Source organism: Phyllobates terribilis, unplaced genomic scaffold (assembly GCF_046119375.1).
Source record: "Phyllobates terribilis strain yellow unplaced genomic scaffold, ASM4611937v1 Scaffold_19__1_contigs__length_20705806, whole genome shotgun sequence".
Taxonomy (NCBI): Eukaryota; Metazoa; Chordata; class Amphibia; order Anura; family Dendrobatidae; genus Phyllobates; species Phyllobates terribilis.
The window spans coordinates 7,033,765-7,105,853 of record NW_027362779.1 but is presented as its reverse complement, the minus strand read 5'-3'; positions in this window follow the sequence as shown (position 1 = coordinate 7,105,853).

Below are 72,089 nucleotides of genomic sequence, written 5' to 3'. Positions count from 1 at the left end.
ACTGTATGGAGGACTATGTGGGGCCCATTATTCTCTATGGAGGACTATGTGGGGCTCATTATTCTGTATGGAGGACTATGTGGGGCCCATTATTCTGTATGGAGGATTATGTGGGGTCAATTATCCTGTATGGAAGACTATGTGGGGCCATTATATTGTGTGGAGGACTGTGTGGGGCCATTATTCTGTATGCAGCACTATGTGGGGCCATTATTCCGTAAGGAGGACTGTGTGGGGCCATTATTCTTTATGGAGTACTATGTGGGGCCATTATTCTTTATGGAGTACTATGTGGGGCCATTATATTGTATGGAGGACTATGTGGGGCCATCATTCTGTATGGAGGACTATGTGAGGCCTATTATTCTGTACGGTGGAATATGTGGGGTCCATTATTCTGTATGGAGGACTATGTGGGGCCCATTATTCCGTATGGAGGACTATGTGGTGCCCATTATACTGTATGGAGTACTATGTGGTGCCCATTATACTGTGTGCCGGACTATGTGGGGCCCATTATTCTGCATGGAGGGCTATCTGGGGCACATTATTCTGTATGGATGACTTTGTGGGACCCATTATTCTGTATGGAGGACTATCTGGGGCCCATTATTCTGCATGGAGGACTTTTTGGGGCCGATTATTCTGTTTGGAGGACTTTGTGGGGCCCATTATTCTGTATGGAGGACTATGTGGGGCATTATTCTGCATGGAGGACTATGTGGGGCCCATTATTCTGTATGGAGGACTATGTGGGGCCCATTATTCTGCATGGAGCACTATGTGGGGCCAATTATTCTGCATGGAGCACTATGTGGGGCCCATTATTCTGCATGGAGGGCTATCTGGGGCACATTATTCTGTATGGATGACTTTGTGGGACCCATTATTCTGTATGGAGGACTATCTGGGGCCCATTATTCTGTATGGAGGACTTTGTGGGGCCGATTATTCTGTTTGGAGGACTTTGTGGGGCCCATTATTCTGTATGGAGGACTATGTGGGGCATTATTCTGTATGGAGGACTATGTGGGGCCCATTATTCTGCATGGAGCACTATGTGGGGCCCATTATTCTGCATGGAGGACTATGTGGGACCCATTATTCATTATGGAGGACTTTGTGGTACCCAGTATACTGATTGGCTCGTGACTTTTTCCAAGTTTTTCATTTTGGCTCTCTTTATGTTTGATTAGAGAGTGGAAAGAGTAAATGTGAAATGATCCCCTGTTCTCTATAATATCCGGATTTTTCCTGTAGAAGGTTGTGTGATCGGCTCACCTGTAGTCAGATCGCTGCTCGGTCCCGGCTGACTCGTATTAGGGTCAGGGGTTTCTGGGGTCACATTTTGCTCATCTTCGGTGTCGCCTTCTGGTGTCTCCTGATTGATAGAATATATAGAATTACCACGAGGAACCTTCCACTAAATCACCAAATCCACAAATCAGGAAGGACTAAACCCGCATTTACAGACACACCAACTGTAACTATACAGATCAGCCGCCATCATGAGGACTTTTCTCAGATAAAATGGATTAAGATGAGGTAACATTGCAAAAACATTAATATGGATAATAGAGGGAGACAGAGGCGGAAATACAGACTTCCCACCACTGAGCTGTGACTACATCAGCAGAATACAGACTGCCATCAGCAGAGACAGGCGGCCATACTACCTCCTGTGCTTGCCAGGAGCTGACAGGGAGGCCGATAAGATCTAACACCAGATCTTCTGATATCTGGCTGGTGATCTGGAGAAGATCAGAAAACAAGGACGTGTGATAGAGAAGATGATGGATCCTTACCGGGCGTTCCGATGAGCGGGCCGGACCTTCCAGTACACACAGGATTTTTTCGGCCAGTTCTTTAACAAAAGACAAATCTCTATATTGAGATCTTTTTTCAGCCTAAAAAGAAGAAAAGAAACACAAATGAATAATCTCGAGATGAGAAAGATCACAATGAAGGCCGCCATTGTATCTGACGTCTGCTCCTCTCTGCAGATACATTGACTACATATCTGGGGTCTTGTCCTGTTTTATATTGGAAGAAAGAAGAAGCTTCTATCCCACCGTTATTATCCATTATTGTGGAGAAGATTTGTGCGGAGCGTCCACCATTTACCTGCTGTAGTAATGTCCTGATGTTCCATAGCGAGAAACTGCAAGTGCTCAGTCACTATGGAGCCAACAACGGCAGCCATGACCCTGTGTAGATTGTACACAGTGACTGTGAGCTCTGATGTCATAATGGCCGACCATCACTAGTGATGTCATCATGGAATCTTGTGATGGAATCTTATAGCGGCTGCTCTGCACAAATACATGCTGCCAAGCAATATTTAAAGTGTGTGGGGGCTCATGCTGTATATAGGGGGCTATGTGAGGGCTCAGCTATTTATAGCGGGCTATGTGAGGGCTCATGCTGTATATAGAGGGCTATGTGAGAGCTAGGCTGTATATAGTGAGCTATGTGAGGGCTCATACTGTATATAGAGGGCTATGTGAGGGCTCATACTCTAAATAGGATTCTGTGTGTGAGCTCATACTGTACATTGGTGCTATGTATGGGCTCTTACTGTATAAAGGGTGCTGTGTGTGGGCTCTTACTGTATATAGGGTATGTGTGTGGGCTCTTACTGTATGTAGGGGGATGCCAGCACACTTAATTCTGCTCAATAATAAGTGATACAGTTAATAATATAAAATATAATTAATATGTTAATATTGAGCAGAATTAATTTCAGCCTATTGATTCGGCCTACACAACAGTCACATCTCTCATGTGGCCCCTCAGTAATATTACTTTCCCACCCCTGCTCTATTATGTATAGCGCTCTGTTATGTGTAGTGCATCCGAGCACCTGCATGTTAATCGCGTGACTTATCACATGATCTATCAAAGGCAATCTTGTGCCATGTCATGTGATACATCGGGTGCTGGGGGCCCACGGCTCCTAAACTGCCCAGGGCCCTGGCTACTCTTAATCAGCCCCTGCTTCTATCCCACCATTATTATCCATTATTGAGAAGTTTTATGCGGAGCGTCCGCCACTTACCTGCTGTAGTAATGTCCTGATGTTCTGAGGTAAATCCGTCAGATACTCTGAGGTGAGATGACCTCGGTGGTATTTGGTCAGGCAGTCCCTTACAAGCTCCACCACCAGCCGGTGAGTGAAGCTGAGGACGCCATCGGGTGGTTGAAGCACAATCTCAGGGCGATTGGTGGTAAGAATCTCCCATAGAGCTTCTACTTGAAGATTGTCCAAAAGTAATTCAGCCATAGAAGCTGCAAGTGCGATCAGTCACTATATATAATAGCGAGAAACTGCAAGTGCGCTCAGTCACTATGGGATAGCGAGAAACTGCAAGTGCGATCAGTCACTATAGAATAGCGAGAAACTGCAAGTGCGCTCAGTCACTATGAAGCCAACAAAGGCAGCCGCGACCCTGTGTACATTGTATATATAGTGACTGTGAGCTGTGATGTCATAATGCCCGACCATGACCTGTGATGTCATCATGGAATCTTGTGATGGAATCTTCAAGGAGTGGCTCTACACACATACATGCTGCCTAGCAATATGCTTTTTTGGCCGTACTGTTTTATTTCCAAATACAACACAACCAGGATAAGGGAATGTTCACACGTTGCGTTTTTGCAGCATTTTTTTCCACACCAAAAACCAGGTTGTACTCAGGAAAAACACTGCATACAATCCACACTTATTTGCTGTGTTTTTGCAGTGTTTATACTTGTGTTGTTTTTTTTTCATTCATTTGAATGGGTGAAAAATGCTGCAAAACCCCTGAAAGAATTAACATCCTGCAAATTTAAAATAAAAAAAGGAAAAAAAACGCAGCATGTGAATGAGACTTTAGAAATCTCATTCACTAAGCTGGTACTGTAAAACGCAATGTTTTAGCAGCAGAAAAATAACCCTGAAAAAAATGCCACTTGTGAACATTCCTCAAAGATATAATAGTCATATTATGGGAAATATTGTGTATATTTATTCCGCGCGTGTCTTTTTTTTACCAAATAACATTTACCTCATTGGTTGCAGAGTTTACTATTAACAACTGTGACAAATATTGAAGAATTAATGATAAGTGACCCAAGTGATCAATCATTTACGTCATTAATGGTGATGAGCGAGCACTAAAATGCTCGGGTGCTCGTTGCTCGGGTCGAGCACATTGGAATACTCGGGTGCTCGACCCGAGTAACGAGCCCATTGTAAGTCTATGGGAAACTCGAGCATTTTTCAGGCGGCTCCCCCCGGCGGTCTACAGAGGGCCTAAAAATTGCCCAAATCGATGGGAATAATGCTCAAATGACATGGTAACAGCATGGGGAAGACCCCTGGAAGCATCTATGACTCCCAGATCACTGCTGTCAACAACGTGGTCAGAGGTATTACGCCACTTTTATAGACTCACAATAAAACTTACAAAAACGAAACCAAAATGGATTTTCCTGGGAAATATGTTAAGGAACATCCTTTCCAGGGTAATGACTTGTATATAAGGCAAAATAAATAACCAAAAACAAAAATGCTCCTCCACACCTTGGGCTATGTTCACTCGTAGCGTTTTTGATGCGTTTTTACACTTTTGCATTGCTTTTAACCAACACAAATGCATTCACCTGGGAATGTCATTTTAACATTTTACAACATTATCTGGCCATGTGGTGTGTGACACATCATCAGACACATGCATACAGTGCTGAAAAGACGTGGGAACAGCATGGGGAAGACCTCTGGAAGCATCTCTGACTCCCAGGTCACTGCCTAAAAGTGTGCCCATCATAAGAGATGCTTGGCGCATGCGAAGATGCCTCCCGCCATGCACCTGTCGTTGCAGACTTGCAACAATCACCGTCCACGTCCTTGTCCCACTGCAGCGTTCACTTGTCCCTTCTCCATTCCTTGGAATGCAAGCGCAAGTATGCAGGTAGCCACCCACCTACCCACCCATAGGCTGCAATACTATACTGCCAAATTTTTGACAGCTGCTTGCACTTGAAATGTAGCCTTTTAGGCTCGTGGAGGCGGAAGTTTTTCATAACCTCATGCCGGCAGCAGCTGGGTGTCCATACTCGGTCCCCAGCCGCCAATATATTTCCCAGTATCGCCTCTGCCTTCCACAAGCACGGGTCCCACAACATTACCCGTGCCCCCCCAGTGCACTTACTGGGAACGACCGCCTAACCAAACACATGTGGACAGGTGAATGTGGCCAGGGACGGTACGGAGCCAGTCCGCAACTTTTTTTTGCTGACAGTTGTATTTAGCTCGGTGAAAGGACTGGCATAGAGGGAAACCGTATCTACCCTGGGTGTCATTTCTCCCAGGAAGTCCTGTAATTGAGCTTGTTGCAGAAGCAATGGCAGCCCGTCCAACATCAACTCGCACTTGTCGGTGGTGCTTTGACACACACACATCTTTCTTTGCGCATTTAATTTCTTGAATACAGAGTTGGACAATGGCCTGATCTGTAATGCATTTTGAGAAATAACATGCATAAGCATGGCCGATCAACATTAAAAAAGCAGCCACAGAGTGTCCGGAAACCTTCCCCCACACTTTTATTAGCCAGGGCTGCTTTTCGGCAGGGTTGGACGGGCCCACCAGAGAGGGAAACCGTATCTACCCCGGCTGTCAGTTCTCCGTCACCAGGTTCCGCCCATTGTCACACACGACCATGCCTGGCTGTATGTTCAGCGGTGAGAGCCACAGATCAGGCTGCTGTGTTACAGCTTTCAACAACTCTGCAGCGCTGGGTGGTTTGTCACCTAAGCATTAAGCATGTTATCTTCAGCACAGCCTGTTGCCGCTTGGCCAAGGCAGTGCTGCAGTTCTGTCAGCTTGTGACTGATGTGGTCATTTCGGAGATGGAGGAGGAGGTGCATGAGCTGAACAATGTGATTACATTGAGGTTAAATTGCTTTTTATACTAAAGAAATATCCTATTGTTTTGTTTACGTTATTTTTTAAGACAAATGCGTTCACCGGGAAATGTCATTTTAACATTTTACAACCTTATCTGGCAATGTGGTGTGTGACACATCATCAGACACATCCTGTTTTATTTATGATGGAGGGACTCTGAAAGTCATAAAGCCTATTTTTATAGGGACATCAGATGGCCCTTACTATTCTTAAAAGGCCAGCAGTCTGCCCTAGCTATTGTTAGAGAGCCATCAGCCGGCTATGCTTTGTTGTTCCCATTATTAACAAGTGGGTCTCCTATACTGTTATTGCGTATCCAGGGCTGCTTTTCGGCAGGGTTGGACGGGCCCACCAGAGAACCGGAGACTCCTCCGGCGGGCCCTGGCTTCTCCTTCAGGAGAGTTCATAGTGCCGAGGTGAGGCCATGATGATGATAGAGGCCACCATCTGCTTAGTTTTCTGTTACTTGGAATGTAAGTGCAAGTATGCAGCCAGCCACCCACCCACCCACAGGTCGCAACACTAAACTGCCAGATTTGTGGGCAGCTGCTTGCACTTGAAATATGGGTTTTTAAGCTCATGGAGGCGGAAGCTGTCCACAATCTTATGGCGGTGGCGACTGGGTATCCATACTCGGTCCCCAGCCGCCATTATTTTTCCCGGTATCGTCTCCGCCTTCCACAAGCATGGGTCCCACAACATTACCCATGCCCTCCCCAGTGGAAGGACCGCCTAACCACAAACACGTGGACAGGTGAATGTGGCCAGGGACGGTATGGAGCCAGTCCACAACTTTTTTTGCTGAGAGTTGTATTTAGCTCAGTGAAAAGACTGGCATAGAGGGAAACCGTATCTACCCTGCGTGTCATTTCTCCCAGGAAGTCCTCTAAAGCTGCTTGCACTTGAAATGTGGCCTGAATATTACTGCTGGTACTTTTCTGTGGGAATTTGCTTGCCTCCTACCAGCCTGGAATATTTCCAGTAAACTATGGTACGACGCCATGGTATTAGCACTGCCCCAGTACCAGTAGCGAAGCCTTCCCCAATTTCCTTCTCAGGAATTTTATTTGGTAGACTGAGTGGCTGCCCAAATACATTTTCTCACAAAGGAGCTGAAGATAGCGTGGCAGTAGGTGCAAGTTTCTCCAGCCTGTTAGATATTAAAGGGTGAATGGCAGCATTGGATCAGTGGTTAGCACTGAAGACTTGTAGCGCTGGGATCCTGGGTTCAAATCCCAGCAAGGTCAACATCTGCAAGGACTTTGTATGTTCTCCCCGTGTTTGCGTGTGTTTCCTCCTCAGTAAAAAAGCAGCCATAGAGTGTCCGGGAACCTTCCCACACACTTTTCTTAGGACTGCTTTTCGGCAGGGTTGGACGGTCCCAGCAGAGAATCCTCTGGTGTGCCTTGGCTTCTACCTCAGGAGAGTTCATGATAGCGCTAACTTTGCAGCTGCTATGGGGCTCTTGAGCAGGTGAGAAAGGTCAGAATCAAATCCTCTGGTGGGCGCAATGTTTTTCAATCTGAAACAGCTTATCAGTGGGAGTTGTATTTCACCACAGCCATATTCTTTAGCTCGGTGAAAGGACTGGCATAGAGGGAAACCGTATCTACCCCGGCTGTCAGTTCTCCGTCACCAGATTCCACCCATTGTCACACACGACCATGCCTGGCTGTATGTTCAGCGGTGAGAGCCACAGATCAGGCTGCTGTGTTACAGCTTTCAACAACTCTGCAGAGCTGGGCGGTTTGTCACCTAAGCATTAAGCATGTTATCTTCAGCACACCCTGTTGCCGTTTGGCCAAGGCAGTGCTGCAGTACTGTCAGCTTGTGACTGATGTGGTCATTTCGGAGATGGAGGAGGAGGTGCAGGAGCTGAACAATGTGATTACATTGAGGTTAAATTGGTGACGCTGCTTTTTATACTAAAGAAATATCCTATTGTTTTGTTTACGTTATTTTTTAAGACAAATGCATTCACTGGGAAATGTAATTTTAACATTTTACAACCTTATCTGGCAATGTGGTGTGTGACACATCATCAGACACATCCTGTTTTATTTATGATGGAGGGACTCTGAAAGTCATAAAGCCTATTTTTATAGGGACATCAGATGGCCCTCACTATTCTTAAAAGGTCAGCAGTCTGCCCTAGCTATTGTTAGACAGCCATCAGCCGGTTATGCTTTGTTGTTCCCATTATTAACAAGTGGGTCTCCTATACTGTTTTTGCGTATCCAGTGACTGCAAGGGCTGCCAAAAATTTGGACACAACCCAATACCCCTTTGAAGAGACATAGAGGAGGGTCTCAGTAAAAAAAATGTTCCCATTATAAAGGTGCAAGTCTCCTATAGTGGTAATGCCCATGCTGTGACTGCAAGGGCTGACCAATTTTAGGAAAAAGCCCACTAAGAATTTAAAGACACACAGAGCAGGGCCACAGTAACAAGGTACGACATGTTCCCATTAGAAAGGAGAGGGTCTGCTATACAGTTATAGGGTATGCAGTGAGTCCAACGGCTGAAAAATTTTAAGAAATACCCTACAAAGAATTTAAAGACACACAGAGCAGGGCCACAGTAACAAGGTACGAAATGTTCCCATTAGAAAGGAAAGGGTCTGCTATAAAGTTGTAGGGTATGCAGTGAGTCCAACGGCTGACCAATTTTAGGAAAAACCCCACTAAGAATTTAAAGACACACAGAGCAGGGCCACAGTAACAAGGTACGACATGATCCCATTAGAAAGGAGAGGGTTTGCTATACAGTTATAGGGTATGCAGTGAGTCCAACGGCTGACCAGTTTTAGGAAAAACCCCACTAAAAATTTAAAGACACACGGAGCAGGGCCACAGTAACAAGGTACGACATGTTCCCATTAGAAAGGAGAGGGTCTGCTATACAGTTATAAGGTATGCAGTGAGTCCAACGGCTGACCAATTTTAGGAAAAACCCCACTAAGAATTTAAAGACACACAGAGCAGGGCCACAGTAATGACAATTTCCCATTAGAAAGGAGAGAGTCTCCCATAGTGTTGGCCTATGCAGTGAATGCAAGAGCTGCCAAAAATTTGGAGGCACTTCAATGCCCCTTGGAAGAGACGTGGAGGAGGGCCTCATAAAAAATGTTCCCATTAGAAAGCAGCGGGCCTCCTATACTTGTAATGCCCATGCACTAAGTGTATGGGCTGACAAACATTTACCCCTGGGGGGTATACATGAACATACTGTATAAAAAAATTTTTTTACGGGCATCATAAACACCCTTTAAAAAAATTATGTGGGTGTTGCGTCACGGACCACGGTCACCCTGGTGATATGGTGGTGGAGGATGAAGAGAAGGAGGAGGACAAGAGCAAATAGCCAAAATCAGTAAGTGTATACCCATGTGTGGGTGTAAAAAGGTGCATGGGAATACATCTCCCAAGAAAAGACACTGGATTGGAGTTTATGTTACGCTGCTATCATTTGGTGGTGATGAGAAGTCTGGCCCAATCCACCCCTTGTTCATTTTTATAAGAGTCAGCCTGTCAGCATTTTCAGTTGACAGGCAGATGCGCTTATCAGTTATAATTCCACCAGCGGCACTAAAAACCCGCTCTGATAAAACGCTGGCGACAGGGCAGGCCAGGCCAGGACCTCCAAGTCATAGAGAGCCAGTTCATTCCACGTATCCAGCTTGGATACCCAATAATTATAAGGCACAGAGGAATCACGGAGGACGTTGGTACGGTCGGCAAGGTACTCCCTCAGCATCTTCCCAAACTTTGCACTCCTTGTGATAGTACCCCGCGCTTCAGGGCCTGTGCGATGGGAGGGTCTGAGAAAACTCTCCCAGAACTTTGACAGTGTTCCGCTGCCTCTGCTGGATTGAAGTTGTGTCTCTCTCGCCTGTACTCCTTGGTTGTCCAACAAAGTGTGCCCTCTGCCCCCAGCGTTTTCAGATGGGAATTTTCTTAATAGTTCCGCAACAAGGGCCTTCTGGTACTGCCCCATTTTTGTACACCTGTCTGCCTCAGGAATAACAGATATAAAGTTCTCCTTGTAGCGTGGGTCTAGAAGTGTCACCAACCAGTAATGACTGTCACCCAAAATTTTGAGAACGCGAGGGTCATGGGAAAGGCAGCGTAACATAAACTCAGCCATGCGTGCCAGACTACTAACAGGCAAGACTTCAGTGTCCTCACCAAGAGGATGACTGACCATGCTCTCCTCCTCCTCCTCTCTGTCCTCTGGCCATCCACGCTGAACAGACGGTATGACAGCTGTGCAGGTAGTACCATCTATAGTGCATGAAACTAGCTCCTGTCCTTCCTACTCCTCTTCCTCATTGTCACCCAATCTACGTTGGGATGAGATGAGGCTGGGCTGTGTGTAATCACCCTGTATGGTTCCTTGCTCCATCTCATCATGCTCTGCCTGCAATGCATCCTCTTTGATTGTGAGCAGAGAGCGTTTCAGAAGACAGAGAAGTGGGATGGTGACGCTAATTGTGATGTCATCGCCGCTCACCATCTTGGTGGAGTCCTCAAAGTTTTGGAGGATGGTACATATGTCTGACATCCATGTCCACTCCTGAGGTCTTATGTGTGGAGTCTGAACTGAATACCGACGGCCTTGTTGATGCTGGTAGTCAACAACTGCCCTCTTCTGCTCACAATTCCTTCCCAACATCTGCAGTGTAGAGTTCCAACGCGTGGGGACATCACACAGCAGTCTGTGAGCCGGTAGCTGCAAATGCTGCTGAAGCACTGCAAGGGCGGCGGAAGCTGTAGCTGACTTTCTAAAATGGGCACACTGGTGGCGTACTTTAACAAGCAGATCTGGCAGCTCCGGGTAGGATTTGAGAAACCGCTGAACCACGAGGTTAAGCACATGGGCCAGGCATGGTACGTGTGTGAGCTCGCCTCGCCTCAGAGCCGCCACCAGGTTCCGGCCATGGTCACACATGACCATGCCTGGCTGAAGATTCAGCGGTGTGAGCCACAGATCTGCCTGCTCTTTCAGAGCTGTCCACAACTCTTCAGCATTGTGGGTCTTTTCACCCAAGCATATTAGCTTCAGCACAGCCTGTTGCAGCTTGGCCGAGGCAGTGCTGCAGTGCTTCCAGCTTGTGACTGATGTGGTCATTTCGGAGATGGAGGCTGAAGAGGAGGAGGAGGCTAAGGAGGATGAGGTGCAGAAGCTGTAGACCGTGGGGGCAACGCTGATTGACCTAGGGCCCGCAATCCTTGGCGTCGGTAGGAAGTGTTCCGTCCCAAGGTCCGACTGGGTCCTGGCTTCCACTATGTTAACCCAGTGTGCCACCAGCGAGATGTACCGTCCCTGCCCACAAGCACTTGTGGATGATATGCATCTCCTGCTTTAACAGACACAAGAGAGGACAAATCTTGCCAAGTAGCTGAGTATGTCTTCTGAATAGCCAAAACTGCACGGTAGAAAGGCATGGGTTGTTTCTCTGGGTCTGGCAATTGGTTGCAGAGTGTCATGTCTTGAGTCGGTGTGAATTTTACATACATGATAGGTTCTGGTTTGCCAAGAGCAGGTGGTGGTATGATAGGCTTAAGGGTTAAATTAGATGGTGGTCTAGGTAGGCTTGGCAGCAACTTTTCTTCATCCACATCATTTTTAATTGGTACTGGTGTGATGGGAGTCACATGTGTTTGACAAGCATCTTTCATTGCCCTTGCAGTGTCAGTCTGTTTACTGACTAGACATATCTCGGTTAGATGGCAAGAAGGCTTAGAGGCCTCTTCTATCACTGTCTGTACTAGCTCCCTTGCACATGCTCTGACTGGGTATCCAAAGATACCGGAGCTAATTAAAGGAAGTGCTATAGTCTTAATGCCAGCAGTCTTGTTTGCAATGTCTAATGCTGCGTGTACAGTCTGGCACAAGAGCCGTGCACTATTATCTGGATAGGAAGGGTCATAGATGGGCCCCACTGCATGAATAATAGTGTTACAGGGTAAATCGCCTGATTCGGTAACTGTGACCATTGCTGGCTGGAAAGGACCATGTCGTCATACAATATTATCACTTTCCCTTTGAATACTGTCTCCCCCTGCCATGACAATATCTCTAGCCAGGCCACCCCTGTGCTGCAGGTGGCTATTGGTAGCATTCACTATAGCATCCACCCGCTGAGTGACCATGTTCCCTACACCCACAGAGATTAGTACCCCAGCCCCTGTCTGACACTGGGCAATCATTTTCTCAAAAATAGGATCCCAGTCCTCTGGGGGGCCCGACACAAAGCTGCCATTATCCACATGTTGATATGATGGGGCAACAGATGGAGCCCCTTCACCTGAATGAGGGACAGGTGATGTAAGAGCTGGGAACATTGGTGTCAGAGGTGGGGAAGATGCTGAGGTAGATTGCTGAGGTGGGGTGTAATATTGTCCTTGCATAGTCACAACCGGATATATAGAAACTGGTGGAGAAACTAATTGGGCATTAGGCTTTGGAATATCTGTCGTCTCATTGTTATCAGGCCTTCCGGGTGGAGTAAGATGGCCGCCACAGAAAGTACCTGTGGGTGGGACTTCCTTTGAGTCATGCATTCCAAAGGTGGGAGGGCACCTGGGTGGTGTGTCTGTCCAAGAGCAGTCAAGAGAAGGCGCTGTGGCTACAAAGTCAGTGGGGAGGGGGGATGGTCTATGAACTCCACAATGTAAACCATTGTCCCCAGAGTCTAAAGTTTGCACATCACTCCTAGAACATGTCCACCCCCTGAGGCCATTATAAGGTGGTGGCTCAACAGTTTTCAAAGCAACATTAAAAACATGGTTCTTAACATACATGTAATATACATCATCATTATCATCTGTTCTCTCTTCCTCTTCCCATCCCTCTTTTGCTATGTCATTTGCCATAGCCACAGATAATAAACCTGTTTCCTCTAGTTTACCCTTTTTTTTTTTTTTTTTTCTTTAAAGCTATTTTCCACAGCCCCCGCTGAAGTCTTCCCCTCCTATTCATTCCTACAATGTCCATTAACTGTTTAACCCTAGCAACATACTTAACCCCTTCCCTGTCAGCTACCAGTGTTTGAGCCGTATAGCTGTTATTCGACACCAACTTTCTTTGTGAACAGTCTCAAGAATTTATGCATGGCTGACGAACGTTGACACAATACAAACAGAAAGACGGACCAGACAAAGTGAATTCTTGTGTCAGTATGACTCAATGAAACAGAATAATCTCCTTATTAATAACCGCAGATACTAGCTGGCCAGCCTAGCTTCTGTTTCCTACCCTCGTGCGTTCTATCTTCCAAGAACAGGATTCTTTTTTAGGGAGCGATACAGAACTGCAAAACTTTCTTTTTTTTTTTAAACCTTCCTCACATCATCCCCCCTACGTTCTCTCAAGAACAGGAGGTATATGGAAATGCAATGTGGGATTCCATCCAGGAGAATACTCCGTTCACAAGTCACACACGACAGCTCATCCACTAAATCAGTCTCAAACACAAACAAATTAGAATAAGCAAAGGTTACAGTGGATTGGAATGTGAGTGGGTTTCGATAACACCAGCAGGGTCACCCCTATCCCCACTTAAGGATTACCACAACAGACCGACTCGTGCCCTCTGCTAATCTATGAACGACTGGAAACACAAGCAAGTCTGTAATTACAGTGTAATTAACTAGAGTTACCGTGTAAGGGGGGTGATCAGGCCCATCCAGTCATCCACGATCCACAGCTGGACACCTTCATTCGGTCTGCCCTGGTGTGGTGCCCGTGTGGTGCCCCATGTTGGGCGTCAATTGTGGAAGTGAGGTTCAAAGGACCCCAACCCTTTGCTTATCCCTTGCCAAATTAAATTATTCAAGTGTATACGTGAAGCTTTGATATCGGACAGACAGAGTCAGATACTGAACTTCTCTTGAAGAGAAATGGCGCAGGAAAGATGTGTTTATTATTCCAGCATAACATATATATGTTCAGTATGGAGGAAAGTCCCAATAGGGTGTTGCCCTGAGGCAATTGAGCAATCACAGTGGTCTCTGGCCCATGGTATAGATAAGTCTCATTATCTTGTCCTATGGGGTTAAATGTTTCCTCCCCAGATATTCTCCTCATTCCTCAGGATATTCTCTTGGGAGGTGTCATGTTGAATCCTTTGTCTCATCTCCTTCTTGTAAACAATTTGAAAGTCCACCTCTATAACCAGCTCCAACTAATCCTTTCAGGATATTTATATAGTGACACACGAGTACAGATATCTGATATATATATATCAAGGTTTTCATAATATATATTAAAGTGAGGGTATATATGACTAAATGATATCCAATATAACAGATATATGCAAAACAAGATTCATAACATATAACAGAATATAAGTATAGATATTTAGTATACATCAGAGTTTCATATAATGTTTTTTAGTAGATTTTAGAATCTTATCTTTAACACACTTATCCACGTCTCCGTGGTTAGGTGGACTTTACCGGTAACTGCATTGTTGAGAGCACGGCTAATGTTTTGGGACACGTGCTTGTGTAATGCGGGGACGGCACACCGGGAGAAATAGTGGTGGCTGGGGACCGAGTACCGAGGGTCGGCCGCCGCCATCAGGATGCGGAATGCTTCCGCCTCCACGAGCCTAAAAGGCAACATTTCGAGCACAAGCAGTCGTGAAATGTGAGAATTTAGCAGTGTGGCCTGTGGGGCGTTGGCTGCATTTTCGCGCTTGCATTCCAAGGACTGGGGTATGGACAACTGAACGCTGCGCTGGGACAAGGACATGGACTTGCTTCCTGATGCTGCTACTTGAGAGTGTGCAATGACAGGTGCAGGGCAGGAGGCATCTTCACATGCACTATGGACAGGGGATTGGCTTGCATGCACAACAGCGGAAGAAGCAATGGTGCCACCCGCAGACACTGTTCCTGGACCCTGGGGTTCGGCCCACAAAGTCGGGTGCTTTGCTGCCATGTGCCTGATCATGCTGGTGGCGGTCAGGCTGGTCGTTTTGCCACAACTGCTGATGCTGGCCTGGCAGGTGGTGCAAATGGCCTTTTTGGGGTTATCGGCAGAGTTTTTAAAAAACAACCAGACTCGGGAAGACCTAACAGTTGTACTGGCAACTTCCTTCGTGTTGGTGTTACGGGGAACGGTTGCCTGCCTTCTGTCTGCGGCCACCACACTGCTTCTTCCTGCCTGTTGGGGTGCTCTGCCTCCCTCCCCCTGTGTGCTGCTGTGCTCTCTCTGAATGTCCTCCTGCCAGGTTGGGTCAGTTACTATATCATCCACCACCTCGTCTTCCACTTCCGCACCCTGGTCCTCCTCCTGACTTTCTGGCAATTGTGTCTCATCATCGTCCATCTCTTGTGACACTTTCCCACCGTCGCCTTGGTGTGACCGTGGCTGCTCAAATACTGTATTTGGGCATCGCTACACGCGATCTCCTCTTGCCCCGCTTCAAATGGACAGGGCGAGAGGCCCGAATCTATAAATGGAAAAGTGAACAGCTCTTCAGAGTGTCCAAGTGTGGGATCAGTTGTCTCTGGGTACTCAGCATGGTGGGAGGAAGGAGGATCAGGGTGAGGAATATGCTGTCCAGACTCACGGCTACTGAGACTTGACCGTGTGGAAGACAGGGTGGTGGTGGTGGTGGCTAAGTGACTGGAAGCATTATCCGCTATCCAACCAACAACCTTTTGACACTGCTCTGGGTTCAATAGTGGTGTGCTGCGGTCCCCTAGTAATTGGGACAGGAAGGTCAGGCGAGAAGATGTGGGTGTTTGTTGTGGCACAATTTTGGCTTGCCCACGGCCTTGTCCTCGGCCTCTGCATGCACCATTACCATCACGTCCAGTTCCCCGTCCCTTGCCACGTGCCTTGCCCATTTTAAATGGAGGACAGTATCTTCCATGCTCACTACAAATGACTGAGTTTGGACTGAACTTATATGTGATCCGTGTGATGGAGAAAACAAAGTTTTAAATACCTGGCCTGTAGGTAAGTAGTTTGAACAGCAAACTGCTGTGAATTGCTTCACTGACACACTAAAGGAAATTTTTAATGGAGGCCAGAAATGGCAGTATTTTCTGACAACGTATATGTGATCCGTTTGACGGAGAAAACACAGTTTTTAATAGCCGAATTTCTAGAGCTCTAATATGGAAAGGACCTGGCTGTATTCTGCCGTGCCAACAAGCAAAAAAAAACCCGTGTTCTCTGGATTGCTTTTTAAGCAAATAATGAGGATTAAGATCCAAAGAAAAGTATTCCTGGCCCCTGAGACCTGGGCCTTTGTATAGAAATATCTAACAGCATCAGAAGGCAGAAATGGAATGGAGACTCTTGTGCTATATGTACTGCAGTCTGCTATAGACACCGTCTGCCTATACACCCTGCCTGCCTGATATCTCTGCAGATGAATTAGTCCTCAGAAGGACTGTTTGTTAAGATGGATATGTGTAATGTACGGTTTTTCTCCCTACACTACCTAATACACAATCAAATCTCTCCCTATCGCAGCAGCAGCTCTCCCTACACTGCCTGATTCCGAAGGGACTGTGACGAACATGGCGGCGCCAGGTCTGATATAGACCTGATGACACTGTGCGACCAGCCAATCACTGTAATGCCCACAACCAACATGGCTACTGCATTACAGTGCATGGCAGGCAATCCCTGCATGTTCATTGGCTCTCTAAAGAGCGCCAAACATGCAGGGAGGGGACCCGAGTTCCCCCCCGAGCAACCCGAAAATACTCGGCGAGCACTGAGCATCTCGAGCAGTGAGATGCTCGGGCGAGCACCGAGCAGTAGCGAGCATGCTCGCTCATCACTATTTACTACCTTATTTGGCCATGTGGTGTGTGACACATCATCAGACACATGCATACATTGCTGAAAAGACATGGGAACAGCATGGGGAAGACCCCTGGAAGCATCTCTGACTTCCAGGTCACTGCATAACACTGTGGTCATCAGACTTGATCCTATATTACTGCGGTAATAATACAGACATTTTTGTCAACGTGACAAATATTAAACTCCATTTAAAATGGGCAAAATGTGTGGCAAGGGACGGGGAAGTGGATGTTATGGTGATTGTGCACGCAGAGGCCGAGGCCGTGGGCAAGATGAAACTGTGCCTGCTGAGGGAGCACAACAAACACCCTCATCATGTCGAACTACCTTCCTGTCCCAATTTCTAGGGGGCCGCGGAACACCCCTATTGAAGCCAGAGCTGTGAGAAAAGGTTTTTGGTTGGATAGCAGATAATGCTTCCAGTCACTTTGCCACCACCACCCTGTCTTCCACATTTTTGTTCAAGATTATTGTAATTGTTTTTGCAATGTATACCCCTTTTTCACATCTAAAGCGCCATGGAATAAATGGCGAAAAAGTAACAATAATAATGTGGTACAGTCTCATTAGCCGTGAGTCTGGACCACATTATTATTGATACTTTTTCGCCATTTATTCCATGGCGCTTTAGATGTGAAAAAGGGGTATACATTGCAAAAACAATTACAATAATCTTGAACAAAAATGTGACAGTGACTGGTACAGGAGAGGAGAGGACCCTGCCAGCGAGGGCTCATAGTTTACAAGGGATGGATGAGGATACAGTAGGTGAGGACAAAGCTGATCGTGCAACGGTGTGGTGGAGCGAGGGTTCCTGCAGGTTGTACGCTTGTCGGAAGAGGTGGGTGTTCAGCTTCCTTTTAAAAGTTTCAACAGTAGGTGAGAGTCAGAAATGGTGGGGTAGAGAGTTCCAGAGTTGGGGGGATGCACGGGAGAAATCTTGTATGCTATTGTGGGAAGAGGAGATAAGAGGGTAGAGAAGGTGATCTTGTGAAGATCGGAGGTTGCGTGCAGGTAAGTACTGGGAGACTAGGTCACAGATGTATGGAGGAGACAGGTTGTGAATGGCTTTGCATGCCAAGGTTAGGGTTTTGAACTGGAGACAGTGAAGGGATTGACAGAGAGGAGAGGCCAGGGAATAGCGGGGGGATAGGTGGATTAGTCTGGCAACAGAGTTTAGGATATATTGGAGAAATCCGAGAGTGTGCACTAGTGTTTTTGTAGATTCGTGGTTGAGGAATGTGCGGATCCAGGAGATTTTTTTACTTAAGTCGGCATCTTCCTCACCCTCTTTCCTCCCACCATTCCGAGTGCCCTGAGACAACTGATCCCATACTTGGACTCTACGAAGAGCTGTTTTGTTCATATTTCCATTTATAGATTCTGGCCTCTCGCTCGGTCCGCACGGAAGTGGAAAGAGCTTGGATATGTGGTTTGAAGGAGAGATTAGAGTCCAGGGTTACCCCAAGAGCTGTTCACTTTTCCATTGATAGATTCGGGCCCCTCGGACGGCCAGTTTCAAGCAGGGCAACAGAAGATCGCATGTAGCGATTTGAGCAGCATTGGTCACCCGAAGGTGACTGTGGGAAACTGCAATTACTGTTGAAAAGATGGTTGATGATGAGACACAATGGACAGAAAGTCAGGAGGAGGACCAGGGTGCGGAAGTGGAAGACGAAGCGGTGGACAATGAAGTCACTGATCCGACCTGGCAAGGGGACATGCAGAGCGAGGACAGCAGCATACAGGGGGAGGGAGGCGTAGCACCATAATAGGCAGGAACAAGCAGTGTGGTGGCCACAGACACAAGGCGGGCAACTGCTCCGCGGAACACCAACATGACGGAAGTTGCCAGTTCAACTGTTAGGTCTTTCCAAGTCTGGTTCTTTTTTAAAGACTGTTTAGATAACCCCAAAAAGGCCATTTGCAACATCTGCCAGGCCACCATCAGCAAGAGCACCAAAACTACCAGCCTGACCACCACCAGCATGCTCAGGCGCATGACAGCAAAGGACCTGACTAGCTGGGCCGAATGCCAAGGTCCAGAAACAGTGTCTGTGGGTGACACCACTGCCTCTTCCGCTGTTGTGCGTGCACTCCAATCCTTTTCCATGGTGCATGTGAAGATGCCTCCCACCCTGTACCTGTCATTGCAGACTTGCAACCATCACCGTCCACGTCTTGTCCCTTTGCAGCGTTCAGTTGTCCCTACCCCAGTCCCTGGAATGCAAGCGCAAGTATATAGCCAGTCGCTCACCCACCCACCCACAGGCTGCAATACTATACTGCCAAATTTTTGACAGCTGCTTGTGACTCGCCCCCTGAGCCGTGGGGCACTCGGATCCGGGCAATTAGGGAAACGGTGGGAGTAGTAGTGGCAACCCGGTTCCGTGGCTCAGGGTGGTCAGGCCAGTGGTAGTCCGTTATGTGCTGATGTTTATGTCCGACTACGCCACCCGTGGATTGCGGTTATTAGGAACCGCCGCTGCATGCAGACCGCTGGGGCTGATGAGGTGTGCAGCTAGGGTAGTGTGACTCCCCACGGGAAGAGTGCGGCCCCAGGACAGTATAGTGGATGGTGGGAGTGATGGTAGTGAGAGTCCCAGTGCTGATAGTGCTGGAGGAGCAAGGAGCACACAGACAACAGGTTGCAGTCCAGGGTCTTTACTAAAACAGGTAAACTGACCCACAAACAGTCCCAGCTAGGAGGGGACCTGGATGTCTGAGAGCAACGGGGAAATTGGCCCTGGTCAGGGTGAGGGTGTAGGCCTACCGTGCTTTCTGCGCTCCTTCTGGCTATCTCCTCGTTATAGGGTAACTGCCCACGTTTCCGAGCTTTCCGTGTATTCTCGCCTGTATGGCCTGCGACGTGGGTTCCTTTCTGCTCCCAGCCTTGTACGGCTTTACTGGTCCCTTCGGTTGTGGCAGGGCCTCCAGGCTTCTTAGGCCAAGGAATATACAGTCCCCTGCGGACTGGTTATCTGCTGGAGGATGTAGAATCCTCCCAGCCTCAGACACCAAAGTTTGGTAAATTAAGTCCTTTATCTGCCAGGACAGGCTCTCTTCGCCTCTTGTCTCTGGCTTGTGGCTCTCGTCCTGCCACACTTCCTCTTAGGTGCAATACAACTGTCTGTCCCTGCTCTGCTCTGGGACACGTCTCATTGCTGAGACAGGCCATCAAGTTCTCCCTAACCCTGCCCCCAGCACCAGCTTTTCTGAGGCAGCCTGCTCCCCCTACTGGCCTGAGACAGGAGGCATTGCATGCTAATGTTCCCCTGACTAGAGAACCTCCCCCTTGCTCTCAGACACAGCTTTATTTACACTTGTGGCATCCAGGCCAGGGTGACACACTTGCACTTGAAATATGGCCTTTTAGGCTCGTGGAGGTGGAAGCTTTCCAGCCGGGTATCCATACACGTCCCCAGCCACCATTATTTCTCCTGGTGTTGTCCCCGCCTTCCACCAGCACGGGTCCCAGAACTTTACCCGTGCCCTCCTCAGCGCACTTAGTGTGAAGGACCGCCTAACCACAAACACATGGACAAGTGAATGTGGCCAGGGATGGTACATCTCACTGACACATTTCACTGGGTTAATATTCTGGAAGCCGGGACCCAGTGGGACCTTGGGACGGAATGCGTACTCCCGACGCAGAGGATTGCAAGCCCTGGGTCAACCAGGGTTGCCCCCACATTCTACAGCTCCTGCACCACCTCCTCCTCTTCAGCCTCCATCTCCATCACTTGATTCATTTTTTTCAGGAGATATTCCAGATTATGTACTAAAACTTTGTGGGTGCCAATAACAATAAGCAGGACTGTATGCTTAGTTGACAAACCACACACCATTGCAGAGTTGTTGAAAGCTGTGTCAGAGAACCTGGTGGCGGCTCTGAAGCTAGGCAAGCTCACACGCGATCCATTCCTGGCCCATGTGCTCAACTTAGTGGTTCAGCTGTTTCTCAAAACCTACCCAGGTCTGCCACAGCGACTTGTGAAAGTACGCTGCATGTGTGCCCATTTCAGAAAGTCAGCTACAGCTTTCACCGCTCTGGCAGGGCTTCAGCAGCTTTCAGATCACCGACTAGTGTGCGATGTGACCACGGATTGGAAATCAAAGTTGCAGATGTTTGGAATGATTTTGAGCAGCAGAGAGCAGTTGAGTACCAGCTTCAATACGCCCGTCGGCATTCAGGTCAGCCTCCGCACATAAGAGCTGATGAGTGGGCATGAATGTCTGACATCTGTGCCGTCCTCCAAAACTTTGAGGACTCCACCAAGATGGTGAGCGGCGATGACGCCATAATTAGCATCATCATCCCGCTTCTCTGTGTACTGGAACAATCGCTGCTCACAATTAAAGAGGAGGCATTGCAGGTGGAGCAAGGAGCTATACAGGGTTATGCTACTCAGCCCAGCCTCATCTCATCCCGACGCGGATTGGGTGATAATGAGGAGGAGGAAGAGAACATGGACAAAAGTCCTCTTGATGAGAACAGGGAAGTCTTGGCTGTTGGCAGTCTGGCACACAAGCCGACTTGGGCATTACAGAAAACTGGCACGGCACGAGAGAAGTCTTGTAGACAGAGGTGTGAGGTTCTGATTAAGGAGAATGTCAGTCTTAGATCAGTTGCAGAACGGAGGGCATGGGAGGGGTGATACACAGAAATGAGGGAAGAGATATAGGCCGGTGCAGAACTGTGGAGAGCTTGGTGGGTGAAAGAGATGAGTTTGTATTGTATTCTGTAGTGATTGTTTAACCTAACCAGTGCAATGACTCGCAAAGGGTAGAGGCTTCGGTGAAGCGGCTTAATAATAATAATTAGGGTTGAGCGAGTATGTTCTGTCCGAGTATGCTCGGGCCGAGCTCCAAGTATTTACAGCTGCTCAGTGATATGGTTGAATCGCTCCCGGGTGCATGATTTGCAACTGTTTGACAGCTTTATTACTTGTGAGGAATGTGTAAGAAATAGACATTACTTCCATGTAATAAAACTGTCAAAACAGTCGCAAATCATGCACACGGGAGCGATTCAACCATATCACCGAGCAGCTATAAATACACGGAGCTCGGCCCGAGCATACTCGCCGAAAGGGTTAATAGAACATACTCGCTCAACACTAATAATAATCTTTTTATTTATATAGCGCCAACATATTCCACAGCGCTTTACAATTCAGACAATTTATAGACATTATGGGCACTGTCCCCATTGGGGCTCACAATCTACATACCCTATCAGTATGTCTTTGGAGTGTGGGAGAAAACCAGAGAACCCAGAGGAAACCCATGCAAACACAGGGAGAACATACAAACTACTTGCAGATGTTGTCCTTGGTGGGATTTGAACCCAGAACCCCAGCGCTGCAAGGCTGCAGTGCTAACCACTGAGCCACCGTGCTGCCCTTTATAGAAATACGACTCTGGCTGCTACATTCAGAAAGGATTGGAGAAGAGAGTTTGTTTAGAGGGAAATTGATTAGAAGATAGCTGCAGTAATTAATCAGAGACACAGTAAGAGTTTTTACAGTATCAAAGGTGCGAAAAGGTTGAATTCTGGATATGTTTTTAAGGTGCAGGTGACATGTGTGGGAGTTATGGTGGCACCACCTAAAAGAAATTGCAAAGTCAGGTATAGGTAGGATAGTAAAAGTCAGATATAGGTAGGTTAGTAAAAGTCAGGTAAAGGAAAGGTAGGTTAGATGGCTACGTGCGGCCTCCTGCTGTGTATAGATGGCTACGTGCGGCCTCCTGCTGTGTATAGATGGCTACGTGCAGCCTCCTGCTGTGTATAGATGGCGCCGTGCGGCCTCCTGCTGTGTATAGATGGCTATGTGTGGCCTCCTGCTGTGTATAGATGGCGCCGTGAGGCCTCCTGCTGTGTATAGATGGCTACGTGCGGCCTCCTGCTGTGTATAGATGGCTACGTGCAGCCTCCTGCTGTGTATAGATGGCGCCGTGCAGCCCCCTGCTGTGTATAGATGGCTACGTGCGGCCTCCTGCTGTGTATAGATGGCTACGTGCAGCCTCCTGCTGTGTATAGATGGCGCCGTGCAGCCCCTACTGTGTATAGATGGCTACGTGCGGCCTCCTGCTGTGTATAGATGGCTACGTGCAGCCTCCTGCTGTGTATAGATGGGGCCGTGCAGCCCCTACTGTGTATAGATGGCTACGTGCGGCCTCCAGCTGTGTATAGATGGCTACGTGCAGCCTCCTGTTGTGTATAGATGGCTACGTGCGGCCTCCCGCTGTGTATAGATGGCTACGTGCTTCCTCCCACTGTGTATAGATGGCTACATGCTTCCTCCCGCTGTGTATAGATGGCTATGTGCGGCCCCCTGCTGTGTATAGATGGCTACGTGCGGTCTCCTGCTGTGTATAGATGACTACGTGCTGCCTCCTGCTGTGTATAGATGGCTACGTCCGGCCTCCTGCTGTGTATAGATGGCTACGTGCGGCCTCCTGCTGTATATAGATGGCTACGTGCGGCCTCCTGCTGTGTATAGATGGCTACGTGCAGCCTCCTGCTGTGTATAGATGGCTACGTGCGGCCTCCTGCTGTGTATAGATGGCTACGTGCAGCCTCCTGCTGTGTATAGATGGCTACGTGCGGCCTCCTGCTGTGTATAGATGGCTACGTGCAGCCTCCTGCTGTGTATAGATGGCGCCGTGCAGCCCCCTGCTGTGTATAGATGTCTACGTGCGGCCTCCTGCTGTGTATAGATGACTACGTGCAGCCTCCTGTTGTGTATAGATGGCTCCGTGCAGCCCCCTGCTGTGTATAGATGGCTACGTGCGGCCTCCTGCTGAGTATAGATGGCTACGTGCGGCCTCCTGCTGAGTATAGATGGCTACGTGTGCTCAATATTAAGTCATCCAATGTTAGGCTGTGTGCCCACGATGCAGAAATGCTCCAGATTTTTTTTGAGCGTTTCTGCATCTCCCTGGCAGAAAAAACGCATGCGGATTGTACATGCGGATTGTACATGCGGATTGTACGTGCGTTTTTCCTGCCAGGGACAAGCGGATGTGATGCGTTCTTCACATGCATTTTCGCATGCGGGTTGTCAAGCGTTTTCCAAGCGATTTTAGCATCACTTGGAAAAGTACTTGACAACTTGGTCACACTATATAAATACATGCAACCGGCAAGGATTTATATAGTGTGACCGAAAGAATGGTAAAAAATAAATATACTTACCTTCTGATGGCCTGCCGACGTCAGCGGTCGCGTGACCCGTCACATGACTAAATGACGTCACCACAGGTCCTTTAGTCTACCGCGAGCTGCCGGCGAGGCAGGACGCATCGGATAAAGACACCGGGGGCCATCAGAAGGTAAGTATAATATTTATTTTTTATTTTATTCTTTTTTTTACAGGTTCCATGGTACTCGGGTCCGGAGAAGAGTCTTCTGTTCTCCAAACCCGGGTACCATCCGCACATTGAAACGCATGGAATCCGCATGTACAGATGCAGTGATGCGGATACCATGCGTTCCAATGCAAGTCAATGGCGGCGAAAACGCAGCTCTTCCGCAAAATAATTGGTAGTGCTGCGGATTTTTCCACAATGATACCAAGCGGAAACGCTTAAAAAACCCATAGTGGGCACACAGCCTAAAAAAAAATATTATAAATTATTATTATAATTAATATATTAATATTGTGCCAAATTAATTTCACGTGAACTATCACATGATCTATCACAGGTGATCATGTGACATGTGATACATCAGGTGTGCGTGTGTGTGTGTGTGTGTGTGTGTGGGGGGGGGGGGGGGCGCCTTCTAAACTGCCCGGGGCCCTTGCTACTCTTAATCCACCCCTGCACCCTCCACACTACTTATATGCACATGTAGCTCTTTCACGGACTGTTCCTCCATTACTGAGAAATCAGCTTTTAAATTGGTATGCAAATGAGGCTGAAGAGCTATGGTAGATCTGAAGCCTCTGAATGGTATAAGTATATACAGTACAGATAAATCCAGAGTCTTATCGGTGACATGTTCTTGCTGATCATAGTCATTCACTTTCCCTTCTCTCCTCTATTTAGCCCAGATCACCGTGATAACTTCTTCCATCCACGATGTGTCTCTGCAGAACTTAATGCACAGACGTCTTTGGATTATTATTTAACCGGCACTTTTCCCACTTTTTCCCACCTCTACACAAACTGCATAATGCTATAACCATCTCTAGTGCCCTGGAGAGTAATAATGCCCTCTCTGTTGCCCCACACAGTAATAGTACACCCCTCTTTGCCTTTATACAGTAATTGTGTCCAGCTCTCTGCCTCCATATACTAAAAGTCTCACGTCTGAGCTTCCACATGGTAAAAATGCCCCCATTGTGCTACTATATAGAAATATTAATCTTTCTAGGCACATTAAGGAATAGTTCCCACTCTGTGCCTCTATATAGTAATAATGCACCCCTCTGTGCCTCCATATAGTAATAATGCCCCCTCTCCCCTCTGTGCCTCCATGTAGTAATAGTGCCTCCTCTGTGTCTCCATATGGTAATAATGCCCCCCTATGTGTCCCCATATAGTAATAGTGCCCCCTCCGTGCCTCCATATAGTAATAGTGCCTCCTCTGTGTCTCCATATAGTAATAGTGCCTCCTCTGTGTTTCCATATAGTAATAGTGCCCCCTCCGTGTCTCCATATAGAAATAATGCCCCCTCTGTGCCTCCATATAGTAATAATGCCCCCTCTGTGTCTCCATATAGTAATAGTGCCCCCTCCGTGTCTCCATATAGAAATAATGCCCCCTCTGTGCCTCCATATAGTAATAATGCCCCCTCCGTGCCTCCATATAGTAATAGTGCCTCCTCTGTGTCTCCATATAGTAATGATACCCCCTCTGTGTCCCCATATAGTAATAGTGCCCCCTCCATGCTTCCATATAGAAATAGTGCCTCCTCTGTGTCTCCATATAGTAATAGTGCCTCCTCTGTGTTTCCATATAGTAATAGTGCCTCCTCTGTGTCTCCATATAGTAATAGTGCCCCCTCCGTGTCTCCATATAGAAATAATGCCCCCTCTGTGCCTCCATATAGTAATAGTGCCCAATCTGTGTCTCCATATAGTAACAGTGCCCCCTCCGTGTCTCCATATAGAAATAATGCCCCCTCTGTGCTTCCATATAGTAATAATGCCCCTTCCGTGCCTCCATATAGTAATAGTGCCTCCTCTGTGTCTCCATATAGTAATAATGCCCCCTCTGTGTCCTCGTATAGTAATAGTGCCCCCTCCGTGCCTCCATATAGCAATAATGCCCCCTCTGTGTCTCCATATAGTAATAGTGCCTTCTCTGTGTCTCCATATAGTAATAGTGCCCCCTCCATGTCTCCATATAGAAATAATGCCCCCTCTATGCCTCCATAAAGTAATAGTGCCCCCCTCTGTGTCTCCATATAGTGATAGTGCCACTTCTATTCCTCCATATAGTAATATTGCCCCCCTCTGTTTTTCCATATAGTGATAGTGCCCCCTCTGTGCTTCCATATAGTGATAGTGCCCCTTCTATTCCTCCATATAGTGATAGTGCCTCTTCTGTGCCTATATGCAGTATGTCCATATACCAGGCATAGTGCTCCTCTGTAATTCTATATATTACTAGTGCCTCCATACAATTGTAATCCCCCCTTTACATCCTCCCATCCAGTGCCCTGGCAATAAAATAAAAATAAATGAAAACTCCCTTCTCCCACAACGAGTGGTGCTGTCCTTGTGCCGCAGTCTGTAGCTGCAGGCGGTGCGATGGAGTGATGTCATTGCGCTGGAGAAGCCTATAATTCAGGCATGTGCTGCGAGGACTGGCAGATGGTGGTGCAGGGGGCTGTATATAATGTATGGACAGACAGGTGGGAGGTATACAGACATGTAATATGTGCACCGCTCATTTAGACATAGACAACAGAATCAATTACATTTTATAATATATATTTGGGATAAGAAATTTTTACCCCAAGGAGGCGGAGGCTCGTAAAGTGCCTGCCGCACCCAGAGCACTTAAAGGGAAGTTGTCATGTCAGATAACGCTATCAACCTGTTTGGTTTTGAACCTGCAGGTCGTATTACAGGTAAGAGTGCTATCTATGAAAAACACTGTTAGCTTTCCTATGCAGAAAATTCACGAGCTTTTATCAGAGCGCTGACTGCTGTTATGTTCTGCAGCTTAGAACTAAAGAATAGGAGGGAAAAGCTGTCCCTGCACTGAGACTCAGCTAAACTCTACGCTGGGGTGGGTGCTCTATTCCTTGTGAATAGCCCCACCGAAACTCCTGCACTGAACTCAAACAAAGACCTGAAGGAAGGGGAAAAGGGGTCCCTAACAGATCTAAGGACTAGGAGAAAAAACAGGAGACCTCCTAATAGAAAAGTTAGTTGCAGAAACGAAGATTAAAGGGAACAAAACTGGTGGAACAAGAAGTCCCAGCATATCAATTGTCCAAAGCACAGAGAACTTAGCAAGGAAACTTAGCCAGAGCACAAGCGTAACAACACTGATGTCTAGCGGGGAATGGGAGACAGGTGCTGAGTAATAAAGAGTGAAGAGATCACGTGACCAAGACACCCAGCACCAGAGGAAAAGACTAGAAGCCAGCAAACCACAACAAGATGGCCGATAGTAAAACAATATAGATTCTAACACCTGCCTTTTTTATATTTTATACAGTGGACCTCACTACGGTTTCGAGGGGATCGCACCCAATATTCCACGGTGCGGCTATTATTTGTTTTCACATATTTTTCTCTATCTATCCAGATCATCCTAATTTCTAGTTTTCATCTTTATGTATCTCATTTTCTATGTTATCTATCTATGTCAGATCAATGTATTTATTATGGTTAATAAAAGGCTGTAAAAGTAAGTATAAGTAATGAAAAACAAATGGAGGGTCAATTTCTAACTAAATCACATGACTGTGTATAAAAAAAAGCATGTTAGAGAGGCAGAGCCTCCCAGAAGCAAAGATGGTCAGAGGTCACCGATCTGTGAACAACTGCGTCTAATAATTGTAGAATAATTTCAGGAAATTTTTCCTCAATGTGAAATTACAAAGACTTTGAATATCTTCCATCTACAGGCCATAAAATCATCAAAAAATTCTGGAAAAATCCATGTGCACAAAGAATGGGGCTGATGGTCAATATTGAATGCTCATGATGTACGGACCCTGAGAAGGCTCTGCATGATATCAAGACATGATTCAGTCATCCAAGTCACTGCATGGGCTCAAAAAAATTTCCAGAAATCATTGTCTGTGATCACAGTTCACCATGCGTTCCACAAATGTAAATGACAGCTCTATCATGCAAAGAAAAAGCAGAATATCAGCACAATCCAGAAACGCTGTAGTCTTCTCTGCACTCATTTATAATGGACTCAGGCGAAATAGAAAACTGTTCTGTGGTCAGAAAAATCAAAATGTGAAATTCGTTATGGAAACCACAGACGCTGTGCCCTCAGAGTGAGAGGGACCATTCAGCTTGTTATGGAGGAGACGGACCATCCAGCTTGTTATCAAGGAGAGGGACCATCCAGCTTGTTACGGAGGAGAGTAAACATCCAGCTTGTTATGGAGTTAAAGGATCATCCAGCTTGTTATGGAGAAGAGGGACCATCCAGCTTGTTATCATGGAGAGGGACTATCCAGCTTGTTATGGAGGAGAGGGACCATCCAGCTTGTTATGGAGGAGAGGGCATTTGCAGCTTGTTATGGAGGAGAGGGACCATCCAGCTTTTTATCAAGGAGAGGGACCTTTATCAAGGAGAGGGACCATCCAGCTTGTTACGGAGGAGAGTAAACATCCAGCTTGTTATGGAGTTAAAAGATCATCCAGCTTGTTATGGAGAAGAGGGACCATCCAGCTTGTTATCATGGAGAGGGACCATCCAGCTTGTTATGGAGGAGAGGGACCATCCAGCTTGTTATGGAGGAGAGGGCATTTGCAGCTTGTTATGGAGGAGAGGGACCATCCAGCTTTTTATCAAGGGGAGGGACCTTTATCAAGGAGAGGGACCATCCAGCTTGTTACGGAGGAGAGTAAACATCCAGCTTGTTATGGAGTTAAAGGATCATCCAGCTTGTTATGGAGAAGAGGGACCAGCCAGCTTGTTATCATGGAGAGGGACTATCCAGCTTGTTATGGAGGAGAGGGACCATCCAGCTTGTTATGGAGGAGAGGGCATTTGCAGCTTGCTATGGAGGAGAGGGACCATCCAGCTTTTTATCAACGGGAGGGACCTTTATCAAGGAGAGGGACCATCCAGCTTGTTATCGAGGAGAAAAAACATCCATCTTGTTATTGAAGAGAGTAACCATCCAGCTTGTTATGGAGGACATGAACCATCCAGCTTGCTGTGGACGAGAGAGACCATAAAGCTTGTTATGGAGGAGAGAGACCATAAAGATTGTTATGGAGTAGAGGAACCATCGAGCTTGATATGGAGGAGAGGAAACATCCAGCTTGATATGGAGGAGAGGAACCATCCAGCTTGATATGGAGGAGAGGAACCATACACCTTATCATGTAGGAGAGGGTCAATCCACCTTGTTATGGAGGAGAGGGACCATCCAGCTTGTTATTGGCACACAGTTCTTTATCTCTGATAGTATCTGGCTGCATTAATGCCTATTATAGGGACAGCACTCACATGAAATGCACCATCAATGCTGAGCCTTACGTGTAGAGATGTTATAACAACATCTGCTCCATCCAGACAACGTCTATTTCAGGGAAGACCTTGTATATGTTGACAGGACAATGGTAAACCACATCCTGCATACATCACACACCATGGCTCTGCAGAAAAAGAGTCCTGGTGATGAACCGGCCACCTGCAGTCCAGACCTTTCACCAATAGAAAATATTGTGAGCATCATGAAACAAAAAATCCGACAAAGGAGGAGCAGTGAGAATCCGACATCAGACAAGAATGGGTCAACGTTCTTCCCTCAGAACTCCAGCGATTATGTCCTCCCTTCCCCCAATGGGGGAAATCCCAAAGCAATTAGGACAACAGTAGAGAAAAACAGGAGCTAAATACCCCATAAGTAATAGCAACAACAAATATAATGCGCATAAAATATGTATTAACTTTATTAAACACTTAAAAAAAATAATAGAGTATCATGAAAAGTATACATGGTTGCTGGTGAAAAACACAAAAAAGTGTAACCACACTGGCAAAGTTCAGATGTCAATACAACAGAAGCAACTGAATAAATATATAACACATGAAACCACATGAGTGTATCAGTCATGTATGGTGACAATCACTGATACAAAAAAAATCCCATCTCAAATGAGTGGTAATAAGATGTTAGGCATAATAGATCCCAGGTGGGAAAAAGGCTCTGTCACAAGGCAAATGCCAGACAGTCCTCATGCTATGATAGCAGTAGTGTGTATAATGCCATACGAATAGCGTCACATGTAGGAGTATGTGCTGTCATGTGTCAAAAGGACACACATTCAGCTGAAATGTATTGCAGCGCACAGACCCTTCGGGTCCATGCACGGCGATACATGCTGCCAGCCAATCAGAGGCCAGACGCTGACGTCATGCGCTCCCGTCACTTGTACTCTGAAGTCAGCTGCCGGCTTCAGAAGAGGATGCCGCTCGGAGGGGGAGCGCAGGGCAGGGGAGTATTTATTTTTTTCGTTCTAAACCAGCGAGTACATGGTGACCATACTTCTACACAGGTGACTATGGGGAGTGCATTATACTATATGGAGGATATGGGCTTTGTATTATACTAAGATGGAGGACTATGGGCTGTGCATTATATTATATGAAGGATATGGGCTGTGATTTATACGAATACGGAGGACTATGGGGGTGCATCATATTATATGGAGGTGCAGTATACTATATGGAGGACAATGGGGAGTGCATTATACAATATGGAGGACTATGGGAGTGCATTATACTATATGGAGGACTATAGAGAGTGCATTATACTATATGGAGGACTATGGAGAGTGCACTATACTATATGGAGGACTATGGGGAGTGCATTATATAATATGGAGGACTATGGGGAGTGCATTATACTATACGGAGGACTAAGGGGAGTGTATTATACTATATGGAGGACTATGGAGTCCATTATTCTATATGAAGGACTATGGGGAAGAGCATTATACTATATGGAGGACTATGGGGTGCATTATACTACATGGAGGACTATAGAGAGTCCATTATACTATATGGAGGACTATGGAGAGTACATTATACTATATGGAGGACTATGAGGAGTGCATTATACTATATGGAGGACTATGGGCTGTGCATTATACTATATGGAGGACTATGGGGAGTGCATTATTCTATATGGAGGACTATGGGGAAGTGCATTATACTATAAGGAGGACTGTGGGCTGTTCATTATACTATATGGAGGACTATGGGCTGTGCATTATACTATATGGAGGACTATGGGGAGTGCATTTTTCTACATGGAGGTCTATGGGGAAGTGCATTTTACTATATGGAGGACTATGGGGAGTGCATTATTCTTTATGGAGGACTATGGGGAAGTGCATTATACTATATGGAGGTCTATGGGGAGTACATTATTCTATATGGAGGACTATGGGGAAGTGCTTTATACTATATGGAGGACTATGGGGATTGCATTATACTATATGGAGGACTATGGGGAGTGTATTATACTATATGGAGGACTATGGGGTGCATTATTCTATATGGAGGACTATGGGGAAGTGCTCTATACTATATGCAGGACTATGGGCTGTGCATTATACTATATGGAGGACTATGGAGAGTGCATTATACTATATGGAGGACTATGGGGAGTGCATTATTCTATATGGAGGACCATGGGGAAGTGCATTATACTATATGGAGGACTATAGGGAGTGCATTATACTATATAGAGGACTATGGGGTGCATTATTCTATCTGGAGGACTATGGGGAAGTGGATTATACCATATGGAGGACTATGGGGTGCATTATTCTATCAGGAGGACTATGGGGAAGTGCATTATACCATATGGAGGACTATGGGATGCATTATACTATACGGAGGACTATGGGATGCATTATACCATATGCAGGACTATGGATGCATTATACTATATGGAGGACTATGGGGGTGCATTATACCATACGGAGGACTAGGGGGAGAGCATCATACTATATGGAGGACTATGGGGAGTGCATTATTCTATATGAAGGACTATAGGGAGTGCAATATAATATATGGAGGACTATGGAGAGTGCATTATACTACATGGAGGACTATGGTGAGTGCATTATACTATATGGAGGACTATGGGGTGCATTATTCTATATGGAGAACTATGGGGAAGTGCATTATACTATATGAAGGACTATGGGCTGTGTAGTATACTATATGGAGGACTATGGAGACTGTATTATACTATATGGAGGACTATGGGGAGTGCATTATTCTATATGGAGGACTGTGGGAAGTGTATTATGCTATGTGGAGGACTATGGAGAGTGCACTATACTATATGGAGGACTATGGGGAGTGCATTATACTATATGGAGAACTATGGGCAGTGCATTATACCATATGGAGGACTATGGGATGCATTATACTATATGAAGGAGTATGGGGGTGCATTATACAATATAGAGGACTGTGGGGAGTGCATTATACTATATGGAGGACTATGGAGAGTGCATTATACTATATGGAGGACTTTGGAGAATGCATTATACTATATAGAGGATTATGGAGAGTGCATAATACTATATGGAGGACTATGGGGAGGGCATTATACTATAAGGAGGACTATGGGGTGCATTATTCTATATGGAGAACTATGGGTTGTGCATTATACTATATGGAGGACTATGAGTTGTGCATTATACTATATGGAGGACTATGGAGAGTGCATTGTACTATATTTGGGACTATGGGGAGTGCATTATTCTATATGGAGGACTATGGGGTGCGTTATACTATGTAGTGGACTATGGAGAGTGCATTATACTATATGGAGGACTATGGGGAGTGCATCATACTATATGGAGTACTATGGGGAGTGCATTATACCATATGAAGGACTATGAGATGTATTATACTATATGGAGGACTATGGGGTGCATTATTCTATATGGAGGACTATGGGGAAGTGCATTATACTATATGTAGGACTATGGGCTGTGCATTATACTATATGGAGGATTATGGAGAGTGTATTATACTATATGGAGGACTATGGGGAAGTGCATTATACTATATGGGGAATATGGGGAGCGCATTATACTATATAGAGGACTATGGGGAGTGTATTATACTATATGGAGGACTATGGGCTGTGCATTTAACTTTATGGAGGACTATGGAGAGTGCATTATATTATATGGAAGACTATGGGGAGTTCATTATTCTTTATGGAGGACTATGGCGAAGTGCATTATACTATATGTAGGACTATGGAGAGTGCATTATACTATATGGAGGACTATGGGGAGTGCATTATACTATATGGAGGACTATGGGAAGTTCATTATACCATAAGGAGGACTATGGGATGCATTAAACCATATGGAGAACTATGGGATGCATTATACTATATGGAGGACTATGGGGGTCCATTATACAATATGGATGGCTATGGGGAGTGCATTATACTACATGGAGGACTATGGGAAGTGCATTATTCTATATGGAGGACTATGGGGAGTGCAATATACTATATGGAGGACTATGGGGTGCATTATACTAAATGAAGGACTATGGGCTGTGTATTATACTATATGGAGGACTATGGGAAGTGTATTATACTATATGGAGGACTACGGAGAGTGCACTATACTATATGAAGGACTATGGGGAGTGCATTATACTATATGAAGAACTATGGGGAGTGCATTATACCATAAGGAGGACTATGGGATGAATTATACCATATGAAGGACTATGGGGCTGCATTATACAATATAGAGGACTATGGGATGCATTATACTAAATGAGGACTATGGGGGTGCATTTTACAATATGGAGGACTGTGGGGAGTGCATTATACTATATGGAGGACTATAGGGAGTGCATTATTCTATATGGAGGACTATAGGGAGTGCATTATACTATATGGATGACTATGGGGAGTGATTTATACTATATGGAGGACTATGGGGAGTGCATTATACTATATGGAGGACTATGGGGAGTATATTATACTATATGGAGGACTATGGGGTGCATTATTCTATATGGAGGACTATGGGTTGTGCATTATACTATATGGAGGACTATGGAGAGTGCATTATACTATATTTTGGACTATGGGGAGTGCATTATTCTATATGAATGACTATGGGAAAGTGCATTATACTATATGGAGGACTATGGAGAGTGCATTATACGATATGGAGGACAATGGAGAGTGCATTATACTATATGGAGGACTATAGGGGTGCATTATACAATATGGAGGACTATGAAGAGTGCATTATACTATGTGGAGGACTATGGGGAGTGCATTATTCTATATGGAGGACTATGGAGAGTGCATTATACTACATGAAGGACTTTGGGGAGTGCATTATACCATATTGAGGACTATTGGATGCATTATACTACAAGGAGGACTATGGGGGTGCATTATTCAAAATGTTGGACTATGGGGAGTGCATTATACTATATGGAGGACTATGGGGAGTGCATTATTCTATATGGAGAACTATCGGGAGTGCATTATACTGTATGGAGTATAATGTGGAGTGCAGTATACTGTATGGAGGATTATGGGGAGTGCATTATACTGTATGGTGGACTATGAGGCACATTATACTATACGGAAGACTATGGGGAGTGAATTGTACTCTAAGATGGACTATGGGGCACATTATGCTATATGGAGGACTATGGGGAGTGCATTATACTATAAGGAGGACTATGGGATGCATTATATTATATGGAGGACCATTGGGAGTGTATTATACTATGTGAAGGACTATGCGGACTGCAGTATACTATATGGAAGACTATGGGGAGTGTATTTTACTATACAGAGGACTATGGTATGCATTATACCATATGGAGGACTATGGGATGCATTCTACTATATGGATGACTAAGGAATGCATTATATTATATGGAGGACTATGGGGAGTGCATTATGCTACATGGAGGACTATGGGATGCATTATACTATATGGAAAACTATGGGGATTGCATTATGCTATATGGAGGACTATGGGATGCATTATACTATATGGAAGACTATGGAATGGATAATATTATATGGAGGACTATGGGGAGTTCATTATACTGTATGGAGGACTATTGAGAGTGCATTATACTATATGAAGGACTGTGGGATGCATTATACAACATGGAGGACTATGGGATGCATTATACTATATGGAGGACTATGGGGAGTGCATTATACTATATGGAGGAGTATGGGGAGAACATATACTATATGGAGGACTATGGTATTCATTATACTATATGGAGGACTATAGGGAGTGCATTATACTATATGGAGGACTATGGGATGCATTATGTTTTATGGAGGACTATGGGGAGTGCATTATTCTATATGGAGGAGTATGGGGAGAGCATATACTATATGGAGGACTATGGGATTTATTATACTATATGGAGGACTATAGGGAGTGCCTTATACTATATGGAGGACTATGGGATGCATTATGTTTTATGGAGGACTATGGGGAGTGCATTATACTATATGGAGGAGTATGGAGAGAGCATATACTATATGGAGGACTATGGGATTCATTATACTATATGGAGGACTATAGGGAGTGCATTATACTATATGGAGGACTATGGGATGCATTATGTTTTATGGAGGACTATGGGGAGTGCATTATTCTATATGGAGGAATATGGGGGTGCATAATACTATATGGAGGAATATGGGGAGTTTATTATACCATATTGTGGACTATGGGGAGTGCATTATACTATATAGTGGACTATGGGGAGTGCATTATACTATATGGAGGACTATGGGGAGTGAATTATACTATATGGAGGACTATGGGGGTCCATTATACTATATGGAGGACTATGGCGAGAGCATTATACTATATGGAGGACTATGGAGAGTGCATTATACTATATGGAGGACTACGTGGAGTACATTATACTATATGGAGGACTATGGGGAGTGCATTGTACTGTATGGAGGAGTATTGGGAGTGCATTATATTATATGAACGGCTATTGGGCACATTATACTATATGGAGTACTGTGGTGAGTGCATCATACTGTATGGAGGACTATGGGGAGTGCATTATACCATATGGAGCACTATGGGGAGTGCATTGTACTATATAGAGGACTATGGGGAGTGTATTACACTATATGGAGGACTATGGGGTGCATTGTACTATATAGAGGACTATGGGATGCATTATACTATATGGAGGACTATGGGGAGTGCATTATACTGTATGGAGGACTATGAGGAGTGCATTATGCTATATGAAGGACTATGGGATGCGTTATACTATATGAAGGACTATGGGATCCATTATACTATATGGACGACTATGGGGAGTGCATTATACTATATGGAGGACTATGGGATGCATTAAACTATATAGAGGATTATGGGGAGTACATTATACTATATGGAGGACTATGGGATGCATTATGTTATATGGAGGACTATGGGGAGTGCATTATACTATATGGAGGACTATGGGATGCATTATATTATATGGAGGATCATGGGAAGTTCATTATATTATATGGAGGACTATGGGGAGTGCATTATACTATATGGAGGACTATGGGATGCATTATATTATATTGAGGACTATGGGGAGTGCGTTATACTTTATGTAGGACTATGGGATGCATTATATCATATGGAGGACCATGGTAAGTTCATTATACTGTATGAAGGACTATGGGGAGTGCATTATACTATATGTAGGACTACGGGATGCATTATTTATATGAAGGACTATGAGGAGTGCATTTTACTATATGGAGGACTATGTGGTACATTATACTATATGGAGGACTATGGGGAGTGCATTATGCTATATAGAGGACTATGGGGAGTGAATTATACTGTATGGAGGACAATGTGGTGCATTATACTATATGGAGGACTATGAGGAGTGCATTATACTGTTTGGAGGACTATGTCATGTATTATACTATATGAAGGTCTATGTGGTGCATTATACTATATGGAGGACTATGGGGAGTGTATTATACTATATGGAGGACTATGGGGAGTGCAGTATGCTATATGGAAGACTATGGGGAGTGCATTATACTATATGGAGGACTATGGGGAGTGCATTATACTATATAGAGGACTGTGGGGAGTCTATTAAACTATACGGAGGACTATGGGATGCATTATACCATATGAAGGAATATGTGATGCATTCTATTATTTGGAGGATTATGGGGAGTGCATTATACTGTATGGAGGAATATGTGGTGCATTATACTATATGGAGTACTATGGGGAGTGCATTATACTATATGGAGGACTATGGGGAGTGCATTATACCATATGGAGGACTATGGGATGCATTATGTTATATGGAGCACTATGAGGAGTGCATTTTACTATATGGAGGACTATGGGGGTGCATTACACTATATGGAGGACTATGGCGAGAGCATTATACTATATGGAGGACTATGGAGAGTGCATTATACTATATGGAGGACTATGGGGAATGCATTATACTATATGGAGGACTATGGGGAATGCATTATTCTGTATGGAGGACTATGGGGAGTACATTATATTATATGGAGGGCTATGGGGCACATTATACTATATGGAGGACAAGGGGGAGTGCATTATACTGTATGGAGGACTATGGGGAGTGCATTATACTATATAGAGGACTATATGATGCATTATATTATATGAAGGACTATGGGGAGTGCATTATACAATATAAAACACTATGGGGAGTGCATTATACTATATGGAGGACTATGGGGAGTGTATTATACTATATGGAGGACTATGGGATGCATTGTACTATATAGAGGACTATGGGATGCATTATACTATATGGAGGATTATTGGGAGTGCATTATACTGTATGGAGGACTATGAGGAGTGCATTATACTATATGAAGGACTATGGGATGCATTGTACTATATGGAGGACTATGGGGATTGAATTATACTGTATGGAGGACTATGAGGAGTGCATTATACTATAAGGAGGACTATATGAAGTGCACTATACTATATGGAGGACTACGGTATGTATTATACTGTATAGAGGACTATGGGGATTACATTATACTATATGGAGGACTATGGGATGCATTATGCTATATGGAGGACTATGGGGAGTGCATTATTCTATATGGAGGACTATGGGATGCATTATATTATATGGAGGACCATGGGGAGTTCATTATAATATATGGAGGACCATGGGGAGTGCATTATACTGTATGGAGGACTATGGGAAGCATAATATTATATGGAGGACTATGGGGAGTGCATTATACTATATGGAGGACTATGGGATGCATTATATTATATGGAGGACCATGGGGAGTTCATTATACTTTATGGAGGACTATGGGGAGTGCATTAAACTATATGTAGCAGTATGGGGAGTGTATTATACTATTTGGAGGACTATGGGATCCATTATTTTATATGAAGGACTATGAGGAGTGCAATATGCTATATGGATGAGTATGTGGTCCATTATACTATAATGAGGACTATGGGGAGTGCATTATGCTATATGGATGACTCTGGGGAGTGGATTATACTGTGTGGAGGACTATGTGGTGCATTATACTATATGGAGGACTATGTGGTGCATTGTACTATATGAAGGACTATGGTGAGTTCATTATAGTATATGGAGGACTATGGGGAGTGCATTATACTATATGGAGGACTATGGGGAGTTCATTATACTGTATGGAGGACTATGTGGTGTATTATACTATATGGAGGACTATGTAGTGCATTATACTATATGGAGGACTATGGGGAGTGTATTATACTATATGAAAGACTATGGGGAATGCAGTATTGTATATGGAAGACTAAGTGGAGTGCATTATACTATATTGAGGACTATGGGGAGTGTATTATACTATATAGAGGACTGTGGGGAGTCAATTATACTATACGGAGGACTATGGGATGCATTATACTATGTGGAGGAATATGGGATGCATACTATTATATTAAGGACTATGGGGAGTGCATTATACTATATGGATAACTATGGGGAGTGCATTATACTGTATGGAGGACTATGTGGTGCATTATACTATAAGGAGTACTATGGGGAGTGCAATATACTATATGGAGGACTATGGGGAGTGCATTATACTGTATGGAGGACTATGTGGTGCATTATACTATAAGGAGGACTATGGGGAGTGCATTATACTATATGAAGGACTATAGGGAGTGCATTATACTATATGGAGGACTATGGGGAGTGGATTATACTGTATGGAGGACTTTGTGGTGCATTATACTATATGGAGGACTATGTGGTGCATTATACTATATGGAGGACTATGGGGAGTGTATTATACTATATGGAGGACTATGGGGAGCGCAGTATGCTATATGGAGGACTATGGGGAGAATATTATACTATATAGAGGACTGTGGGGAATCCATTATACTATATGGAGGACTACGGCATGCATTATATTATATGGAGGACTATGTGGAATGCATTATGCTATATGGAGGACTATGGGATGCATTATACTATATGGAGAACTATGGGGAGCATATTATACTATAGGGAGGACTATGGGATGCATTATACTATATGGAGGAATGTGGGACGCATTCTATTTTATGAAGGACTATGGGAAGTGCATTATACTGTATGGAGTACTATGTGGTGCATTATCCTATATGGAAGACTATGGGGACAATATTATACTATATAGAGGACTGTGGGGAATCCATTATACTATATGGAGGACTACGGCATGCATTATATTATATGGAGGACTATGGGGAATGCATTATGCTATATGGAGGACTATGGGATGCATTATACTATATGGAGGACTATGGGGAGTGTATTATACTATATGGAGGATTATGGGATACATTATACTATATAGAGGACTGTGGGGAGTCCATTATACTATATGGAGGACTATGGGATGCATTATATTATATGGAGGACTATGGGGGGGTGCATTATGCTATATGGAGAACTATGGGATGCATTATACTATATGGAGGACTATGGGGAGTGTATTATACTATATGGAGGAGTATGGGATGCATTATACCATATGGAGGACTATGGGGAGTGCATTATACTTTATGGAGGACTATGGGGAGTCCATTATACTATATGGAGGACTATGGGATGCATTATTATATGGAGGACTATGGGGAGTGCATTGTAATACACTGCTCAAAAAAATAAAGCAAACACTCAAATAACCCATCCTAGATCTGAAAGAATGAAATATTCTCATTGAATATTTTGTTCTGTACAAAGTTGAATGTGCTGACAACAAAATCACACAAAAATCATCAATGGAAATCAAATTTATTAAGCAATGGAGGCCTGGATTTGGAGTCACCCCCAAAATTAAAGTGGAAAAACACACTACAGGCTGATCCAACTTTGATGTAATGTCCTTAAAACAAGACAAAATGAGGCTCAGTATTGTGTGTGGCCTCCACGTGCCTGCATGACCTCCCTACAATGCCTGGGCATGCTCCTGATGAGGTTGCGGATGGTCTCCTGTGGGATCTCCTCCCAGACCTGGACTAAAGCATCCGCCAACTCCTGGACAGTCTGTGGTGCAACATGACGTTGGTGGATGGAGCGAGACATGATGTCCCAGATGTGCTCAATCAGATTCAGGTCTGGGGAACGGGCGGGACAGTCCATAACCTCAATGCCTTCATCTTGCAGGAACTGCTGACACACTCCAGCCACATGAGGTCTGGCATTGTCCTGCATTAGGAGGAACCCAGGGCCAACCACACCAGCATATGGTCTCACAAGGGGTCTGAGGATCTCATCTTGGTACCTAATGGCAGTCAGGCTACCTCTGGCGAGCACATGGAGGGCTGTGCGGCCCTCCAAAGAAATGCCACCCCACACCATTACTGACCCACTGCCAAACCGGTCATGCTGAAGGATGTTGCAGGCAGCAGATCGCTCTCCATGGCGTCTCCAGACTCTGTCACGTCTGTCACACGTGCTCAGTGTGAACCTGCTTTCATCTGTGAAGAGCACAGGGCGCCAGTGGCGACTTTGCCAATCCTGGTGTTCTAAGGCAAATGCCAAGCGTCCTGCACGGTGTTGGGCTGTGAGCACAACCCTCATCTGTGGACATCCGGCCCTCATTCCAACCTCATGGAGTCGGTTTCTAACCGTTTGTGCAGACACATGCAGATTTGTGGCCTGTTGGAGGTCATTTTGCAGGGCTCTGGCAGTGCTCCTCCTGTTCCTCCTAGCACAAAGGCGGAGGTAGCGGTCCTGCTGCTGGGTTGTTGCCCTCCTACGGCCCCCTCCATGTCTCCTGGTGTACTGGCCTGTCTCCTGGTAGCGCCTCCAGCCTCTGGACACTACGCTGACAGACACAGCAAGCCTTCTTGCCACAGCTCGCATTGATGTGCCATCCTGGATGAGCTGCACTACCTGAGCAACTTCTGTGGGTTGTAGAGTCCGTCTCTTGCTACCACGAATGTGAAAGCACAACCAACATTCAAAAGTGACCAAAACATCAGCCAGAAAGCATTGGTACTGAGATGTGGTCTGTGGTCCCCACCTGCAGAACCACTCCTTTATTGAGGGTGTCTTGATAATTGCCAATAATTTCCATCTATTGTCTATTCCATTTGCACAACAAAATATGAAATTAATTGTCAATCAGTGTTGCTTCCTAAGTGGACAGTTTGATTTCACAGAAGTTTGATTTACGTGGAGTTATATTCTGTTGTTTAAGTGTTCCCTTTATTTTTTGAGCAGTGTATATGGAGGACTATGGGGAGTGCATTATACTATATGGAGGACTATGGGATGCATTATATTATATGGAGGACTATGTGGAGTGCATTATACTATATGGAGGACTATGGGGAGTGTATTATACTATATAGAGGATTGTGGGGAGTCCATTATACTATATGGAGGACTATGGGATGCATTATACCATATGGAGGACTATGGGATGCATTATATTATATGGAGGACTATGGTTTGCATTATAGTATAGAGAGGACTATGGGGAGTGTATTATACTATGTGGAGGACTATGGAACGCATTATACTATATGGAGGACTATGGGGAAAGCTTTATACTATATGGAGGACTGTGTGGTGCATTATACTATATGGAGGACTATGGGGAGTGCATTATACTGTATGGAGGACTATGTTGTGCATTATATTAAATGGAGGACTATGGGGAGTGCATTATACTATATGGAGGACTATGGTGTTGTGGTGTTGCTATCAGAGTGTCAAGAGTGGGAGAAGAGGGTTGCATTGACAATCCAACACAATGGGCAGCAATTTGAACACATTTTATAAGTGGTCATAAAGTTACATTAAAACCAAGCACACCATTGTTTTTCTTATCAAATTCTCAATAAGTTTGATGTGTCACATGACCCTCTTTCCTTTGAAAAAAATAAAGTTGGATCCAAAATGGCCGACTTCAAAATAGCCGCCATGGTCACCACCCATCTGGAAAAGTTTTCCCCTCACATATACTAATGTGCCACAAACAGCAAGTTGATATTACCAACCATTCCCATTTAATTTAGGTGTATCCATGTAAATGGCCCACCCTGTATATAATCAGAATGGGGGGGTCCAAATCTTGCTCCGGGACCCATCAGCCTCGTTACGCCACTGGTTATATATTATACTAGCTATTGAACCCCTTCTACGCCCGGGTGGTGAGCATTTTTATTGGTATATTTCTGGCGCCATTTTTTTTTTTAAGACACTGTCTGCAAATTCGCATATACATTGTCTTCAATAAAATAGCGCCGGATAAGCGCCATTTTACTGAAGTAATGTACTACAATGTCAACACAGCAGTGCACACGTGCCAGCCAAAGGGATAATGGTGATGGGTGGTGCATGCGCACTGCTATGTTGACGTTGTAGTACATTACTTCAATAAAATGGCGCTGGAGTCAGCGTTTGCGCTTATCCGGCGCTATTTTATTGAAGACACTGTATATGCGAATTTGCAGACAGTGTCTTAAAAAAATGGTGCCGGATAGCATGGTATAGGCATACACTGAGTCCGGGTCATTCTATTGAAGTATTGTACTACAAAATTAAAGGGAACCTGTCACCAGAAGTAACACCGTTAACCTGCACATATGTGATTAATCTGCAGGTTAATAGCGTTATTATGTTGCCCGACGCCTGCACGTAGTCGAATGCAGCAGGGAGAAAATAAACCTTCCTGGTATATGATCCCCCAATCCTGGTCCACTTCTTGGTATATGCTCCACCCCATCCTTGTATATGTTCCCCCAATCCTTGTATATGCTCCCCCCATACTGGTATAAGCTCCCTCCCCCCATACTGGTATATGCTCCCTCCATCCTGGTATATGCTCCCTCCATCCTGGTATATGCTCCCCCATCCTGGTATATGCTCTCCCCATCCTGGTATATGCTCCCCCATCCTAGTATATACCCCCCCATCCTGGTATATGCTCCCCCCATCCTGGTATATGCTCCCCCCATCCTGTTATATGCTCCCTCCATCCTGGTATATGCTCCCCCATCCTGGTATAACTTCCCCATCCTGGTATATGCTCCCCCCATCCTGGTATATGCTCCCTCCATCCTGGTATATGCTCCCTCCATCCTCGTATATGCTTCCCCTATCCTGGTATATGCTCCCCCAATCCTGGTATATGCTCCCCCAGTCCTCGCATATGCTCCCTCCATCCTGTTATATGCCCCCCATCCTGGTATGTGCTACACCCATCCTGGTATATGCTGCCTCAATCCTCGTATATATGCCACCCCACCCTGATATATGTCCCCCCATCCTGGTATATGCTTCCCTACCCTGGTATATGCTCCCCCAATTCTTGTATATGCTCCCTCCATCCTGGTATATGCTCCCCCATCCTGGTATATGCTTCCCTATCCTGGTATATGCCCCCCCATCCTGTTATATGCTCCCTCCATCCTGGTATATGCCCCCATCCTGGTATATGCTCCCCCCATCCTGGTATATGCTCCCCCCATCCTGGTATATCCCCCCATCCTGGTATATGCTCCTCCCCATCCTGGTATATGCTCCCCCCATCCTGGTATATGCTCCCGCTATCCTGGCATGTGCTCCCCCCATCCTGGTATATGCTCCCCCATCCTGGTATATGCTCCCCCCCATCCTGGTATATGCCCCACATCCTGGTATATCCCCACATTCTGGTATATGCTCCCCGTTATATGCTCCCCCATCCTGGTATATGCTCCCCCATCCTGGTATATGCTCCCCCCATCCTGGTATATGCCCCCCATCCTGGTATATGCTCCCCCTCATCCTGGTATATGCTCCCCCCATCCTGGTATATGCTCCCCCCATCCTGGTATATGCCCCCTCCATCCTGGTATATGTCCCCCATCCTGGTATGTGCTCCCCCCATCCTGGTATATACCCCCCATCCTGGTATATGCTCCCCCCATCCTGGTATATGCTCCCCCTATCCTGTTATATGCTCCCACCATCCTGGTATATGCTCCCCCATCCTGGTATATACTTCCCCATCCTGGTATATGCTCCCCCCATACTGGTATATGCTCCCCCCATCCTGGTATATGCTCCCTCCATCCTGGTATATGCTCCCTCCATCCTCGTATATGGTTCCCCTATCCTGGTATATGCTCCCTCCATTCTGGTATATGCCCCCCCATTCTGGTATACACTCCACCCATCCTGGTATATGCTGCCTCAATCCTCGTATATGCCTCCCCACCCTGGTATATGCCCCCCATCCTGGTATATGCTTCCCTACCCTGGTATATGCTCCCCCAATTCTTGTATATGCTCCCTCCATCCTGGTATATGCCCCCCATCTTGTTATATGCTCCCTCCATCCTGGTATATTCTCCCCCCATCCTGGTATATGCTCCCCCATCCTGGTATATGCTCCCCCCATCCTGGTATATGCTCCCCCTATCCTGGTATATCCCCTCATCCTGGTATATGCTCCTCCCCATCCTGGTATATGCTCCCCCCATACTGGTATATGTTCCCCCATCCTGGTATATGCTCCCCGCCATCCTGGTATATGATCCCCCAATCCTGGTCCCCTTCTTGGTATATGCTCCCCCCCATCCTTGTATATGTTCCCCCAATCCTCGTATATGCTCCCCCCATACTGGTATAAGCTCCCCCCATACTGGTATATGCTCCCTCCATCCTGGTATATGCTCCCTCCATCCTGGTATATGCTCCCCCATCTTGGTATATGCTCTCCCCATCCTGGTATATGCTCCCCCATCCTGGTATATACCCCCCCATCCTGGTATATGCTCCCCCCATCCTGGTATATGCTCCCCCCATCCTGTTATATGCTCCCTCCATCCTGGTATATGCTCCCCCATCCTGGTATATACTTCCCCATTCTGGTATATGCTCCCCCCATCCTGGTATATACCCCCCCATCCTGGTATATGCTCCCCCCATCCTGGTATATGTCCCCCATCCTGGTATGTGCTCCCCCCATCCTGGTATATACCCCCCATCCTGGTATATGCTCCCCCCATCCTGGTATATGCTCCCCCTATCCTGTTATATGCTCCCACCATCCTGGTATATGCTCCCCCATCCTGGTATATACTTCCCCATCCTGGTATATGCTCCCCCCATACTGGTATATGCTCCCCCCATCCTGATATATGCTCCCTCCATCCTGGTATATGCTCCCTCCATCCTCGTATATGGTTCCCCTATCCTGGTATATGCTCCCTCCATTCTGGTATATGCCCCCCCATTCTGGTATACACTCCATCCATCCTGGTATATGCTGCCTTAATCCTCGTATATGCCTCCCCACCCTGGTATATGTCTCCCATCCTGGTATATGCTTCCCTACCCTGGTATATGCTCCCCCAATTCTTGTATATGCTCCCTCCATCCTGGTATATGCCCCCCATCTTGTTATATGCTCCCTCCATCCTGGTATATTCTCCCCCCATCCTGGTATATGCTCCCCCATCCTGGTATATGCTCCCCCCATCCTGGTATATGCTTCCCCTATCCTGGTATATCCCCCCATCCTGGTATATGCTCCTCCCCATCCTGGTATATGCTCCCCCCATACTGGTATATGTTCCCCCATCCTGGTATATGCTCCCCCCCATCCTGGTATATGCTCCCTCCATCCTCGTATATGGTTCCCCTATCCTGGTATATGCTCCCTCCATTCTGGTATATGCCCCCCCATTCTGGTATACACTCCACCCATCCTGGTATATGCTGCCTCAATCCTCGTATATGCCTCCCCACCCTGGTATATGCCCCCCATCCTGGTATATGCTTCCCTACCCTGGTATATGCTCCCCCAATTCTTGTATATGCTCCCTCCATCCTGGTATATGCCCCCCATCTTGTTATATGCTCCCTCCATCCTGGTATATTCTCCCCCCATCCTGGTATATGCTCCCCCATCCTGGTATATGCTCCCCCCATCCTGGTATATGCTCCCCCTATCCTGGTATATCCCCTCATCCTGGTATATGCTCCTCCCCATCCTGGTATATGCTCCCCCCATACTGGTATATGTTCCCCCATCCTGGTATATGCTCCCCCCCATCCTGGTATATGATCCCCCAATCCTGGTCCCCTTCTTGGTATATGCACCCCCCCATCCTTGTATATGTTCCCCCAATCCTCGTATATGCTCCCCCCATACTGGTATAAGCTCCCCCCATACTGGTATATGCTCCCTCCATACTGGTATATGCTCCCTCCATCCTGATATATGCTCCCCCATCTTGGTATATGCTCTCCCCATCCTGGTATATGCTCCCCCATCCTGGTATATACCCCCCATCCTGGTATATGCTCCCCCCATCCTGGTATATGCTCCCCCCATCCTGTTATATGCTCCCTCCATCCTGGTATATGCTCCCCCATCCTGGTATATACTTCCCCATTCTGGTATATGCTCCCCCCATCCTAGTATATACCCCCCCATCCTGGTATATGCTCCCCCCATCCTGGTATATGCTCCCCCCATCCTGTTATATGCTCCCTCCATCCTGGTATATGCTCCCCCATCCTGGTATATACTTCCCCATTCTGGTATATGCTCCCCCCATCCTGGTATATACCCCACCATCCTGGTATATGCTCCCCCCATCCTGGTATATGGTCCCCCCATCCTGTTATATGCTCCCTCCATCCTGGTATATGCTCCCCCATCCTGGTATATACTTCCCTATCCTGGTATATGCTCCCCAATCCTGGTATATGCTCCCCCAATCCTCGTATATGCTCCCTCCATCCTGTTATATGCCCCCCCATCCTGGTATATGCTCCACCCATCCTGGTATATGCTGCCTCAATCCTCGTATATGCCCCCCCACCCTGGTATATGTCCCCCCATCCTGGTATATGCTTCCCTACCCTGGTATATGCTCACCCAATTCTTGTATATGCTCCCTCCATCCTGGTATATGCCCCCCCATCCTGGTATATGCTTCCCTATCCTGGTATATGCCCCCCCATCCTGTTATATGCTCCCTCCATCCTGGTATGTGTCCCCATCCTGGTATATGCTCCCCCATCCTGGTATATGCTCCCCCCATCCTGGTATATGCTCCTCCCCATCCTGGTATATGCTCCCCCCATCCTGGTATATGCCCCCCATTCTGGTATATGCCCCCAATCCTGGTATGTGCTCCCCCCATCCTGGTATATGCTCCCTCCATCCTGGTATATGCTCCCTCCATCCTCGTATATGCTTCCCCTATCCTGGTATATGCTCCCCCAATCCTGGTATATGCTCACCCAATGCTAGTATATGCTCCCTCCATCCTGGTATATGCCCCCCCATTCTGGTATATGCTCCCCCCTATCCTGTTATATGCTCCCTCCATCCTGGTATATGCTCCCCCATCCTGGTATATACTTCCCCATCCTGGTATATGCTCCCCCCATCCTGGTGTATGCTCCCCCCATCCTGGTATATGCTCCCTCCATCCTGATATATGCTCCCTCCATCCTCGTATATGCTTACCCTATACTGGTATATGCCCCCCATCCTGGTATATGCCCCCCATCCTGGTATATCCCCACATTCTGGTATATGCTCCCCCGTTACATGCTCCCCCATCCTGGTATATGCTCCCCCATCCTGGTATATGCTCCCCCATCCTGGTATATGCCCCCCATCCTGGTATATGTCCCCCATCCTGGTATGTGCTCCCCCCATCCTGGTATATACCCCACATCCTGGTATATGCTCCCCCCATCCTGGTATATGCTCCCCCTATCCTGTTATATGCTCCCACCATCCTGGTATATGCTCCCCCATCCTGGTATATACTTCCCCATCCTGGTATATGCTTCCCCCATCCTGGTATATGCTCCCCCCATCCTGGTATATGCTCCATCCATCCTGGTATATGCTCCCTCCATCCTCGTATATGCTCCCCTATCCTGGTATATGCTCCCTCCATTCTGGTATATGCCCCCCCATTCTGGTATACACTCCACCCATCCTGGTATATGCTGCCTCAATCCTCGTATATGCCTCCCCACCCTGGTATATGCCCCCCATCCTGGTATATGCTTCCCTACCCTGGTATATGCTACCCCAATTCTTGTATATGCTCCATCCATCCTGGTATATGCCCCCTATCTTGTTATATGCTCCCTCCATCCTGGTATATTCTCCCCCCATCCTGGTATATGCTCCCCCATCCTGGTATATGCTCCCCCCATCCTGGTATATGCTCCCCCTATCCTGTATATCCCCCCATCCTGGTATATGCTCCTCCCCATCCTGGTATATGCTCCCCCCATACTGGTATATGTTCCCCCATCCTGGTATATGCTCCCCCCCATCCTGGTATATGATCCCCCAATCCTGGTCCCCTTCTTGGTATATGCTCCCCCCATCCTTGTATATGTTCCCCCAATCCTCGTATATGCTCCCCCCATACTGGTATAAGCTCCCCCCATACTGGTATATGCTCCCCCATCTTGGTATATGCTCTCCCCATCCTGGTATATGCTCCCCCATCCTGGTATATACCCCCCCATCCTGGTATATGCTCCCCCCATCCTGGTATATGCTCCCCCCATCCTGTTATATGCGCCCTCCATCCTGGTATATGCTCCCTCATCCTGGTATATACTTCCCCATTCTGGTATATGCTCCCCCCATCCTGTTATATGCTCCCTCCATCCTGGTATATGCTCCCTCCATCCTCATATATGCTTCCCCTATCCTGGTATATGCTCCCCCAATCCTGGTATATGCTCCCCCAATCCTCGTATATGCTCCCTCCACCCTGTTATATGCCCCCCCATCCTGGTATATGCTCAACCCATCCTGGTATATGCTGCCTCAATCCTCGTATATGCCCCCCCACCCTGGTATATGTCCCCCCATCCTGGTATATGCTTCCCTACCCTGGTATATGCTCACCCAATTCTTGTATATGCTCCCTCCATCCTGGTATATGCCCCCTATCCTGGTATATGCCCCCTATCCTGGTATATGCTCCCCCATCCTGGTATATGCTCCCCCCATCCTGGTATATGCTCCTCCCCATCCTGGTATATGCTCCCCCCATCCTGGTATATGCTCCCGCTATCCTGGCATATGCTCCCCCCATCCTGGTATATGCTCCCCCATCCTGATATATGCTCCCCCCAATCCTGGTATATGCCCCCCATCCTGGTATATCCGCCCATTCTGGTATATGCTCCCCCATCCTGGTATATGCTCCCCCCATCCTGGTATATGCCCACCATCCTGGTATATGCTCCCCCTCATCCTGGTATATGCTCCCCCCATCCTGGTATATGCTCTCCCCATCCTGGTATATGCCTCCCATCCTGATATATGCCCCTCATCCTGGTATGTGCTCCCCCCATCCTGGTATATACCCCCCATCCTGGTATATGCTCCCCCCATCCTGGTATATGCTCCCCCTATCCTGTTATATGCTCCCTCCATCCTGGTATATGCTCCCCCATCCTGGTATATACTTCCCCATCTTGGTATATGCTCCCCCCATCCTGGTATATGCTCCCCCCATCCTGGTATATGCTCCCTCCATCCTGGTATATGCTCCCCCTATCCTGGTATATGCTCCCCCAATCCTGGTATATGCTCCTCCAATCCTCGTATATGCTCCCTCCATCCTGGTATATGCCCCCCCATCCTGGTATATGCTCCACCCATCCTGGTATATGCTGCCTCAATCCTCGTATATGCCCCTCCACCCTGGTATATGCCCCCCATCCTGGTATTTGCTTCCCTACCCTGGTATATGCTCCCCCAATTCTTGTATATGCTCCCTCCATCCTGGTATATGCCCCCCATCCTGTTATATACTCCCTCCATCCTGGAATATGCTCCCCCCATCCTGGTATATGCTCCCCCATCCTGGTATATGCTCCCCCCATCCTGGTATATGCTCCCCCTATCCTGGTATATCCCCCCATCCTGGTATATGCTCCTCCCCATCCTGGTATATGCTCCCCCCATACTGGTATATGCTCCCCCATCCTGGTATATGCTCCCCCCATCCTGGTATATGCCCCCCATCCTGGTATATGCCCCCCATCCTGGTATATCCCCCCATCCTGGTATATGTTCCCCCCATCCTGGTATATGCTCCCCCATCCTGGTATATGCTCCCCCCATCCTCGTACATGCCCCTCCATCCTGGTATATGCTCCCCCTCATCCTGGTATATGCTCCCCCTACCCTGGTATATGCTTCCCCCTTCCTGGTATATGCCCCCCATCCTGGTATATGCCCCCATCCAGGTATGTGCTCCCCCATCCTGGTATATGCTCCCCCCATCCTTATATATGTCACCCCCATCCTGGTATATTCTCCCCCCATCCTGGTATATGCTCCCCCCTATCCTGGTATATGTCACTCCCCGATCCTGGTATATGCTCCCCCCATCCTGGTATGTCGCCCCCTGATCCTTGTATATGCTCCCTCCCATCCTGGTATATGTCACCCCCGATCCTGGTATATCGTCCCCCCCATCCTGGTATATACTTCCCCTCATCCTGGTATATGCTCCACCCCATCCTAGTATATGTCAACCCCCAATCCTGGTATATGCTCCCCCCATCCTGGTATATGTCACCCCCCGATCGTGGTATGTGCTCCCCCCATCCTGGTATATGTCACCCCCCATCCTGGTATATGCTACCCCCATACTGATATATGCTCCCCTTCATCCTGGTATATGCTTCCTCCATCCTTGTATATGCTCCCCCCCATCATGGAGAACAAGGAAGCACAAAAGAACTTCATGAAAACATGAAAATACAAAATCTTTATTGAAAAAAATCAAGAATAGAAAAAATGGAAAACACTCAGAGGCATAAAATTAAAAACAATGGAGGAGCATGGAGACGAGGAACAGGTTAAATGTACTGCCCTATGTAAATCAATTGCCTGAAGGCAAAATATGGCACTGCAAAAACAGGTCATAAAGAGGTAGCTCAAGTGTCTATCCAATTGAAAGGTCGCACAGTGAGAGACTTCTGTTTAATGCAGGTTCTAATATAGAAGCATTTTCCCAAAGTGGATGCAAGTATGACACTCAGTACATTAATAGAAATAAGTGTCATGAAAGACAATATAGTCAAAGTGACAACCAATCCAATATATAATATGAAAAGGTTCCATACTTACAGCCGCTGTGGTTGCGTCGCCGCACCTCGCTCCTGCTCTACCCCAGCATCCTGGTATATGCTCCCCCCCATCCTGATATATGCTCCCCCTCATCCTGGTATATGCTCTCACCCATCCTGGTATATGCTCCCCGTCATCCTGGTATATGCTCTCCCCCATCCTGGTATATGCTCCCCTCCATCCTGGTATATGTCACCGCCGAACCTGGTATATGCTCCCCCCCATCCTGGTATATGTCACCCCCCAATCCTGGTATATGCTCCCCGTCATCCTGGTATATGCTCCCCCTCATTCTGGTATATATGATCCCCCCCATCCTGGTATATGTCACCCCCCGATCCTGGTATATGCTCCCCCTCATCCTGGCATATGCCGCCCCCCATCCTGGTATATGTCACCCCCGATCTTGGTATATGTCACCCCCTCATCCTGGTATATGCTCCCCCCATCCTGGTATATGTCACCCCCGATCCTGGTATATGCTCCCCCCCATCCTGGTATATGTCACCCCCCAATACTGGTATATGCTCCCCCTCATCCTGGTATATGCCCCCCCCCATCCTGGTATATGTCACCCCCGATCCTGGTATATGTCACCCCCTCATCCTGGTATGTGCTCCCCCTCCATCCTGGTATATGTCACCCCGGATCCTGGTATATGCTCCCCTCATCCTGGTATATGTCACCCCCAATCCTGGTATATGCTCCCCCTCATCCTGGTATATGTCACCCCCAATCCTGGTATATGCTCCCCCTCATCCTGGTATATGCTCCCCCCCATCCTGGTATATGTACCCCCCCCCCACCCCCGATCCTGCCTGTCCTGCTCATCCATCCACAAACACTCCTACTCACCCTTCCCCCGCAGCACATCGTCTGTGTTAAATATGTAAATAAAATGGCGCTGGAGTCAGTGTGTGCACATACTGCGCTATTTGGCGCCATTTTGTTGAAGACACTGCGAATTTGTCTTCAACAAAATGGTGCTGGATATCGCGCTATGCGCTGGCTCCGGCACAGACTCCTCCTTAAGCCTCGCCGGAGACGTGGTCAGCGCCTATGCACATGGTGATCTCCGGCGACGCACTCTTCCTCCAGCCTCGTCCTCCCGGCGCAGACTATAGAGGCTTAGGACAGAAGGACACATCCCTGGATATATATATCTCATCTCTCCCAATTACATGGAGTCTATTAGGATCCCTGATCTATTATGTGTCGCCATCTGCACAGATCCAATGTCACACAAAAGGAAGCGACATTTTTAGCGAGTAAACAGCGCATTCCGTCCTGTGCTGATCTACAGCGCCATCTAGAGGCTGATCAGCGGCGCATCAGCTCAGCCTACTCGTTTTCATCTTCGCACCAGATGACGCGTTACCGGGATAAAATATGATTGGGTCCCAGTGAAAATACAAGACTGGGAGCCGGCTGCTCTGCTCCAATCGTCGCGCTTTGGAAGATACCAACTCTTTGTAGCCCTCAGGGGGAGCTGAGGAGAATAAATTGTTATTGTTTGTAAAAGTGCAGATATTTAATGAACTGATAGGTAAAATAAAGATGCGGCTGCGATCAGTGACGGGACAGAGTAAGAGCGGCCGCTGCAGTTCCCCCCCCGTGCTCAGATCAGTGGTAGACGCGACTCCTCCTCCGCCTTCGGAAGCCGGAAGTTGCAGGCAGTGTTGTGAGAGAGGAGCAGAGAGACAGGTGGGTGATTGGTGCTGTGTGCGCTGCCCCCTGCTGGTCGCATCACCGCAGTGCAGGTTGTTATGGGCTGATCAGGAGCCCCTATGCCGCTCTCCACGGTGCGACCCCCACTGCTGTGTCTTGGGGTCTGTTACACCTGATATATAGGAGCTGAGTACAGGCTGCTGCTGGGGCCCCTGATACCATTACTATGTGGCCCTTACACCTGATATATAGGAGCTGAGTACAGGTGGCTGCTGGGGCCCCTGATACCATTACTATGTGGCCCTTACACCTGATATATAGGAGCTGAGTACAGGCGGCTGCTGGGGCCCCTGATACCATTACTATGTGGCCCTTACACCTGATATATAGGAGCTGAGTACAGGCGGCTGCTGGGGCCCCTGATACCATTACTATGTGGCCCTTACACCTGATATATAGGAGCTGAGTACAGGCTGCTGCTGGGGCCCCTGATACCATTACTATGTGGCCCTTACACCTGATATATAGGAGCTGAGTACAGGCTGCTGCTGGGGCCCCTGATACCATTACTATGTGGCCCTTACACCTGATATATAGGGGCTGAGTACAGGCGGCTGCTGGGGCCCCTGATACCATTACTATGTGGCCCTTACACCTGATATATTAGGGCTGAGTACAGGCGGCTGCTGGGGCCCCTGATACCATTACTATGTGGCCCTTACACCTGATATTTAGGAGCTGAGTACAGGCGGCTGCCGGGGCCCCTGATACCATTACTATGTGGCCCTTACACCTGATATATAGGAGCTGAGTACAGGCGGCTGCTGGGGCCCCTGATACCATTACTATGTGGCCCTTACACCTGATATATAGGGGCTGAGTACAGGCGGCTGCTGGGGCCCCTGATACCATTACTATGTGGCCCTTACACCTGATATATAAGAGCTGAGTATAGGCAGCTGCTGGGGCCCCTGATACCATTACTATGTGGCCCTTACACCTGATATATAGGAGCTGAGTACAGGCGGCTGCTGGGGCCCCTGATACCATTACTATGTGGCCCTTACACCTGATATATAGGAGCTGAGTACAGGCAGCTGCTGGGGCCCCTGATACCATTACTATGTGGCCCTTACACCTGATATATAGGAGCTGAGTACAGGCTGCTGCTGGGGCCCTTGATACCATTACTATGTGGCCCTTACACCTGATATATAGGAGCTGAGTAAAGGCGGCTGCTGGGGCCCCTGATACCATTACTATGTGGCCCTTACACCTGATATATAGGGGCTGAGTACAGGCGGCTGCTGGGGCCCCTGATACCATTACTATGTGGCCCTTACACCTGATATATTAGGGCTGAGTACAGGCGGCTGCTGGGGCCCCTGATACCATTACTATGTGGCCCTTACACCTGATATTTAGGAGCTGAGTACAGGCGGCTGCCGGGGCCCCTGATACCATTACTATGTGGCCCTTACACCTGATATATAGGAGCTGAGTACAGGCGGCTGCTGGGGCCCCTGATACCATTACTATGTGGCCCTTACACCTGATATATAGGGGCTGAGTACAGGCGGCTGCTGGGGCCCCTGATACCATTACTATGTGGCCCTTACACCTGATATATAAGAGCTGAGTATAGGCGGCTGCTGGGGCCCCTGATACCATTACTATGTGGCCCTTACACCTGATATATAGGAGCTGAGTACAGGCGGCTGCTGGGGCCCCTGATACCATTACTATGTGGCCCTTACACCTGATATATAGGAGCTGAGTACAGGCAGCTGCTGGGGCCCCTGATACCATTACTATGTGGCCCTTACATCTGATATATAGGAGCTGAGTACAGGCGGCTGCTGGGGCCCCTGATATCATTACTATGTGGCCCTTACACCTGATATATAGGAGCTGAGGACAGGTGGCTGCCGGGGCCCCTGATACCATTACTATGTGGCCCTTACACCTGATATATAGGGGCTGAGTACAGGCGGCTGCTGGGGCCCCTGATACCATTACTATGTGGCCCTTACCCCTGATATATAGGGGCTGAGTACAGGCGGCTGCTGGGGCCCCTGATACCATAACTATGTGGCCCTTACACCTGATATATAGGAGCTGAGTACAGGCGGCTGCTGGGGCCCCTAATACCATTACTATGTGGCCCTTACACCTGATATATAAGGGCTGAGTACAGGTGGCTGCTGGGGCCCCTGATACCATTACTATGTGGCCCTTACACCTGATATATAAGGGCTGAGTACAGGCGGCTGCTGGGGCCCCTGATACCATTACTATGTGGCCCTTACACCTGATATATAGGAGCTGAGTACAGGCTGCTGCTGGGGCCCCTGATACCATTACTATGTGGCCCTTACACCTGATATATAGGAGCTGAGTACAAGCGGCTGCTGGGGCCCCTGATACCATTACTATGTGGCCCTTACACCTGATATATAAGGGCTGAGTACAGGCTGCTGCCGGGGCCCCTGATACCATTACTATGTGGCCCTTACACCTGATATATAGGAGCTGAGTACAGGCGGCTGCTGGGACCCCTGATACCATTACTATGTGGCCCTTACACCTGATATATAGGAGCTGAGTACAGGCGGCTGCCGGGGCCCCTGATACCATTACTATGTGGCCCTTACACCAGATATATAGGCGCTGAGTACAGGCAGCTGCTGGGGCCCCTGATACCATTACTATGTGGCCCTTGCATCTGATATATAAGGGCTGAGTACAGGCAGCTGCTGGGGCCCCTGATACCATTACTATGTGGCCCTTACACCTGATATATAGGAGCTGAGTACAGGTGGCTGCTGGGGCCCCTGATACCATTACTATGTGGCCCTTACACCTGATATATAGGAGCTGAGTACAGGCGGCTGCTGGGGCCCCTGATACCATTACTATGTGGCCCTTACACCTGATATATAGGAGCTGAGTACAGGCGGCTGCTGGGGCCCCTGATACCATTACTATGTGGCCCTTACATCTGATATATAGGAGCTGAATACAGGCGGCTGCTGGGGCCCCTGATACCATTACTATGTGGCCCTTACACCTGATATATAGGAGCTGAGTACAGGCAGCTGCTGGGGCCCCTGATACCTTTACTATGTGGCCCTTACACCAGATATATAGGAGCTGAGTACAGGCGGCTGCTGGGGCCCCTGATACCATTACTATGTGGCCCTTACACCTGATATATAGGAGCTGAGTACAGGCGGCTGCTGGGGCCCCTGATACCATTACTATGTGGCCCTTACACCAGATATATACGCGCTGAGTACAGGCGGCTGCTGGGGCCCCTGATACCATTACTATGTGGCCCTTACACCTGATATATAGGAGCTGAATACAGGCGGCTGCTGCGGCCCTTGATACCATTACTATGTGGCCCTTACACCTGATATATAGGAGCTGAGTACAGGCGGCTGCTGGGGCCCCTGATACCATTACTATGTGGCCCTTACACCTGATATATAGGAGCTGAGTACAGGCAGCTGCTGGGGCCCCTGATACCATTACTATGTGGCCCTTACACCTGATATATAAGGGCTGAGTACAGGCAGATGCTGGGGCCCCTGATATCATTACTATGTGGCCCTTACACCTGATATATAGGAGCTGAGTACAGGCAGCTGCTGGGGCCCCTGATACCATTACTATGTGGCCCTTACACCTGATATATAAGGGCTGAGTACAGGCAGATGCTGGGGCCCCTGATACCATTACTATGTGGCCCTTACACCTGATATATAGGAGCTGAGTACAGGCGGCTGCTGGGGCCCCTGATACCATTACTATGTGGCCCTTACACCTGATATATAGGAGCTGAGTACAGGCGGCTGCTGGGGCCCCTGATACCATTACTATGTGGCCCTTACACCTGATATATAAGCTCTGCTGGGACTCTGTATCCCGCCTGCATTGCATAATGGGGCCCCTGAATACTCTGCACATAAGGGCCCATAGCTCTAATTATGTTGTTTGCAATAGTCGCCCTCCTGCCACCCTGTAATATCGGGTCCCTGCCTGGTGTGGCCCCTATGACTTAATGTCCCCCTGTAAGTGCAGTACACCAGTTATCAGTCTACACGGCCAGGGTCCGGGACCCCTGTTGTTTTTGTTCTGGCTTTGTAATATATGCTCATTATCAGGGCGCCCTCTTCTCAGACATCCATCTAATCATCCGTCTGTCTCATCCATATTTGCCATATGGAGGTTTCCAGAAATAGGGCAGAACCTACTGGACTTCTGTGAAAGTTGACGAATCTGTTGAGCGCGGCTGAAGCCTCCTGGGAGCCGAGGTAAAATCAGTGGCCGTGGTAAAATTGTGGAGCGGTGGGGTCTGAAAAAGGAATCATGACTATAAGGACAACGTTTGCACAAAGTGATTTCTTTAGAGCCCAACAGCCACTGTGTAAACCTGACAAAAATGCCCCCATCTATCCATCCATTCATCACTCTCATACTCTGTCTATGCAGGTATGTATCTCATCATTCTTCCTTACGGAGTTTCACATGGACCAGTCGGGGCTTTGGTGCGAACTCCCTTACAAAACTGGATTCGGTAGTGTGTGCTGACGAGGCCATAGGCTTAGTAGACTGCGCCTCCAGTAGGCGTACACACCTGATGCACGACAGAGGGCACATTCACTCTGTCTGGACCATTATAGTCTATGGCCACGTCAGATCATATGCCCGAATCCCGTTCAGGTGTAGGCTGCAGCAGGTGGCTGCTGCCTTCTGTGCCCCGCTCCTCCGCCACTGCCGTTCCCCCCAACACCCAGAGCCACAGTATATATATATATATATATATATATATATATATATATATATATATATATATATATATATATATATATATATGTACACTACTCAAAAAAATAAAGGGAACACTTAAACAACAGAACATAACTCCAAGTAAATCAAACTTCTGTGACATCAAACTGTCCACTTAGGAAGCAACACTGATTGACAATCAATTTCACACGCTGATGTGCAAATGGAATAGACAATAGATGGAAATTATTGGCAATTATCAAGACACCCTCAATAAAGGAGTGGTTCTGCAGGTGGGGACCACAGACCACATCTCAGTACCAATGCTTTCTGGCTGATGTTTTGGTCACTTTTGAATGTTGGTTGTGCTTTCACACTCGTGGTAGTTTGAGATGGACTCTACAACCCACAGAAGTTGCTCAGGTAGTGCAGCTCATCCAGGATGGCACATCAATGCGAGCTGTAGAAAGAAGGTTTGCTGTGTCTGTCAGCGTAGTGTCCAGAGGCTGGAGGCGCTACCAGGAGACAGGCCAGTACACCAGGAGACGTGGAGGAAGCCGTAGGAGGGCAACAACCCAGCAGCAGGACCGCTACCTCCGCCTTTGTGCAAGGAGAAACAGGAGGAGCACTGCCAGAGCCCTGCAAAATGACCTCCAGCTGACCACAAATGTGGATGTGTCTGCACAAACGCTTAGAAACCCACTCCATAACGGTGGTATGAGGGCCCGACGTCCACAGATGGGGGTTGTGCTCACAGCCCAACACCTTGCAGGACTCTTGGCATTTGCCTTAGAACACCAGGATTGGCAAAGTGGCAACTGGCGCCCTGTGCTCTTCACAGATGAAATCAAGTTCACACTGAGCACATGTGACAGACGTGACAGAGTCTGGAGACGCCGTGGAGAGCGATCTGCTGCCTGCAACATCCTTCAGCATGACCGGTTTGGCAGTGGGTCAGTAATGGTGTGGGGTGGCATTTGTTTGGGGGCCGCACAGCCCTCCATGTGCTCGCCAGAGGTAGCCTGACTGCCATTAGGTACCGAGATGAGATCCTCAGACCCCTTGTGAGACCATGTGCTGGTGCGGTTGGCCCTGGGTTCCTCCTAATGCAGGACAATGCCAGACCTCATGTGGCTGGAGTGTCAGCAGTTCCTGCAAGATGAAGGCATTGAGGTTATGGACTGGCCCACCCGTTCCCCAGACCTGAATCCGATTGAGCACATCTGGGACATCATGTCTCGCTCCATCCACCAACGTCACGTTGCACCACAGACTGTCCAGGAGTTGGCGGATGCTTTAGTCCAGGTCTGGCAGGAGATCCCACAGGAGACCATCCGCAACCTCATCAGGAGCATGCCCAGGCGTTGTAGGGAGGTTATACAGGCACGTGGAGGCCACACACAATACTCAGCCTCATCAGGAGCATGCCCAGGCGTTGTAGGGAGGTCATACAGGCACGTGGAGGCCACACACAATACTCAGCCTCATCAGGAGCATGCCCAGGCGTTGTAGGGAGGTCATACAGGCACGTGGAGGCCACACACAATACTCAGCCTCATCAGGAGCATGCCCAGGCGTTGTAGGGAGGTCATACAGGCACGTGGAGGCCACACACAATACTCAGCCTCATCAGGAGCATGCCCAGGCGTTGTAGGGAGGTCATACAGGCACGTGGAGGCCACACACAATACTCAGCCTCATCAGGAGCATGCCCAGGCGTTGTAGGGAGGTCATACAGGCACGTGGAGGCCACACACAATACTGAGACTCATTTTGACTTGTTTTAAGGACATTACATCAAAGTTGGATCAGCCTGTAGTGTGTTTTTCCACTTTAATTTTGGGGGTGACTCCAAATCCAGGCCTCCATTGGTTAATAAATGTGATTTCCATTGATGATTTTTGTGTGATTTTGTTGTCAGCACATTCAACTTTGTACAGAACAAAGTATTCAATGAGAATATTTCATTCATTCAGATCTAGGATGTGTTATTTCAGTGTTCCTTTATTTTTTTGAGCAGTGTATATATAAATATACCAGAATGGGGGATATTAACAGAATTGGGAGACATTACCCCTATAACAGTGTAAGCAGCAGACCCCCTCCCCCTTGACAGGGCATAATGACCACATTTTTTGCTTCAATTTTTTTTCTATTTTCCTCCTCTAAAACCTAGGTACGTCTTATGGTCCGGTGCTTCTTATAGTCCGAAAAATACGGTATATGCATTCAGTATATATATACTATGGTAGATGGGCCCACTCAGTTGCACACAGAAGTAGCCACCGGAGCGCCGTCTCCTTAAGTCTCTCACTGGTTTATTTGAAGATGCTGCATAAGCCAGTGAGGAGTTAGCAAAAATAAATACGTGCTTTCTGACCTAAGGAAAAACAAAACATAACATACAGCCGTGTTGCTGTGGGGATCTGCCCGCTCAGGAGAACAACCATCCACTAGTTCAGCTTTTCCTTCTCAGGACACAAAGCGCTGGAGTTCCTCTCTCCAGCCCTACTGAACACTGAATGCCTTAGAAGGACTATATACATCCTAGTCCCCACCCTGGGGTGGAGATATGGTGAATGACCTCCCAAATGGTGAACAACCTCCCAACCCGCTCTATGGTCGTTCACAAAAACCCAGCCGTTAAAATGGCCGATTAATCCCTCTCAACACATAGTGTGCTGGTGGAAAACTTATGGGCTTCAAATCACTGAAGCTAACAGCCTCAGTGAAACATACCTCCCCTCCAGCACTTTGCCAGTGACTTTGTCACCATGTATATATAATCAGCATACTGTATATATATTATAAGCATACTGTATATATCCTTTTAAAAGCAGAAGTGTCAATAAATTATTTTTATCAGTTAACAAAATGCAGAGTAAAGTTTGATGGATGAACCAAGATCTCAGTAATAATAATTGTAATTTTTTTTTAATTAATAATAGGATAGAAGGGAGGGACAAAACCAGGAACAGAATCAGTAGGCAAACTCATAGTCAGGAGGACAGCCGGGGTCAGATACCAGGTGATCAGTAACCGCCACGTCTGCGAGCAGTATGAATACCGCGGAGCCTGGTGACAGAGGTGATACTGAGATTGTCCCGGCAGAGATGTAACAGTCAGAAGGCCACCGGTAGATGGTGAAGGTCCTTCTGTACAGCTCCAGCAGTGATGGTGGATCTGCTGGACTTCAGGGCGCTGGATGCGGAGGTTTACCGTCTTTTAGATGTCTCTAGGGGAACGGTGACAACACGCAAATACGCGAGCAGCCCTGGATAATCCACGCCGGCAGGATGATAAGATCCGGCGGAAGATGGAACCTATGAGAAGAGAAGGAAATATAATGTAAGTGATGGGACTCCATATGACATGATACTACTGTGCGGTCACTGTGGCCGGACGGCAGAGGAATCTCATCACACAGACGTCAGGGATCATCGTCAGCCATCATACATGTGACAATCCCATCTCCGACAGATGACATCTGCTCCACATGAATTATTCTCACTGACGACATCACACAACATGGAGATGACTCTCACACTTACCTCGTCTCTTTTTCCCCTTTTTCCCATTTTCTGATTTTTCGTCATCAGCTGGAAATTCTGATCAAAAAGAAGAAAAAACAACAACTCACTAAAGACATATTGTTATGGGATCTGCTTCGTATCTCTCCTGTGTATAGTATATAGATTGTTCTAGTCCTGTCCCCTATAGTCCTGACAATCTGGTATTACACAATAGGGCAGAATAAGTCCTATATACCGGACATGACCTCATATGAGGGGCATTAGATGTGTCACTAATATGGAGCAGTGAGCGCCCTGTGTGCCGCCATGTGGTGCATCCCTAATGAGCGATATTCTACTATAGGAGACGATGTCTCATTATGATGACGGAGGTTACTGGATGCAACAATGTATCACAGAATCCATGATAATACTGTACAAAGTTGCAGAAATGGAGACACTGTATGGGCCCATGGGCAAAGTAATTGGGTTCCTTGAAACATGGATAACATAGGAGACCCGTTAAAGAAAAACCATGTGGAAATATTTCACCCTTGATGACAACATTCACATTGTTTGTGCTATAGACATGTACATACCTGACAATGGGGACGAGGACGGCAAGCTGCTTATAGCATCGTCTCTAGCAGATTCAGGAGAAGATCCTTTCTGCCTGTTAGGAAGAAGAAAAATGTGTAAATCACAAGTAAATTCAGTATAAAAGGGATTGTCTCACTAGAAGAACCCCGACTATAAGGCCTAATAGGACATATGAAAGTCATAGTGGGGAAGTGACCTGCTCAAAACGACCTTCTATGGAAACAACTAGCAACAATGGCCGGCATGTAATACTACATATCTCCTGCAGTGTGGGCAAAACTAACAATGCCTGACCGGCAGCAATTATGGGTTGTTATCTCCAGCGGATTCTGAAGCCAATAGCCAATGACCGCTGATCATGGGGCGGTGGATGCTGCATTCAATATTATGGTATTTATGTCCTATATTTGGTGTTGTGCACATATATTAGCCTGGAGCTCCCAATAATGACCCCATAATCTACTCACATTTCTGAGATGTTTCTGCTGGATGCCGGGGTACACTCTGGAGGAAACTTGATAGCGGTGGTACAGAGCTAAAAAATGACAAAAATAAGATATGAAATTTAAATTTTTTACGTTTAGGGTATGTGCACACGATGCAGAAATGCTCAGGATTTTTTCCTGAGCGTTAAAGCATCTCTCTGGCAGGAAAAAATTCATGCGGATTGTACATGCGGTTTCCTGCCAGGGACATGCGGAAATGAAGCGGTCTTCACTTTCATTTCCGCATGCGGGTTGACAAGCACTTCCCAAGCGATTTTAGCATCACTTGGAAAGTGCTTGTCAACTTCACACTATATAAATCCATGCAGCCGGCATGGATTTATATAGTGTGTGATGTCAAAAAATAAAAAATAAATATATACTTTACCCTCTGATGGCCCCCGGTGTCCTGCTTCATCGGTCCCGGCTGCCGGCAGTGAAGACTGTAGGACCTTCCGACGTCAGCGTCACGTGACCCGTCACATGACTCTGACGTCAGCGAAGGTCCTTCATTCAACCGCGAAGTGCGCGGGAAGCCGGCAGGACGCAGCGCGGGCCGTCAGAAGGTGAGAATATATATATTTTTTATTTTATTCTTTTTTTTTTAATGGTACCTGGGTCTGGATGAGAGTCCTCTCATCCACACCCGGGTACCATCCGCACATTAGACCGCATGAAAAGCGCATCAACATATACAGTGATGCGGATTCCATGCGGTCTAATGCAAGTCAATGGCGGCAAAAGAGCAGCGTTTCCGCAAAATTAATTGACATGCTGCGGATTTTTGACCGCAGCGTTTACGCTGCGGAAAAATCCGCATCATGGGCACAGCACATGCGGATTTCCATTGGGGAACATTGCTGCCCTTCTACCATGCGTTTTTCATGCGTTTCCGCGACGTTTACGCAACTGCAAAAACGCCGCGGAAACGCATGAAAAACGCATCGTGTGAACTCAGCCTTAGAGGTCTTTTTATGTATTCTGGATTTATTGATCACTTACTTTAGAAAGCCTTTTAGAGGATGTTGTAAAATTTTGGAAGAAAAGGCTCTCATTATCCTCACTTGTGTCCTCCTCCTCTGAGACAATAGGCTTGTTTGTATCAGCGTGATCTACAAGACATAGGTAATGAAGTGTTATTGGCGGTTGTCAGTATAACACAGTCACCATTTATCACTACTATTAATGGGAACCGATTGTCACATATTATTGAAGACGAGACAAACAGCCGCTTAGTCTAGATGACGTCTTCTACTTACTGATAAATAAGCTGGTGTCCTCATCTGAAACAAGCCGAGGAATGTACTCCGGCTTCTGACTTAGAAGGTTTTCAAATTCTAAGTCACTCAGGAATGGATAACTCTTGATCTCAAATGCTCCTCCTGGAAAAAGAAAAACAAAAGTGATGCGGACATTGTTAGAGGCTGCTCCATATCTGAACAGTATTTCTTAATCTTAAGTAATGACAAAACCGAAGGAAACAAACTGAAAGTTATATTATGGAGAACTAGAAATAGGCAAGCAGATAGAGAAGTGCTGATCCTCATGGACAGGAGCGAAGAGTCCTCGTTGTAAAAAGTGAATATTAATACTAATAAAGTATATCAGTTACCTGTCCCAAGTCTTTGTGCAGGATTTGTTCTGAGCAGGTCATTAATAAGGTCCTGAGCATCGGGGGGAGGAGCGCGATCCCAATCCCAAATTATGTCTCCTGTTATATAGAAAATTACAGAAAATAAAACCTCTGTTTTGGACTGTAAGATAAAGTAGAGGAAATAACTAAATTCATGTAATCAGTCAAAGCAATGATCGGATTATTCTACTTACCAGTGACAATATTTTTATAGAGCTCAGATAGGGAATCCCCATGAAATGGTACATATCCCACCAGAAACTCATGCAGGATGATTCCCATTGACCACCAGTCGGCAGGTCTTCCATAGCCTTTCTTCAGAATGATTTCTGGGGCCATGTAAAGCGGGGTGCCACAGTCCTGGAAACCAACAGAAGGTAAAAATGAGAATTGATGAAATTATTATTATGACAAGTTCTCGACATAAAAACTCAATGACAGAAGATAAAATATCAGTTGAAAAGTTCTCTAGAAATGAAGAACGTAGAGAAGAGACAATAGTGTGATGAGATTTGTAAAGAACCATCTAAGTTCCTGTAAGTGATGCCAACCTCATGGTCCTGGAACTCTCTGGCGATGTCCTCCAATGATACCTTGTGGGTGTTGGTTTCTGGTATCATGACACCAACTTTTGAAATCCCAAAATCGGCGACTTTAATGTGTCCAGCCGGTGTAATCAGGAGGCTGTGAAAGAGAAGATGGTTTTAGGCTCACGGGCTGTGTGGTAATAAATGATAACTTTCCCCCCTTTATTAAACTATAGGGGGCACTTACTTCTCTGGCTTCAGGTCTCTATGCAACACACCATAGCTGTGCAGGTATTCCACAGCAAGTATCGCTTCTGCAAAGTACAGGCGGGCCAAGGGGACAGATAAAGGACCCCTGGTGCTTAGGAGGGTCCCACAGTCTCCACCTATAGAAGAAAGGAAATATGAGCGGTGAGGGGTTTATACAGCAGATCACCACGATGGATCATGAGAAGTGAGCGGAGACATTGGGGCAGGAGAGAATATATACAGATATAATGTATAGAGCACAGAATATTAGTCTGAGGTCATGGTGAGATGTCGTCCATGTCACTAATAAAGTGATGTCTCATCTCGTCTACAGCTGGCGATACTGACGTGCTCAGTGCGGACATACAGGGAGATCACACACATCAATGACTTTCCATAATATCTATAGTAAATGCTCTGCGGGGATGTAACCGTCCACGGGGACAAGTCCTAATGATATGAGCGCTGATAAGATGTCAGCAGACATGGGCTGAATATAATACATGTACATGTCCTACCTCCTACATACTCCATGACCATACACAGGTGAGATCTAGTAGGGAAGGAGCAGAGCATGGAGGTCACAAAGGGACAGTCAGCGAATGTCAGGATGTCCCTCTCCAGATAGGCCCCTTCCACATGTTTTGGAGTATCCAGGTCCCGCTTGGCAATGTTCTTCATAGCGAAGATATTCTGTGAGTCTTTATGGTGAACTAAGTGGACGGACCTGGAGAGAAGAAGAAACCATGGTTTATAGTGAATCCTTATTAACAGTCCTTCTATAGAAGTCATTATATGATCTTCTGTACTAATGTTTAATACCAGAAGTCCGACCATTACTAGAAATCCACATCTAGAAATACATTAAATAATACTACATAGATCATCTATGGGAGGGTCTACACAATGCCACGTCTGCTGGACCCTCACTCAGGTCACATTATCACCTGTGGGAGGTCTGCACAATGCCACATCTTCCACACCCTCACCCAGGCCACATTGTCACCTATGGAAGGTGTGCACAATGCTAGGTCTGCCAGACCCTCACCCAGGTCACATTATCACCTATGGGAAGTCTGCACAATGCCACGTCTGCCGGACCCTCACCCAGGTCACGTTATCACCTTTCACCTCAGATCATGTCCCTATGATAACACTGAATGGCAGAGCACAGACGATGAAGCATTATCATAAGGAACCCTGAGAAATGTGGCTTATGCTAACTGAAATCTCACCCAAAAGATCCGCTGCTGATCAGCTTAGATGTTTCGTAGTCGCTCATACGCGGCTTTCTCGCCGGGATCAATGATTCCATCAAGTCCTAGAAAAGAAGAAGAAGAAGAAATGATATTAAGATCTAGAAGCTGCTGGAGAAAATCTCCAGATGCAGAAACGTCTCCTCCTATATTATGTCCCAGCTGATGTCACTGATCCGATAGGTGAGCAGAAACCTGCTGACGGATTCCCTATAATATAAACGCTATTATCTAATGCAATAGTGTCATCTCCTCTAATAATAGAGGCGCCCCCTGGTTATATGGGGGATAATACTGGACGGGTCATTCACACCCCGTGATCTGGTGATACACAGACATCTACCTCTATAATACTTACACCGGCAGGTTCTTGGATCTCCGGGATCTCTAAGATTACACTGTCAGGATCCAACAGCTCAGTTGTTTCTAAAATAGCGATAAAATGATGAGGAAATAAAATGTATTAGAGGATATTAATCCTACAGACATAATACAGCAATATAATGGAGAAATGACTATTCTGTATGGAGGACTATGTGGGGCCATTATTCTTTATGGAGGACTATGTGGGGCCATTATATTGTATGGAGGACTATGTGGGGCCATTATTCTGTATGGAGGACTATGTTAGGCCTATTATTCTGTATGGTGGAATATGTGGGGCTCATTTTTCTGTATGGAGGACTATATGGGGCCCATTATTCTGTATGGAGGACTATGTGGGGCCATTATATTGTATGGAGGACTATGTGGGGCCATTATTCTGTATGGAGGACTATGTTAGGCCTATTATTCTGTATGGTGGAATATGTGGGGCCCATTTTTCTGTATGGAGGACTATATGGGGCCCATTATTCTGTATGGAGGACTATGTGGGGCCCATTATACTGTATGGAGGACTATGTGGGGCCTATGATTCTCTATGGAGGACTTTGTGGGGCCCATAATACTTTATGGAGGACTATGTGGGCCCATAATACTGTATGGAGGACTATGTGGGGCCTATTATTCTCTATGAAGGACTATGTGGGGCCCTTTATACTCTACGGTGGACTATGTGGGGCCCATAATACTGTATGGAGGACTATGTGGGGCCCATTAATCTCTATGGAGGACTATGTGGGGCCCATTATTCTGTATGGAGGACTATGTGGGGCCCATTATTCTGTATGGAGGATTATGTGGGGTCAATTATCCTGTATGGAGGACTATGTGGGGCCATTATACTGTGTGGAGGACTGTGTGGGGCCATTATTCTGTATGGAGCACTATGTGGGGCCATTATTCCATAAGGAGGACTATGTGGGGCCATTATTCCTTATGGAGGACTATGTGGGGCCATTATATTGTATGGAGGACTATGTGGGGCCATTATTCTGTATGGAGGACTATGTGGGGCCTATTATTCTGTATGGTGGAATATGTGGGGTCCATTATTCTGTATGGAGGACTATGTGGGGCCCATTATTTCGTATGGAGGACTATGTGGTGCCCATTATACTGTATGGAGTACTATGTGGTGCCCATTATACTGTGTGCCGGACTATGTGGGGCCAATTATTCTGTATGGAGGGCTATCTGGGGCACGTTATTCTGTATGGATGACTTTGTGGGACCCATTATTCTGTATGGAGGACTATCTGGTGCCCATTATTCTGTGTGGAGGACTTTGTGGGGCCCATTATTCTGTTTGGAGGACTTTGTGGGGCCCATTATTCTGTGTGGAGGACTATGTGGGGCATTATTCTGTATGGAGGACTATGTGGGGCCCATTATTCTGCATGGAGCACTATGTGGGGCCCATTATTCTGCATAGAGGACTATGTGGGACCCATTATTCATTATGGAGGACTTTCTGGGACCCATTACTCGTTATGGAGGACTTTGTGGGACCCATTATACTGCATTCTGGTTGGCTCGTGACTTTTTCCAAGTTTTTCATTTTGGCTCTCTGTATGTTTGATTACAGAGTGGAAAGAGTAACTATGACATTATCCCCTGTTCTCTTTAATATCTGGATATTTCCGGTAGAAGGTTGTGTGATCGGCTCACCTGTAGTCAGATCGCTGCTCGGTCCCGGCTGACTCGTATTAGGGTCAGGGGTCTCTGGGGTCACATTTTGCTCGTCTTCGGTGTCGCCTTCTGGTGTCTCCTGATTGATAGAATATATAGAATTACCACGAGGAACCTTCCATTAAATCACCAAATCCACAAATCAGGAAGGACTAAACCCGCATTTACAGACGCACCAACTGTAACTATACAGATCAGCCGCCATCATGAGGACTTTTATCAGATAAAATGGATTAAGATGAGGTAACATTGCAAAAACATTAATATGGATAATAGAGGGAGACAGAGGCGGAAATACAGACTTCCCACCACTGAGCTGTGACTACATCAGCAGAATACAGACTGCCATCAGCAGAGACAGGCGGCCATATTACCTCCTGTGCTTGCCAGGGGCTGACAGGGAGGCCGATAAGATCTAACACCAGATCTTCTGATATCTGGCTGGTGATCTGGAGAAGATCAGAAAACAAGGACGTGTGATAGAGAAGATGATGGATCCTTACCGGGCGTTCCGATGAGCGGGCCGGACCTTCCAGTACACACAGGACTTTTTCGGCCAGTTCTTTAACAAAAGACAAATCTCTATATTGAGATCTTTTTTCAGCCTATAAAGAAGAAAAGAAACACAAATGAAAAATCTCGAGATGAGAAAGATCACAATGAAGGCCGCCATTGTATCTGACATCTGCTCCTCTCTGCAGATACATTGACTACATATCTGGGGTCTTGTCCTGTTTTATATTGGAAGAAAGAAGAAGCTTCTATCCCACCGTTATTATCCATTATTGTGGAGAAGATTTGTGCGGAGCGTCCACCATTTACCTGCTGTGGAATGTCCTAATGTTCCATAGCGAGAAACTGCAAGTGCTCAGTCACTATGGAGCCAACAACGGCAGCCATGACCCTGTGTAGATTGTACACAGTGACTGTGAGCTCTGATGTCATAATGGCCGACCATCACTAGTGATGTCATCATGGAATCTTGTGATGGAATCTTATAGCGGCGGCTCTGCACAAATACATGCTGCCAAGCAATATTTAAAGTGTGTGGGGGCTCATGCTGTATATAGGGGGCTATGTGACGGCTCAGCTATTTATAGCGGGCTATGTGAGGGCTCATACTGTATATAGAGGGCTATGTGAGAGCTTGGCTGTATATAGAGGGCTATGTGAGGGCTCATACTCTAAATAGGATTCTGTGTGTGAGCTCATACTGTACATTGGTGCTATGTATGGGCTCTTACTGTATAAAGGGTGCTGTGTGTGGGCTCTTACTGTATATAGGGTATGTGTGTGGGCTCTTTCTGTATGTAGGGGGATGCCAGCACACTTAATTCTGCTCAATATTAAGTGATACAGTTAATAATATAAAATATAATTCATATGTTAATATTGAGCAGAATTAATTTCAGCCTATTGATTCGGCCTACACAACAGTCACATTTCTCATTTGGCCCCTCAGTAATATTACTTTCCCACCCCTGCTCTATTATGTATAGCGCTCTGTTATGTGTAGTGCACCCGAGCACCTGCATGTTAATCGCGTGACTTATCACATGATCTATCAAAGGCAATCTTGTGACATGTCATGTGATACATCGGGTGCTGGGAGCCCACGGCTCCTAAACTGCCCAGGGCCCTGGCTACTCTTAATCAGCCCCTGCTTCTATCCCACCATTATTATCCATTATTGAGAAGTGTTATGCGGAGCTTCCGCCACTTACCTGCTGTAGTAATGTCCTGATGTTCTGAGGTAAATCCGTCAGATACTCTGAGGTGAGATGACCTCGGTGGTATTTGGTAAGGCAGTCCCTTACAAGCTCCACCACCAGCCGGTGAGTGACGCTGAGGACGCCATCGGGTGGTAGAAGCACAATCTCAGGGCGATTGGTGGTAAGAATCTCCCATAGAGCTTCTACTTGAAGATTGTCCAAAAGTAATTCAGCCATAGAAGCTGCAAGTGCGATCAGTCACTATATATAATAGCGAGAAACTGCAAGTGCGCTCAGTCACTATGGGATAGCGAGAAACTGCAAGTGCGATCAGTCACTATAGAATAGCGAGAAACTGCAAGTGCGCTCAGTCACTATGAAGCCAACAAAGGCAGCCGTGACCCTGTGTACATTGTATATATAGTGACTGTATTTGCTGTGTTTTTGCAGTGTTTATACTTGTGGGTTTTTTTTTTCATTCATTTGAATGGGTGAAAAATGTTGCAAAACCCCTGAAAGAATTAACATCCTGCAAATTTAAAATAAAAAAAGGAAAAAAACGCAGCATGTGAATGAGACTTTAGAAATCTCATTCTCTAAGCTGGTACTGTAAAACGCAGTGTTTTAGCAGCAGAAAAATAACCCTGAAAAAACTGCCACTTGTGAACATTCCTCAAAGATATAATAGTCATATTATGGGAAATATTGTGTATATTTATTCCTCGCGTGTCTTTTTTTTACCAAATAACATTTACCTCATTGGTTGGAGAGTTTACTATTAACAACTGTGACAAATATTGAAGAATTAATGATAAGTGACCCAAGTGATCAATCATTTACGTCATTAATGGTGATAGGCGAGCACTAAAATGCTCGGGTGCTCGATGCTCGGGTCGAGCACATTGGAATACTCGGCTGCTCGACCCGAGCAATGAGCCCAATGTAAGTCTATGGGAAACTCGAGCATTTTTCAGGCGGCTCCCCCCGGCGGTCTGCAGAGGGCCTAAAAATTGCCCAAATCGATGGGAACAGTGCTCAAATGACATGGGAACAGCATGGGGAAGACCCCTGGAAGCATTTCTGACTCCCAGGTCACTGCTGTCAACAACGTTGTCAGAAGTATTTACGCCACTTTTACGGACTCACAATAAAATATACAAAAACGAAACCAAAATGGATTTTCCTGGGAAGTATGTTAAGGAACATCCTTTCCAGAGTTATAACTTGTATATAAGGGAAAATAAATAACCAAAAACAAAAATACTCCTCCACACCTTGGGCTATGTTCACACGTAGCGTTTTTGATGCGTTTTTGCACTTTTGCATTGCTTTCAACCAACACAAATGCATTCACCAGGAAATGTCATTTTAACATTTTACAACCTTATCTGGCCATGTGGTGTGTGACACATCATCAGACACATGCATACAGTGCTGAAAAGACATGGGAACAGCATGGAAGCATCTCTGACTCCCAGGTCACTGCCTAAAAGTGTGCCCATCATAAGAGATGCTTGGCGCATGCGAAGATGCCTCCCGCCATGGACCTGTCGTTACAGATTTGCAACAATCACCATCCACGTCCTTGTCCCTCCTCAGCGTTCAGTTCCTTGGAATGCAAGTGCAAGTATGCAGGCAGCCACCAACCTACCCTGCAATACTATACTGACAAATTTTTGACAGCTACTTGCACTTGAAATGTAGCCTTTTAGGCTCGTGGAGGCGGAAGCTTTTCATAACCTCATGTCGGCGGCGGCCGGGTGTCCATACTCTTTCCCCAGCCACCACTATATTTCCCGGTATCGCCTCTGCCTTCCACAAGCACGGGTCCCACAACATTACCCGTGCCCTCCCCAGTGCACTTACTGAGAAGGACCGCCTAACCACAAACAC